The sequence below is a fragment of the Triticum aestivum genome, chromosome 4A (assembly GCF_018294505.1).
Source record: "Triticum aestivum cultivar Chinese Spring chromosome 4A, IWGSC CS RefSeq v2.1, whole genome shotgun sequence".
Taxonomy (NCBI): Eukaryota; Viridiplantae; Streptophyta; class Magnoliopsida; order Poales; family Poaceae; genus Triticum; species Triticum aestivum.
The window spans coordinates 173,405,438-173,477,526 of record NC_057803.1 but is presented as its reverse complement, the minus strand read 5'-3'; the positions used below and the strand labels follow the sequence as shown (position 1 = coordinate 173,477,526).

At 46.5% G+C, this 72,089-nt stretch overlaps 3 protein-coding genes across 3 annotated transcripts; 1 reads left to right on the top strand and 2 right to left on the bottom strand.

Annotated features, from left to right (window-relative positions):
- The first annotated feature begins 40,693 nt into the window (after nt 1-40,693).
- LOC123085747 (protein FAR1-RELATED SEQUENCE 5-like) lies at nt 40,694-44,632 on the top strand. Its single transcript, XM_044507443.1, has 5 exons — nt 40,694-41,233; nt 41,647-41,846; nt 41,929-41,994; nt 42,077-44,301; nt 44,390-44,632. Exons 2-5 carry the CDS (start codon nt 41,670-41,672, stop codon nt 44,400-44,402), a joined length of 2,481 nt encoding a protein of 826 aa, XP_044363378.1. The 5' UTR covers nt 40,694-41,233; nt 41,647-41,669; the 3' UTR covers nt 44,403-44,632.
- Nucleotides 44,633-45,945: 1,313 nt separating this feature from the next.
- Nucleotides 45,946-58,634, bottom strand: LOC123083770 (uncharacterized). Its single transcript, XM_044505703.1, has 11 exons — nt 58,358-58,634; nt 49,277-49,654; nt 48,553-49,196; nt 48,330-48,476; nt 48,022-48,246; nt 47,406-47,949; nt 47,116-47,321; nt 46,862-47,023; nt 46,660-46,791; nt 46,451-46,563; nt 45,946-46,380 (listed from the first exon to the last, which is right to left on the bottom strand). Exons 1-11 carry the CDS (start codon nt 58,632-58,634, stop codon nt 46,194-46,196), a joined length of 3,015 nt encoding a protein of 1,004 aa, XP_044361638.1. The 3' UTR covers nt 45,946-46,193.
- Nucleotides 58,635-59,710: 1,076 nt separating this feature from the next.
- On the bottom strand, nt 59,711-61,547 carry LOC123081910 (NAC domain-containing protein 92). Its single transcript, XM_044504417.1, has 3 exons — nt 61,213-61,547; nt 60,815-61,092; nt 59,711-60,707 (listed from the first exon to the last, which is right to left on the bottom strand). The coding sequence occupies exons 1-3, from the start codon at nt 61,418-61,420 to the stop codon at nt 60,165-60,167; spliced, it is 1,029 nt and encodes a 342-aa protein (XP_044360352.1). The 5' UTR covers nt 61,421-61,547; the 3' UTR covers nt 59,711-60,164.
- Between the last annotated feature and the right edge of the window lie 10,542 nt (nt 61,548-72,089).

Here is a 72,089-nt window from a genome sequence, read left to right as displayed (position 1 = left end):
CAGATACTGACTTCACCCCTTACGAGAGACATGTCGCCGAACCACTGGATTCATCTCCGACCACGGACTCCGAGCCGCTTGCATCCGTGCCCGTCGAATTCGACGGGGCGCCGATCATGGAGTTCACCTCCGCGGATATCTTTCAGCACTCGCCTTTCGGCGATGTGCTAAATTCATTAAGGTCTCTCTCCTTGTCAGGAGAACCTTGGCCGAGCTATGTCCGGCTAGAATGGGATGCGGACGACGAAGAAATTCGCTGCCCACCCACCACCCACTTAGTAGCCACTGTCGATGATTTAACCGACATGCTCGACTTCGACTCCGAAGACATCGACGGTATGGACGATGATGTAGGAGACGAACAGGAACCACCACCCATAGGGCGCTGGACCGCCACCTCATCATATGATGTATACATGGTGGATACCCCCAAAGAAGGCAATGGCGAAGAGACAGTGGAGGATGACCCCTCCAAGAAGCAACCAAAGCGCCGACGTCAGCGGCGCCGCTGTAAGTCCCGCCACAGCAAAAGTAGTGATACCGGCATAGGAGACAATAACACTCCGGATAGTGCCAAAGACAACCACAATCCTCTCCAGCATGATATAGAGCCGGAGGATGAACAAGCTAGCCCTCCAGAGCAGGCAGCGGATGAAGAACCAGAGGAGGACAATTACATGTCTCTCTCCGAAGACGAGGCAAGCCTCAGCGACGAAGAATTTATCGTGCCTGAGGATCCCGTCGAGCAGGAGCGCTTCAAGCGCCGGCTTATGGACACAACAAATAGCTTGAAGAAAAAGCAACAACAACTTCAAGCTGATCAAGACTTGCTAGCAGACAGTTGGACTGAAGTCCTTGCAGCCGAGGAATACAAACTCGAGCGCCCCTCCAAGAGTTACCCAAAACGCAGGTTGCTACCTCACCTCGAGGAGGAAGCATTGAAACCTCCATCACCAGTGTATGATGCGGTTGATCGGCCACTGCGTGGCCGAGCCAGAGAGGCGTTTCAGCCTGAAGTTCAGCCTGCACCCCGCCGCCACTCAATCAAAAATACCAAGGCCCGGGGCAACATGCGGGACCTGCGAGACGTATTGGACAGCAGGGCAAAACATGCAAGGTCAATATATGGGTCACGGGGGCGTGCGCCAACACGGGACGATGACCGCCGCGCCGGATACACTAGAGGTAAATCCAGCCGGGCCGAATTCAGCATACAAGACTCATACGAACTGCGTCGTGATATAGCCCGCACAGAGGCGCCGCACACCCCCTATGCTTCACTGATGAAGTTATGGATCACGAATTCCCGGAGGGTTTTTAACCCGTAAATATCGAATCATATGATGGTACAACAGATCCCGCTGTATGGATTGAGGATTTCCTCCTTCACATCCACACGGCTCGCGGTGATGATCTACATGCCATCAAGTACCTCCCACTAAAACTCAAAGGACCAGCTCGGCATTGGCTGAATAGCTTGCCAGCAGACTCCATCGACAGTTGGGAGGATTTGGAAGACGCATTCCTTGACAACTTCCAGGGCACTTATGTGCGACCACCGGAAGCTGATGACTTGATCCATATAACTCAGCAGCCAGGGGAATCGGCCAGACAATTCTGGACATGGTTCCTGACTAAGAAAAACCAAATTGTCGACTGTCCGGACGCAGAGGCCCTAGCAGCATTCAAGCACAACATCCGTGACGAGTGGCTTGCCCGCCACCTCGGCCAGGAGAAGCCAAAGTCTATGGCAGCCCTCACGACACTCATGACCCGCTTTTGCGTGGGCGAGGATAGCTGGCTGGCTCGCAGCAACAACACATCAAGGAATCCGGGCACTTCGGATACCAAAGATGCCAACGGCAGAACACGTCGTAACAGACCAAAGCGCCGCAATAACGGCGATAACACTGAGGATACGACAGTCAATGCCAGATTCAGAGGCTCTAGATCCGGTCAGCGGAAAAAGCCATTTAAAAGAAGTACTCCGGCTCCGTCCAGTTTGGATCGCATACTGGATCGCTCGTGTCAAATCCACGGCACTCCCGACAAGCCAGCCAATCACACCAACAGAGAATGCTGGGTGTTCAAGCAGGCCAACAAGTTAAATGCCAAAAACAAGGACAAGGGGCTGCATAATGATGATGATGAGGAGCCCCGGCCGCTGAACACGGGAGGACAAAAGGGGTTCCCCCCCACAAGTGAAGACGGTGAACATGATATACGCAACCCACATTCCCAAGAGGGAGCGGAAGCGTGCACTAAGGGACGTCTATGCGATGGAGCCCGTCGCCCCAAAGTTCAACCCATGGTCCGCTTGTCCGATCACCTTTGATTGCAGGGACCATCCCACTAGTATCCGTCATGGCGGATCCGCCGCACTGGTCCTAGACCCCATCATCAATGGATTTCACCTCACTCGAGTCCTTATGGACGGCGGCAACAGCCTGAACCTGCTCTATCAGGATACAGTGTGAAAAATGGGTATCGATCCCTCGAGGATCAAACCCACCAAAACCACCTTTAAGGGCGTCATCCCAGGTGTAGAGGCCCATTGCACGGGCTCAATCACACTGGAAGTGGTCTTTGAATCACCGGACAACTTCCGAAGCGAGGAGTTAATCTTCGATATCGTCCCATTTCGCAGTGGCTATCACGCACTGCTCGGGCGAACCGCATTTGCAAAATTCAATGCAGTACCGCATTACGCATACCTCAAGCTCAAGATGCCAGGACCTAGGGGGGTCATAACAGTGAACGGAAACACAGAATGCTCGCTCCTCACGGAGGAGCACACTGCGGCCCTCGCAGCAGAAGCACAAAGCAGCCTTTTAAGGCAAATCACTAATTCGGCGATACAGCCCCCGGGCACCTTCAAGCGAGTCTGGAGTAAACTGCAACAGGATCGCCTGGCACGTTCAGAGCTCGCCTAGCAATTCGGCCCCCGTCCCAGTCCCAGTCAAGCAACAAAATCCGTGCCGCACATACATAATTACGCACTGAAAATACCATGGACATAGGCAGGGGCACGATCAGGGCACGTCCCGCAATGCGGCTTAACCGCCCTAGGGGCTGTATACCTTTATCATTCTTTCTCTTTCAGGATCTAACTCTCTGGAAGCCCTGTCTGGCAGTACGATGGCCAGACACACTACAGGAAGGAAAAACCAAGGAGGCAAGAAGCTAAGATGTACACGGGAATCCTCAGGTGGTCTCTAATAATAATCATACACCCGCTTTCTACTATCTATACGCAGCTTGCCCTTGGATAGGCCATGTCAAATATTCCTACTGTTTGCTTATTGCACCACTTGTACCAATACGCTTCGATGTATTATTTAAATAACAATGCATAACATTAGTCTATTATTGCATTTATTCATCCGTTTTTATATATGTTCATTTACGACAATCTGTACCCGTACATTTGGGTATGGTCAGTACGCCAGGGGCTTTTGTTTACCCCACAATACGGCGCGAGAAGTCCGAACACTTTCGACAGTGCGGCACCCCAAACTTATAGCATTATATGCATCAGCTCCGAATCATGTCTTGGGTCAATAGTTGGGTTTGCCCGGCTCCCATGCTTTGGTACCTTACGTTCCGCTATATCGGCTAAGGTAGCACTGGGAGAACTACTACGATTGTGTCCCGGTTCTTCCGGACAAGCACCTCAGTAAAGAAAGCCGAAAACTAACTGTCATGATAAGGCGAGAGACTGGTCGCTGTTCGATAGGTCTCAAGTCCTTAAAGACTTTTTCCGCTTCGGGAGAGGAGTCGGCCTTGTCCGGCTTAGGCGTGTATAGCGCCCCAAATTCGGCCTTCCAAATACTAGGGGCTTCGCCAAAATTTAAAATTGTAGACTTCTATGGCTAAGTGAGAGTGATAAAGCCTTATAGTCCGATTGCCTGGTTCGTTGCGCTGAACACCTCCCTTGAAGGACCCAAAATTGGGGTAAAGAGTGCTCAGGTTTACCCCGAACACCCTAGTACTAGTTACATGGGGGCAGAAGCCAACGACTGGCCAACTCTCAGATTTTATAAACGGCCGCACAGAAGGTAATATTTTAAATTTAAAAAGCGTCGCATGGCGCAAATGAACTCGTTTCATATTACAGGATCACATGAGCATGTTCATTCAAAAATTACATCCCTGGTACATTCATCCGCCACAAGGCGGGAACCCTTCAGGACACTCCCATAATACATCTCGGGGCAGCGATGCTCCTTGCCCTCCGGCGGCTCCTCCTTCACCAGCTTCACGGCGTCCAGCTTCGCCTAGTGCACCTTCGCCCGGGCAAAAGCCCTGCGTGCACCCTCGATGCAGACGGACCGCTTTATGACTTCAAGCCGTGGGCATGCCTCCACAAGCCGCCTCACCAGACCGAAGTAGCTGCCGGACAGGGGCTCGCCAGGCCACATCCGGACTATAAGGCCCCTCATAGCCTATTCGGCCGCCTTGTGAAGCTTGGCTAATTGCTTCAGCTGGTCGCTCAAGGGCATTGGGTGTTCGGTCCCAGTATACTGAGACCAGAACAACTTTTTCGTCGAGCTCCCCTCCTGAGCTCGGTAAAACTCCGAGGCATCCAGTACACTGCGGGGAAGATCTGCGAATGCTCCTGGAGAGCTCCGAACTCGGGTAAGTAAAAGGAAAGTTTCCTCCACATGCTTGCTTTGCATAATGAATGCCTTACCTGCTGCTATCTTCTTCACCGCATCAATCTCCTGGAGGGCCTTGTGGGCTTCAGCCTTGGTGCTCCGGGCGCTTTCAAGCGCCTGCGCAAGCTCGGACTCTCGCGTCTTAGAGTCAAGCTCCAAGGACTCGTGTTTTTTGGCGAGAGCCTCGAGCTCTTGCTGCACCTCGCCCACTCAGGCTTCTTGCTTCTCCCTCTCAATGCGCTCCTTGGCCGCTTTGTCTTCGGCCTCAGACAGCGCCTTCTTCAGGGTCGCCACTTCGGTCGTGGCCCCTGGCAAATTCATGATGATCCTATTACTTTACACCCAAACTTTTTTATATATAGACAAGGTATTGCTTACCTTTGCTCTCCTCGAACTGCCTCTTGGTAAGGCCGAGCTCGTTCGCGGACCGCTCCAGGTCCCCCTTCAGTGCAGAGACCTCCGTAGTACGTGCGGCAGTGGCCAGCAGTGAAGCCTACACATACACATAGATATATTCTGATTAAACTCATGAGTCATCATTTGATCCTCTATTCGACCTTTCTACTCAAACATCGAACAGAGCATTGGGGGCTACTATCTATGTGGTAATATTTTCTTATATTTTGATTGCTTACCTCAAAGCCTGTTAGGAGGCTGGCGCAAGCTTCGGTCAGTCCATTTTTGGCGGACTGAACTTTCTCGATCACCGCACTCATGATAGTGCGGTGCTCTTCGTCGATGGAAGCGCCGCGAAGCGCTTCCAGCAAGTTGTCCGGTGCCTTTGGATGGACAGAGGACACCGGCACGGGCGGCTTGCCCCCTTAACGGGGGGTCGCTTGCCGGAGTCCGGAACCACCGAAGATTCCGATGCAGTGTTCGGCTGGGGGCCGAACCTGGAGCCCATGAGAGTCCTGCTCCCTTTACGCCCAGGGTCCGGAAGGTCGCCTCGAGGCGCCCCCAGGACTACCTCCCCTTGGCTCGGTGCCTTTTGAGACAACACCTTGGCGTTGTCCGTAGGGCGAGGGGTGGAGGCGGTCGGAAGAGAACCGATGTTCATATCCGACGAGTCCAATGAACTGCTCGACGAAGATACGTCGATATGAGCTCGGGACGGACTGCATAATCATGTTCGGCATGAGGAAAAGCAGTGCAATAAAACATACCATGAAATACTATGGTGTCCGGATACTTACAACTTCGCCAGGGGCTTGACCCTGGGTAGCCACTTATCGCCGATGTAGGTGGCCGTCGTGGAGCGGTCCGGAGGGAGGGTCATTCCCTTCTTGGACCCTTCGGCCTCCCCGGTGGGGTCGGCCTTCCTTTTCTTGTCTCCCGCAGCTGGGGGGGGGGGGAACTTTCCTCCTCCCCCTCCTCATTTTCATGGGAGGAGTGCGCATCGGAGTCATCGGACGATGAGTCCGATACAACCTTGCACCGGAGACCCTTTCGGGTCCCTGTGGCCTTCTTTGCCGGCACCTCGTAAGGTGCCGAAGCCAACATCTTCGTTAGGAGAGCATCTGTAGGATCTTCAGGCAGGGGGCTGGGCAATTGAGCTCCTCCACCGTCTTTATCTAGTCCTGTTAATGACATGGAAGCTTAGATCCCGCACATGATTCAACTGGGGCAAATAAATACCCTGTGAGATATCGAAACTTACCAGATTGGCATGGTGCTTTGCGCTGAGTCCGCGGTCCTCGGTGAGGGAAGGAGGTACCTCGGCGCCCTTGAACAGCACCCTGCAGACATCCTTGTGCGTTGTGTCATAGAGCCCTCGCAGCGTCTGGTGCTTGGCCGGGTCGAACTCCCACAAATTGAATGTCCGTCGTTGACACGGGAGAATCCGGCGGAAGAGCATGACCTGGACCATGTTGATGAGCTTGATTTTCTTGCTCATCATGTTCCTGATGCAGGTCTGGAGTCCGGTCAGCTCTACCGAAGAACCCCAGGACAGGCCCTTCTCTTTCCAGGAAGTGAGCCGCGTGGGGATTCTGGATCTAAATTTGGGGGCCACCGCCCAGTTGGTGCCGCGTGGCTCGGTGATGTAGAACCACCCCGAATGCCACCCCTTTATGGTATCCACATAGGAGCCTTCAAGCCAGGTGATGTTAGGCATCTTGCCCACCATGGAACCTCCGCACTCTGCTTGCTGGCCGACCACCACCTTCGGTTTGACATTGAAGGTCTTCAGCCACAGGCCGAAATGGGGCTTGATGCGGAGGAAGGCCTCGCACACGACGATAAACGCCGAGATGTTGAGTATGAAATTGGGGGCTAGATCATGAAAATCCAGCACATAGTAGACATGGGCCCGCGGAAAAACGGGTAGAGGGGAAATCCTGGTCCGCGGACGAAGTGGGTAAGAAAAACTACCCTCTCATGGGGTTCGGGCGTAGGGATGATCTGCCCTGCATCTGGCAGCCGGTGCGCAATATCCGCGGCCAGATATCCGGCTTCCCATAACTTTGTGATGTTCTCCTCCGTGACGAAGGAGACCATCCACTTGCCTCCTGCTCCGGACATGCTTGGAGTGGTTTGAGAAGAAAGACGCAAACTTGGGCGTTGGAGCTCGAGTGTGCGAGAGTGGGTAAGCAAGGAAGAAGAAGGCATGGGTGAAAAGAGTGAATCCTAATATCTTTATAAGGGCGGAAGAGGCGATGCGCCTCCCCACTTGCCTGGTAAAATCGCTTATTCCCCAAGCACTGTAATTGATGGCGCGGTTGGGTTACCCATGTCCGTATTGATGAGAATCCCGTAGTAAGGGGACACGATCTCTGCTTTGACAAGACGTGTCAAGAAAACTGTCTCGCGATATGTGCGGTGCTGGTTGAGAAAAACGGTTCGAATAATGACCGGGCCATGGCGTGATGTCGTGCTGTCAAAACGTGTCAGCAGATTAGATTTGTGGAAATATTATTCTCTCTATGTTGGTATGTGGAACTTGTTTTGCAGAGCCGGACAATATCCTTGTGTTCAAAATCTTCCATGGAGTATTCGGAGGAGGAACCCGCCTTGCAATGCCGAAGACAATACTGTGCGCCGGACTCATCGTCATTGAAGCCTGGTTCAGGGGCTACTGAGGGAGTCCTGGATTAGGGGGTCTCTGGACAGCCGGACTATATCCTTTGGTCGGACTGTTGGACTATGAAGATACAAGATTGAAGACTTCGTCCCGTGTCCGAATGGGACTCTCCTTGGCGTGGAAGGCAAGCTAGGCAATAGGGATATGTAGATCTCCTCCCTTGTAACCGACCCTGTGTAACCCTAGCCCCCTCTGGTGTCTATATAAACCGGAGGGTTTAGTCCGTAGGATAACATACAATCATACCATAGGCTAGCTTCTAGGGTTTAGCCTCTACGATCTCGTGGTAGATCAACTCTTGTAATACTCATATCATCAAGAACAATCAAGCAGGACGTAGGGTATTACCTCCATCAAGAGGGCCCGAACCTGGGTAAACTTCGTGTCCCCTGCCTCCTGTTACCATCCGCCTTAGACGCACAGTTCGGGAACCCCTACCCGAGATCCGCCGGTTTTGACACCGACACTCATCCTCATTGATAGGCATAGTATCAGATTCATCATCAGAAACGAACTCTTCCACTTCATGTAGTTCTCTCACCCTTAGACTTCTACGAGGCTCCATTGCACTATCATCTTCGGTTGCCCCCATCTCATCATCAATGTAAGCTTCTTCACATATCCAATCTTGGCCTGCGGAAGCATCTTGACCAAGGAGGACATCATAAGATGATGATTACTGCTTTCTCGTGTCTAGCATTCTTCCATTGAATTGAATATAAACTAGATCATCCCTACAACGCACATCTATTTTATTTATCCTCTTTGCATCTACCTACAAATTGCAAAGTGAAGCTTAGAGATTCACATCTTGTCAAAAACAAAGTAAGGATCGAGTTTGAGTTTTTGCAAGTTGAGAATTACTTATTCAAAAACGCTCCAATTTCTTTCACATCCTGATGAACATGTGGTCAAGTTGAGTATCCTCAAAGCCATGTGCATCAATGTAGGAGTTTGTAGTCCATAAGTTGCCCACCACTCCCCTACATTTATAGAAAATTGAAACTATAATGCACCAGTCCAAAACTTTCAGAAATGCAATATGGCAAAATTATCATTGAGAACAAGCTTATCGGCATTGTATTTTTGATTGGTAATGGATTTTGTGGCAGCCACCTTTCCAAACATGCCTTCCTTCTTCTTAAACTTGGGCAAGTCTGTATTAAGTGCTTTATTCTACTTGTCGTCATCATCATGATAAAATTGTTCAATAACTTCCATCAACCTGGACATGACTTCAACATCAGTAAAGATGCTTGTAGTAGCATAGCTATAATAAGGATTCAAGACATATGCTACCATGTGCAATGTGGTATTTAGCCTCCCATTCATCTTGCTCTCCATGGCTGTTGTGATCAACTTGTAATCCTTCTCTGAACTTTCAACCGCAAGCATTATTGCCTTCTTTGTTTCTATTATTTGTCCATACATAGAGGCCATGGACTGTCCATCAGTATCATCCAACCGAAGTAAGTTCACCAAAGGCTAGAAAACCTTGCATTCCAACATAAAACATAGGCAAGCACAACATTAGTATTTAACTATTGTGGCATCATGAAACAAGACAGAATTTGTAGTTCATCTACCCATAAATTGATGAAAAGAGAGACATTTTTCCAAAATGCCCAACTCATTATTGTGGCATGAGCCACCTTCCCTTTCTTTGTTCTTGTGTGCTTGCAATTTTCCCAAGTCTCACTACAACACATATCCGTTAGTTGCTTCCTCTTAGCAGCAAGACTTTGCAAGGTAAGAAATGCCGAAGCAAATCTAGTTACTCCCGGCCTAACAATGTCTCTTTTTTTTGTATGATGTCCCATCAATGCCAATGTCGTATGATGTGCATAAAGGAAACATGTCATCTCCTTGGTTTGGTTATTGCAAGAGCAAACTGCTTCAACTTTGCAATTGCTTCTACGACCAAGTTGATCGTGTGAGTTGCACATGAGGTCCAAAATATCTTGGGCCTTTTACTTTTCAACAGTGTCTTTGATCCCATGTTGTTTGATGCGTTATCGGTGACTATTTGCACCACATTATCAGCCCCTACAAAACATCATTGCAAAACACAATAATTAGCATACAACTATTGAACCACATGATGAAAACTTGAAAAACAATGAATGAGAGAAATTAAAAGGTTGAGATTAGTACCAATTTTCTCAATGCACTCATCCACATAATTGAAGATGTATAGACTTGTCTATGCATCTGCTGATGCCTCCTTTGATCCCAAAAAGACTGTCCCCAACTTGCAATGCACACACAAGTTCATGATGCTCCTCTTTTTCTTGTCTGTCCAAGCATCGGTCATGATAGAGCACCCGATATCCACCCTCTCAACTTCATGTGGCTTCAACAAACCCTTATTCCTTTCCACCTCTTGCAACAACATCTTCTCTCTAATCATATATTGTGAAGGTTGCTTCCAGTTAGGACCATAACGACCAAGAGCCTCACAAAACTGTTTGAACTCATCATCATTTATAGCATTAAAGGGTACATTCTTCTTGTACAACCATCTAGCCTGATATTGTCCTACTTGGTAGCTTCTCTCTTTATCGACACTATCATTAATATTCCGCTAAAATTTATCATGTTCAACGGGATTAAAGGGTCGATTGGAGCAATATATTGATCCATAGGCCACTTCTTCGGATCACCGTTGCCAACTTGATTGAGCTCTTGTTGATCATCTCATTGTCATTGGCCTCTATCATCACCAAAGCTCTTACTTCTTCTTGTTTTTGCTTTTCCCTCTTCCTCTTCTTTGGTGCCTCATGTGCAGCCCTACATCGAGCCTTTTGTTCTGGTGTGGCTTGCATACAACTTTTTATTGCCCCTTTGATACCAGCTATGTGTTGCTTCATCCTAGTCACCCCACCTGACATCTCCTTTCCACAAAGAATGCACTTGAATCTTTGCAGATCATCTGGATCAATCAGCACAACAAATTCCCAAGCCATGTCATCTGATTTTCTCTTAAGTTTGGAACTTGCAACCTCTGAAGTACCAGAATCAGGCATCTACAAAAATCACAAGGGCAATAGCATGTATTATAGTATTAGTATTAGACGTTTAGAAATTTAGACTACAAATTCAACCAATAGAAAGTGAATGTAGACAGTACAACCTAGAGTTCTAGACAATGGCAACAACATTTATTTTAGCAAATTATCAAAGAATTACAGCATGTATTACGGTATTAGATTTAAATCAAAGGGCAACAGCATGTATATCTTGTAGGATGTAGCATCTATTCATCTACAATCTAAATTAGCATTCACTCATCTACAAAACTAAAAAACAGTAAGAAGAAAAAATGCCCTGCTGGTTGAGAGGGAGTCTAGTCTTGCATTGCACTAGAAGTAGAAGTGGCGGCAGGGAGTGGTGGCGGGATGGCAGCAGGTCCAATCTCTAGCTTGCTTGCTGTCGGAGGAGGAAGTGGCGAGGATTGTGTGCTGCTACAGGAAGTGCTGGCGGTGGCGAGATGCTCTAGTCGTCGTCCGTCTGTAGGAAGTGGTGGCATCGATGTAGCGCTCCTGGAGGGACGGTGGTGCCGATCTCTGCCGCTGCTTGTGAGTTGAGGAAGGGGTCGCGGTGCTCTACTGCTGCTGGAGGACAGGCGGGAGTGGCGGCGGCTGCGAGATGCTCCGGCCGTCGGGCGTCTGGCGTCTTGCTCCTGGAGAAGCTCTCGTGGTGAATATGGAAAGATGGCAAAGGTGTAGGTAACTGGGTTGTTGAGGAAGAGGAGGAGAAGATCCATAGGATGGGCAGCTCCGGTGGTGCGAGCTCCGGCCGTCGGAGGCAAGCAGGGTGGCAGCGGCAGTGTGGATCAGAAATATGGAGGCGGTAGTGTGGATGGGGAACATTGCGGCAGCAGTGTGGACTGGTCAACTGGATCCCAAACCCTATCGAGCGGTAATATTTGGTGCTTTGTGGGGGAAGGGAGGCCCATTTTGAGGTTTCTGTACATGGGGGCCCATACCGATTAATCGGAATATTCATGACAAATCGGTTGTCAGGCCGATAAATCGGCCCAGAAGATTAATGCTGAAGATATGGCCTTATCTTAGCAGCTACACACCGAGTAGCGATTAATTGGTCGATAAATCGCTGAATCGGCCGATTTCTTGAATAGTAATCCAGATTGAGACTGAGAGTCATCTGGATCGATGCAAAAGCTTGCATCGACGTAACTCTTTACGATGAACTCTTTATCACCTCCATAACCGAGAAATATTTCCTTAATCTTCTAAGGATAATTTTGACCGTTGTCTAATGATCCACTCTTGGATCACTATTGTACCCCCTTGCCAAACTCATGGCAAGATACACAATATGTCTGGTACACATCATGGCATACTTTATAGAACCTATGGCTGAGGCATAGGGAATGACTTTCATTCTCTCTTTATCTTCTGTCGTGGTCGGGTTTGAGTCTTTACTCAACTTCACACCTTGTAACATAGGCAAGAATGCTTTCTTTGACTGGTCCATTTTGAACTTCTTCAAAACTTTATCAAGGTATGTGCTTTGTGAAAGTCCAATTAAGCGTCTTGATCTATCTCTATAGATCTTGATGCCCAATATATAAGCAGCTTCACCGAGGTCTTTCATTGAAAAACTCTTATTCAAGTATCCTTTTATGCTATCCAGAAATTCTATATCATTTCTAATCAACAATATGTCATCTACATATACTATTAGAAATGCTACAGAGCTCCCACTCACTTTCTTGTAAATACAGGCTCTCTGAAAGTCTGTATAAAACCATATGCTTTGATCACCTCATCAAAGCGTATATTCCAACTCCTAGATGTTTACACCAGTCCATAAATGGATCGCTGGAGCTTGCACACTTTGTTAGCACCTTTAGGATCGACAAAACCTTCTAGTTGCATCATATACAACTCTTCTTTAAGAAATCCATTAAGGAACGCAGTCTTGACGTCCATTTGCCAGATTTCATAATCATAGAATGTGGCAATTGCTAACATGATTCGGACAGACTTAAGCATCGCTACGGGTGAGAGGGTCTCATTGTAGTCAACTCCTTGAACTTGTCAAAAACCTTTTGCGACAAGTCGAGCTTTGTAGACAGTAACATTACCATCAGCGTGAGTCTTCTTCTTGAAAATCCATTTATTCTTTATGGCTTTCCGATCATCGGGCAAGTCAACCAAAGTCCATACTTTGTTCTCATACATGGATCATATCTCAGATTTCATGGCCTCAAGCCATTTATTGGAATATGGGCTCATCATCGCTTCTTCATAGTTTGTAGGTTCGTCATGGTCTAACAACATGACTTCTAGAACTGGATTACCATACCACTCTGGTGCGGAACGTGCTCTGGTTGACCTACGAGGTTTGGTAGTAACTTGATCTGAAGTTTCTTGATCATTATCATTAGCTTCTTCTCTAGTTGGTGTAGGCATCACGGGAAGGGTTTCCTGTGATGAGCTACTTTCCCATTCGAGAGAAGGTACAATTACCTCATCAAGTTCTACTTTTCTCCCACTCACTTCTTTTGAGAGAAACTCCTTCTCTAGAAAGGATCCATTCTTAGCAACAAATATGTTGCATTCGGATCTTGTGGAAGAAGGTGTACCCAACAGTTTCTTTTGGGTATCATATGAAGACACATTTCTTCGATTTGCGTTCGAGCTTATAAGCATCGCAACCCCAAACTTTAAGAAACGACAACTTAGTTTTCTTGCCAAACCACAGTTCATACGGTGTCGTCTCAACGGATTTAGACGGTGCCCTATTTAATGTGAATGCAGTTGTCTCTAATGCATAACCCCAAAATGATAGTGGTAAATCGATACAAGACATCATAGATCGCACCATATCTAATAAAGTACGGTTACGACGTTTAGACATATTATTACACAGTGGTGTTCCGGGTGGCATGAGTTATGAAACTATTCCACATTGTTTTAAACAAAGGCCAAACTCGTAACTCAAATATTCGCCTCTGCGATCAGATCGAGAAACTTTATTTTCTTATTACGATGATTCTCCACTTCATTATGAAATTCTCTAAACTTTTCAAACATTTCAGACTTGTGTTTCATCAAGTAGATATACCCATATCTACTCAAATCATCCGTGAAGGTCAGAAAATAATGATACCCATCGTGTGCTTCAACACTCATAGGACCGCATACATCGATATGTATTATATCCAATAAGTCATCAGCTCGCTCCATTGTTCTGGAGAACGGAGTTTTAGTCATCTTGCCCATGAGGCATGGTTCGCAAGTATCAAATGATTCATAATCAAGTGATTCCAAAAGCCCATATGCATGGAGTTTCTTCATGCGCTTTACACCAATATGACCTAAATGGCAGTGCCACAAATATGTTACACTATCATCATCAACTTTGCATCTTTTGGCATCAACATTATGAATATGTGTATCACTATGATCGAGATTCAATAAACCATTGACATTGGGTATATGACCATAGAAGGTTTTATTCATGTAAACATAACAACAATTATTCCCTAACTTAAATGAATATACGTATTGCAATAAACATGATCTAATCATATTCATGCTTAGCGCAAACACCAAATAACATTTATTTAGGTTCAATACTAATCACGAATGTAGAGTGAGTGTGCGATGTTGATCATATCAACCTTGGAATCAATTCCAACATTCATCGTCACCTCTCCCTTAACTAGTCTCTGTTTATTCTGCAACTCCTGTTTCGAGTTACTAATCTTAGCAACTGAACCGGTATCAAATACCCAGGGGTTACTACGAACACTAGTAAAGTGCACATCAATAACATGTATATCAAATATACTTTTGTTCACTTTGCCATCCTTCTTATCTGCCAAGTATTTGGGGTAGTTCCGGTTCTAGTGACCATTTCCTTTGCAGTTGAAGTACTCAGTTTCAGGCTTGGGTCTAGCTTTGGGCTTCTTCATGGGAGTGGCAACTTGCTTGCCATTCTTCTTAAAGTTCCCTTTTCTTTCCCTTTGCCCTTTTCTTGAAACTAGTGGTCTTTTTAACCATCAACACTTGATGTTCTTTCTTGATTTCTACGTTCGCCGATTTCAGCATCGCGAAGAGCTCGGAGATTATTTTCGTCATCCCTTGCATAATATAGTTCATCACGAAGTTCTAGTAGCTTGGTGATAGTTACTAGAGAACTCTGTCAATCACTATCTTATCTGGAAGATTAACTCCCACTTGATTCAAGCGATTGTAGTACCGAGACATTCTGAGTACATGCTCACTGGTGAGCTATTCTCCTCCATCTTGCAGGCAAAGTACTTGTTAGAGGTCTCATACCTCTCGACATGGGCATGAGTCTGAAATACCAATTTCAGCTCTTGGAACATCTCATATGCTCCATGGCGTTCGAAACTTTTTTGAAGTCCCAATTCTAAGCCGTAAAGCATGGCGCACTAAACTATCAAGTAGTGACCATACCGAGCTTGTCAAATATTCATAACGTCTGCATCAGCTCCTGCAACAGGTCTGTCACCTGGCAGTGCATCAAGGACATATTATTCTGTGTAGCAATGAGGATAATCCTCAGACCACGGACCCAGTCCACATCATTGCTACTATCATCTTTCAACTTAGTTTTCTGTAGGAACATATGAAAAAATAGGGGAGCTACAACGCGAGCTATTGATCTACACCATAGATATGCAAAAACTATCAGGACTAAGTTCATCATAAATTAAGTTTAATTAATCAAATTACTTAAGAACTACCACTTAGGTAGACATCCCTCAAGTCATCTAAATGATACGTGATCCAAATCAACTAAACCATGCCCGATCATCACGTGAGTGAAGGAAATATGCCCTAGAGGCAATAATAAAGTTATTATTTATTTCCTTATATCATGATAAATGTTTATTATTCATGCTAGAATTGTATTAACCGGAAACATGATACATGTGTGAATACATAGACAAACAGAGTGTCACTAGTATGCCTCTACTTGACTAGCTCGTTGATCAAAGATGGTTATGTTTCCTAGCCATAGACATGAGTTGTCATTTGATTAACGGGATCACATCATTAGGAGAATGATGTGATTGACTTGACCCATTTTGTTAGCTTAGCACTTGATCGTTTAGTATGTTGCTATTGCTTTCTTCATGACTTATACATGTTCCTATGACTATGAGATTATGCAACTCCCGTTTACCGGAGGAACACTTTGTGTGCTACCAAACGTCACAACGTAACTGGGTGATTATAAAGGTGCTCTACAGGTGTCTCCGAAGGTACTTGTTGAGTTGGCGTATTTCCAGATTAGGATTTGTCACTCTGATTGTCGGAGAGGTATCTCTGGGCCCACTCGGTAATGCACATCACTATAAGCCTTGCAAGCATTGTACTAATGAATTAGTTGCGGGATGATGTATTACAGAACGAGTAAAGAGACTTGCCGATAATGAGATTGAACTAGGTATTGAGATACCGACGATTGAATCTCGGGCAAGTAACATACCGATGACAAAGGGAACAACGTATGTTGTTATGCGGTTTGACCGATAAAGATCTTCTTAGAATATGTGGGAACCAATATGAGCATCCAGGTTCCACTATTGGTTATTGACCGGAGACGTGTCTCGGTCATGTCTACATAGTTCTCGAAGCCGTAGGGTCCGCACGCTTAAAGTTCGGTGATGATCGGTATTAGGAGTTTTTGTGTTTTGATGGACCGAAGGTAGTTCGGAGTCCCAGATATGATCACGGACATGACGAGGAGTCTCAAAATGGTCGAGACGTAAAGATCGATATATTGGACGACTATGTTCGGACAGCGAAAAGGTCCCAGAAGGTTTCAGACATATACTGGAGTACGGGGGGGTTACCGGAACCCCCTAGGGGGGGCTTAATGGGCCTACATGGGCCTTAGTGGAAATAGAGGGCAGCAAGGGGAGTGTGGGGTGCCCCCCCCCCAAGGCCCAAACCGAATTGGTTTAGGGCACGGGGGCCGGCCCCCTCTTTCCTTCTCCTCCTCTCCCTTTCCTTCCCCCTCTCCTACTCCTACTAGGAAAAGGAGGAATCCTACTCCTAGTGGGAGTAGGACTCCCCCTGTTGGAGCGCCTCTCCCTGGCAGGCCGCCTCCTCCCCTTGCTCCTTTATATACGGGGGCAGGGGGCACCCCATAGACACAACAATTGATCATTGATCTCTTAGCCGTGTGCGGTGCCCCCCTCCACCATAATCCACCTCGATCATATCGTAGCGGTGCTTAGGCGAAGCCCTGCGTCGGTAGCATCATCATCACCGTCACCACGCCGTCGTGCTGACGAAACTCTCATGTGAAGCTTTGCTGCATCGAAGCTCCCAGGACGTCATCGAGTTGAATGTGTGCAGCACTCGGAGGTGCCGTGTGTTCGGTACTTGGATCGGTGGGATCGTGAAGACGCACGACTACATCAACCGCGTTGTGCTAACACTTTCGCATTCGGTCTACGAGGGTACTGTTGGGTTTCGTAGTAATTTCAAAAATTTTCCTACGCGCACACAGGATCATGTGATGCATAGCAACGAGAGGAGAGTGTTGTCTACGTACCCAACGCAGACCGACTGCGGAAGCAATGACACGACGTAGAGGAAGTAGTCGTACGTCTTCACGATCCAACCGATCAAGCACCGAAACTACGGCACCTCCGAGTTCGAGCACACGTTCAGCTCGATGACGATCCCCGGACTCCGATCCAGCAAAGTGTCGGGGAAGAGTTTCATCAGCACGACGGCGTGGTGACGATCTTGATGAACTACAGCAGCAGGGCTTCGCCTAAACTCCGCTACAGTATTATCGAGGAATATGGTGGCAGGGGGCACCGCACACGGCTAAGGAATCGATCACGTGGATCAACTTGTGTCAACTTGTGTGTTTAGAGGTGCCCCTGCCTCCGTATATAAAGGAGGAGAGGAGGGGAGGCTGGCCGGCCAAAGAGGGAGGCGCAGGAGAGTCCTACTCCCTCTGGGAGTAGGATTCCTCCCCCCAATCCTAGTCCAACTAGGATTCCTCGGAGGGGAAGGGAGAGAGGGGGGCCGGCCACCTTCTCCTAGTCCTAATAGGACTAGGGGAGGGGAAAGAGGCGCAGCCACCTTGGGCTGCCCCTTTCTCCTTTCCACTAAGGCCCATGATGGCCCATATGGCTCCCGGGGGGTTCCGGTAACCTCCCGGTAACCCGGTAAAATCCCGATTTCACCCGGAACACTTCCGATGTCCAAACATAGGCTTCCAATATATCAATCTTTATGTCTCGACCATTTCGAGACTCCTCGTCATGTCCGTGATCACATCTGGGACTCCGAACAACCTTCGGTACATCAAAATGCATAAACTCATAATATAACTGTCATCGTAACCTTAAGCGTGCGGACCCTACGGGTTCGAGAACAATGTAGACATGACCGAGACATGTCTCTGGTCAATAACCAATAGCGGGACCTGGATGCCCATATTGGCTCCTACATATTCTACGAAGATCTTTATCGGTCAGACCGCATAACAACATACGTTGTTCCCTTTGTCATCGGTATGTTACTTGCCCGAGATTCGATCGTCGGTATCCAATACCTAGTTCAATCTCGTTAATGACAAGTCTCTTTACTCGTTCCGTAATACATCATCTCACAACTAACATATTAGTTGTAATGCTTGCAAGGCTTATGTGATGTGTATTACCGAGAGGGCCCAGAGATACCTCTCCGACAATCGGAGTGACAAATCCTAATCTCGAAATACGCCAACCCAACATCGACCATTGGAGACACCTGTAGTACTCCTTTATAATCACCCATTTACGTTGTGACGTTTGGTAGTACCCAAAGTGTTCCTCCGGTAAACGGGAGTTGCATAATCTCATAGTCGTAGGAACATGTATAAGTCATGAAGAAAGCAATAACAACATACTAAACGATCAGGTGCTAAGCTAATGGAATGGGTCATGTCAATCAGATCATTCTACTAATGATGTGACCTCGTTAATCAAATAACAACTCATTGTTCATGGTTAGGAAACATAACCATCTTTGATTAACGAGCTAGTCAAGTAGAGGCATACTAGTGACACTCTGTTTGTCTATGTATTCACACATGTATTATGTTTCCGGAAAATACAATTCTAGCATGAATAATAAACATTTATCATGATTATAAGGAAATAAATAATAACTTTATTATTGCCTCTAGGGCATATTTCCTTCAGTCTCCCACTTGCACTAGAGTCAATAATCTAGATTACACTGTAATGAATCTAACACCCATGGAGCTTTGGTGCTGATCATGTTTTGCTCGTGGAAGAGGCTTAGTCAACGGGTCTGCAATATTCAGATCCGTATGTATCTTGCAAATCTCTATGTCTCCCACCTGGACTAGATCCCGGATGGAGTTGAAGCGTCTCTTGATGTGTTTGGTCCTTTTGTGAAATCTGGATTCCTTTGCCAAGGCAATTGCACCAGTATTGTCACAAAAGATTTTCATTGGACCCGATGCACTAGGTATGACACCTAGATCGGATATGAACTCCTTCATCCAGACTCCTTCATTTGCTGCTTCCGAAGCAGCTATGTATTCCGCTTCACATGTAGATCCCGCTACGACGCTTTGTTTAGAACTGCACCAACTGACAGCTCCACCGTTTAATGTAAACACGTATCCGGTTTGCGATTTAGAATCGTCCGGATCAGTGTCAAAGCTTGCATCAACGTAACCTTTTACGATGAGCTCTTTGTCACTTCCATATACGAGAAACATATCCTTAGTCCTTTTCAGGTATTTCAGGATGTTCTTGACCGCTGTCCAGTGATCCATTCCTGGATTACTTTGGTACCTCCCTGCTAAACTTATAGCAAGGCACACATCAGGTCTGGTACACAGCATTGCATACATGATAGAGCCTATGGCTGATGCATAGGGAACATCTTTCATATTCTCTCTATCTTCTGCAGTGGTCGGGCATTGAGTCTTACTCAATTTCACACCTTGTAACACAGGCAAGAACCCTTTCTTTGCTTGATCCATTTTGAATTTCTTCAAAATTTTGTCAAGGTATGTGCTTTGTGAAAGTCCAATTAAGCGTCTTGATCTGTCTCTATAGATCTTAATGCCTAATATGTAAGCAGCTTCACCGAGGTCTTTCATTGAAAAACTTTTATTCAAGTATCCCTTTATGCTATCCAGAAATTCTATATCATTTCCAATCAGTAATATGTCATCCACATATAATATCAGAAATGCTACAGAGCTCCCACTCACTTTCTTGTAAATACAGGCTTCTCCAAAAGTCTGTATAAAACCAAATGCTTTGATCACACTATCAAAACGTTTATTCCAACTCCGAGAGGCTTGCACCAGTCCATAAATGGATCGCTGGAGCTTGCACACTTTGTTAGCTCCCTTTGGATCGACAAAACCTTCTGGTTGCATCATATACAACTCTTCTTCCAGGAATCCATTCAGGAATGCAGTTTTGACATCCATTTGCCAAATTTCATAATCATAAAATGCGGCAATTGCTAACATGATTCGGACGGACTTAAGCATCGCTACGGGTGAGAAGGTCTCATCGTAGTCAATTCCTTGAACTTGCCGAAAACCTTTTGCGACAAGTCGAGCTTTGTAGACAGTAACATTACCATCAGCGTCAGTCTTCTTCTTAAAGATCCATTTATTCTCAATCGCTTGCCGATCATCGGGCAAGTCAACCAAAGTCCATACTTTGTTCTCATACATGGATCCCATCTCAGATTTCATGGCTTCTAGCCACTTTGCGGAATCTGGGCTCACCATCGCTTCTTCATAGTTCGTAGGTTCATCATGATCTAGTAGCATGACCTCCAGAACAGGATTACCGTACCACTCTGGTGCGGATCTTACTCTGGTTGATCTACGAAGTTCAGTAGTATCTTGATCTGAAGTTTCATGATCATTATCATTGGCTTCCTCACTAACTGGTGTAGGTGTCACTGAAACAGTTTTCTGTGATGAACTACTTTCCAGTAAGGGAGCAGGTACAGTTACCTCGTCAAGTTCTACTTTCCTCCCACTCACTTCTTTCGAGAGAAACTCCTTCTCTAGAAATGATCCATTCTTAGCAACAAATGTTTTGCCTTCGGATCTGTGATAGAAGGTGTACCCAACAGTTTCCTTTGGGTATCCTATGAATACACATTTCTCCGATTTGGGTTCGAGCTTATCAGGTTGAAGCTTTTTCACATAAGCATCGCAGCCCCAAACTTTAAGAAACGACAACTTTGGTTTCTTGCCAAACCATAGTTCATAAGGCGTCGTCTCAACGGATTTTGATGGTGCCCTATTTAACGTGAATGCGGCCGTCTCTAAAGCATATCCCCAAAATGATAGCGGTAAATCTGTAAGAGACATCATAGATCGCACCATATCTAGTAAAGTACGATTACGACGTTCGGACACACCATTACGCTGTGGTGTTCCGGGGGGCGTGAGTTGCGAAACTATTCCACAGTTTTCAAATGTACACCAAACTCGTAACTCAAATATTCTCCTCCACGATCAGATCGTAGAAACTTTATTTTCTTGTTACGATGATTTTCAACTTCACTCTGAAATTCTTTGAACTTTTCAAATGTTTCAGACTTATGCTTCATTAAGTAGATATATCCATATCTGCTCAAATCATCTGTGAAGGTGAGAAAATAACGATATCCGCCACGAGCCTCAATATTCATCGGACCACATACATCGGTATGTATGATTTCCAACAAATCTGTTGCTCTCTCCATAGTACCGGAGAACGGTGTTTTAGTCATCTTGCCCATGAGGCACGGTTCGCAAGTACCAAGTGATTCATAATCAAGTGGTTCCAAAAGTCCATTAGTATGGAGTTTCTTCATGCGTTTTACACCGATATGACCTAAACGACAGTGCCACAAATAAGTTGCACTTTCATTATCAACTCTGTATCTTTTGGTTTCAACATTATGAATATGTGTATTACTACTATCGAGATTTAGTAAGAATAGACCACTCTTCAAGGGTGCATGACCATAAAAGATATTACTCATATAAATAGAACAACCATTATTCTCTGATTTAAATGAATAACCGTCTCGCATTAAACAAGATCCAGATATAATGTTCATGCTCAACGCTGGCACCAAATAACAATTATTTAGGTCTAATATTAATCCCGAAGGTAGATGTAGAGGTAGCGTGCCGACCGCGATCACATCGACTTTGGAACCGTTTCCCACGCGCATCGTCACCTCGTCCTTTGCCAGTGCCCGCTTATTCTGTAGTCCCTGTTTCGAGTTGCAAATATTAGCAACAGAACCAGTATCAAATACCCAGGTGCTACTGCGAGCATTGGTAAGGTACACATCAATAACATGTATATCACATATACCTTTGTTCACCTTGCCATCCTTCTTATCCGCCAAATACTTGGGGCAGTTCCGCTTCCAGTGACCAGTCTGCTTGCAGTAGAAGCACTCAGTTTCAGGCTTAGGTCTAGACTTGGGTTTCTTCTCTTGAGCAGCAACTTGCTTGCCGTTCTTTTTGAAGTTCCCCTTTTTCTTCCCTTTGCCCTTTTTCTTGAAACTAGTGGTCTTGTTAACCATCAACACTTGATGCTCCTTCTTGATTTCTACCTCCGCAGCTTTTAGCATTGCGAAGAGCTCGGGAATAGTCTTGTTCATCCCTTGCATATTATAGTTCATCACGAAGCTCTTGTAGCTTGGTGGCAGTGATTGGAGAATTCTGTCAATGACGCAATCATCTGGAAGATTAACTCCCAATTGAATCAAGTGATTATTATACCCAGACATTTTGAGTATATGCTCACTGACAGAACTGTTCTCTTCCATCTTGCAGCTATAGAACTTATTGGAGACTTCATATCTCTCAATCCGGGCATTTGCTTGAAATATTAACTTCAACTCCTGGAACATCTCATATGCTCCATGACGTTCAAAACGTCGTTGAAGTCCCGATTCTAAGCCGTAAAGCATGGCACACTGAACTATCGAGTAGTCATCAGCTTTGCTCTGCCAGACGTTCATAACATCTGGCGTTGCTCCAGCAGCAGGCCTGGCACCCAGCGGTGCTTCCAGGACGTAATTCTTCTGTGCAGCAATGAGGATAATCCTCAAGTTACGGACCCAGTCCGTGTAATTGCTACCATCATCTTTCAACTTTGCTTTCTCAAGGAACGCATTAAAATTTAACGGAACAACAGCACGAGCCATCTATCTACAATCAACATAAACAAGCAAGATACTATCAGGGACTAAGTTCATGATAAATTTTAAGTTCAATTAATCATATTATTAAAGAACTCCCACTTAGATAGACATCCCTCTAATCCTCTAAGTGATCACGTGATCCAAATCAACTAAACCATGTCCGATCATCACGTGAGATGGAGTAGTTTCATCGGTGAACATCATTATGTTGATCATATCTACTATATGATTCACGCTCGACCTTTCGGTCTCCGTGTTCCGAGGCCATATCTGCATATGCTAGGCTCGTCAAGTTTAACCTGAGTATTCTGCGTGCGCAACTGTTTTGCACCCGTTGTATTTGAACGTAGAGCCTATCACACCCGATCATCACGTGGTGTCTCAGCACGAAGAACTTTTGCAACGGTGCATACTCAGGGAGAACACTTCTTGATAATTTAGTGAGAGATCATCTTATAATGCTACCGTCAATCAAAGCAAGATAAGATGCATAAAAAGATAAACATCACATGCAATCAATATAAGTGATATGATATGGCCATCATTATCTTGTGCTTGTGATCTCCATCTCCGAAGCACCGTCATGATCACCATCGTCACCGGCGCGACACCTTGATCTCCATCGTAGCATCGTTGTCGTCTCGCCAATCTTATGCTTCCACGACTATCACTACCGTTTAGTAATAAAGTAAAGCATTACATCGCGATTGCATTGCATACAATAAAGCGACAACCATATGGCTCCTGCCAGTTGCCGATAACTTGGTTACAAAACATGATCATCTCATACAATAAAATTCAGCATCATGCCTTGACCATATCACATCACAACATGCCCTGCAAAAACAAGTTAGACGTCCTCTACTTTGTTGTTGCATGTTTTACGTGGCTGCTACGGGCTTAAGTAAGAACCAATCTCACCTACGCATCAAAACCACAACGATAGTTTGTCAAATAGACTCCGTTTTAACCTTCGCAAGGACCGGGCGTAGCCATACTTGGTTCAACTAAAGTTGGAGAGGCAGTCGCCCGCAAGCCATCTCTGTGCAAAGCACGTCGAGGGAACCGGTCTCGCGTAAGCGTACGCGTAAGGTTGGTCCGGGTCGTCTCGTCCAACAATACCGCTGAACCAAAATATGACATGCTGGTAGGCAGTATGACTTGTATCGTCCACAACTCACTTGTGTTCTACTCGTGCATATAACATCAACATCATTAACCTAGGCTCGGATGCCACTGTTGGGTTTCGTAGTAATTTCAAAAAATTTCCTACGCGCACACAGGATCATGTGATGCATAGCAACGAGAGGAGAGTGTTGTCTACGTACCCAACGCAGACCGACTGCGGAAGCAATGACACGACGTAGAGGAAGTAGTCGTACGTCTTCACGATCCAACCGATCAAGCACCGAAACTACGGCACCTCCGAGTTCGAGCACACGTTCAGCTCGATGACGATCCCCGGACTCCGATCCAGCAAAGTGTCGGGGAAGAGTTTCGTCAGCACGACGGCGTGGTGACGATCTTGATGAACTACAGCAGCAGGGCTTCGCCTAAACTCCGCTACAGTATTATCGAGGAATATGGTGGCAGGGGGCACCGCACACGGCTAAGGAATCGATCACGTGGATCAACTTGTGTCAACTTGTGTGTTTAGAGGTGCCCCTGCCTCCGTATATAAAGGAGGAGAGGAGGGGAGGCTGGCCGGCCAAAGAGGGAGGCGCAGGAGAGTCCTACTCCCTCTGGGAGTAGGATTCCTCCCCCCAATCCTAGTCCAACTAGGATTCCTCGGAGGGGAAGGGAGAGAGGGGGGCCGGCCACCTTCTCCTAGTCCTAATAGGACTAGGGGAGGGGAAAGAGGCGCAGCCACCTTGGGCTGCCCCTTTCTCCTTTCCACTAAGGCCCATGATGGCCCATATGGCTCCCGGGGGGTTCCGGTAACCTCCCGGTAACCCGGTAAAATCCCGATTTCACCCGGAACACTTCCGATGTCCAAACATAGGCTTCCAATATATCAATCTTTACGTCTCGACCATTTCGAGACTCCTCGTCATGTCCGTGATCACATCCGGGACTCCGAACAACCTTCGGTACATCAAAATGCATAAACTCATAATATAACTGTCATCGTAACCTTAAGCGTGCGGACCCTACGGGTTCGAGAACAATGTAGACATGACCGAGACATGTCTCTGGTCAATAACCAATAGCGGGACCTGGATGCCCATATTGGCTCCTACATATTCTACGAAGATCTTTATCGGTCAGACCGCATAACAACATACGTTGTTCCCTTTGTCATCGGTATGTTACTTGCCCGAGATTCGATCGTCGGTATCCAATACCTAGTTCAATCTCGTTAACGGCAAGTCTCTTTACTCGTTCCGTAATACATCATCTCACAACTAACATATTAGTTGTAATGCTTGCAAGGCTTATGTGATGTGTATTACCGAGAGGGCCCAGAGATACCTCTCCGACAATCGGAGTGACAAATCCTAATCTCGAAATACGCCAACCCAACATCGACCATTGGAGACACCTGTAGTACTCCTTTATAATCACCCATTTACGTTGTGACGTTTGGTAGTACCCAAAGTGTTCCTCCGGTAAACGGGAGTTGCATAATCTCATAGTCGTAGGAACATGTATAAGTCATGAAGAAAGCAATAGCAACATACTAAATGATCAGGTGCTAAGCTAATGGAATGGGTCATGTCAATCAGATCATTCTACTAATGATGTGACCTCGTTAATCAAATAACAACTCATTGTTCATGGTTAGGAAACATAACCATCTTTGATTAACGAGCTAGTCAAGTAGAGGCATACTAGTGACACTCTGTTTGTCTATGTATTCACACATGTATTATGTTTCCGGAAAATACAATTCTAGCATGAATAATAAACATTTATCATGATTATAAGGAAATAAATAATAACTTTATTATTGCCTCTAGGGCATATTTCCTTCAGGTACGTAGGCACACTCTCCCCTCTCATTGCTATGCATCACCATGATCCTGTGTGTGTGTAGGATTTTTTTTTTTGAAATTACTACGTTCCCCGACAGTGGCATCCGAGCCAGGTTATTGCGTAGATGTTATATGCACGAGTGGAACACAAGTGAGTTGTAGGTGATACAAGTCATACTGCTTACCAGCATGTCATACTTTGGTTCGCCGGTATTGTTGGATGAAGTGGCCCGGACCGACATTACTTACACGAGACTAGTTCTACTGATGTGCTTTGCACACAGGTGGCTGGCGGGTGTAAGTTTCTCCAACTTTAGTTGAACCAAGTGTGGCTACGCCCGGTCCTTGCGAAGGTTAAAACAGCACTAACTTGACGAACTATCATTGTGGTTTTGATGCGTAGGTAAGAACGGTTCTTGCTCAGCCCGTAGCAGCCACGTAAAACTTGCAACAACAAAGTAGAGGACGTCTAACTTGTTTTTGCAGGGCATGTTGTGCTGTGATATGGTCAAGACATGATGCTATATTTATTGTATGAGATGATCATGTTTTGTAACAGAGTTATCGGCAACTGGCAGGAGCCATATGGTTGTCGCTTTATTGTATGCAATGCAACCGCCCTGTAATTGCTTTACTTTATCACTAAGCGGTAGCGATAGTCGTAGAAGCAATAGTTGGCGAGACGACAACGATGCTACGATAGAGATCAAGGTGTCGCGCCGGTGACAATGGTGATCATGACAGTGCTTTGGAGAGGGAGATCAAAGGCACAAGATGATGATGGCCATATCATATCACTTATATTGATTGCATGTGATATTTATCCTTTATGCATCTTATTCTGCTTTGTTTGACGGTAGCATTATAAGATGATCTCTCACTAAATTTCAAGGTAAAAGTGTTCTCCCCGAGTATGCACCATTGCCAAAGTTCGTCGTGCCGAGACACCACGTGATGATCGGGTGTGATAAGCTCAACGTGCATCTACAATGGGTGTAAGACAGTTTTACACAAGCAGAATACTCGGGTTAAACTTGATGATCCTAGCATATGCAGATATGGCCTCGAAACACTGAGACCGAAAGGTCGAGCGTGAATCATATAGTAGATATGATCAACATAGTGATGTTCACCATTAAAAACTACTCCATTTCACGTGATGATCGGTTATGGTTTAGTTGATATGGATCACGTGATTACTTAGATGATTAGAGGGATGTCTATCTAAGTGGGAGTTCTTAAGTAATATGATTAATTGAACTTAAATTTATCATGAATTTAGTACCTGATAGTATTTTGCTTGTCTATGTTATTGTAGATAGATGGCCCGTGCAGTTGTTCCATTGAATTTAATGCGTTCCTTGAGAAAGCAAAGTTGAAAGATGATGGTAGCAATTACACGAACTGGGTCCATAACTTGAGGATTATCCTCATTGCTGCACAGAAGAATTACGTCCTGGAAGCACCGCTAGGTGCTAGCCCTCCTGCAGATGCTGCTGATGACGTTAAGAACGTCTGGCAGAGTAAAGCTGATGACTACTCGATAGTTTAGTGTGCCATGCTTTACGGCTTAGAACCGGGACTTCAACGACGTTTTGAACGTCATGGAGCATATGAGATGTTCCAGGAGTTGAAGTTAATATTTGAAGCAAATGCCCGGATTGAGAGATATGAAGTCTCCAATAAGTTCTAGAGCTGCAAGATGGAGGAGAATAGTTCTGTCAGTGAATATATACTCAAAATGTCTGGGCATCATAATCACTTGACTCAACTGGGAGTTAATCTTCCTGTTGATAGTGTCATTGACAGAGTTCTTCAATCACTGCCACCAAGCTACAAAAGCTTCGTGATGAACTATAATATGCAAGGGATGAATAAGACAATTCCCGAGCTCTTCGCAATGCTAAAGGCAGTGGAGGTAGAAATCAAGAAGGAGCATCAAGTGTTGATGGTCAACAAGACCACTAGTTTCAAGAAAAAGGGTAAAGGGAAGAAGAAAGGGGACTCCAAGAAGAACGGCAAACAAATTGCTGATCAAGAGAAGAAACCCAAGTCTGGACCTAAGCCTGAGAGTGAGTGCTTCTACTGCAAACAGACTGGTCACTGGAAGCGGAACTGCCCCAAGTATTTGGTGGATAAGAAGGATGGCAAGGTGAACAAAGGTATATGTGATATACATGTTATTGATGTGTACCTTACTAGAGATCGCAGTAGCACCTGGGTATTTGATACTGGTTCTGTTGCTAATATTTGCAACTCGAAACAGGGACTACGGATTAAGCGAAGACTGGCTAAGGATGAGGTGACGATGCGCGTAGGAAATGGTTCCAAAGTCGATGTGATCGCCGTCGGCACGCTACCTCTACATCTACCTTCGGGATTAATTTTAGACCTGAATAATTGTTATTTGGTGCTAGCGTTGAGCATGAACATTATATCTAGATCTTGTTTGATGCGAGACGGTTATTCATTTAAATCTGAGAATAATGGTTGTTCTATTTATATGAGTAATATCTTTTATGGTCAAGCACCCTTGAAGAGTGGTCTATTTGTGTTAAATCTCGATAGTAGTGACATACATATTCATAATGTTGAAGCCAAAAGATGCAGAGTTGATAATGATAGTGCAACTTATTTGTGGCACTGCTGTTTGGGTCATATTGCTGTAAAGCACATGAAGAAACTACATACTGATGGACTTTTGGAATCACTTGATTATGAATCACTTGGTACTTGCGAACCATGCCTCATGGGCAAGATGACTAAAACGCCGTTCTTCGAAACAATGGAGCGAGCAAAAGATTTGTTGGAAATCATACATACTGATGTATGTGGTCCAATGAATATTGAGGCTCACGGTAGGTATCGTTATTTTCTCACCTTCACAGATGATTTGAGCAGATATGGGTATATCTACTTAATGAAACATAAGTCTGAAACATTTGAAAAGTTCAAAGAATTTCAGAGTGAAGTGGAAAATCATCGTAACAAGAAAATAAAGTTTCTACAATCTGATCATGGAGGAGAATATTTGAGTTACGAGTTTGGTCTACATTTGAAACAATCCGGAATAGTTTCGCAACTCACGCCACCCGGAACACTACAGCGTAATGGTGTGTCCGAACGTCATAATCATACCTTACTAGATATGGTGCGATCCAAGATGTCTCTTACTGATTTACCGCTATCGTTTTGGGGTTATGTTTTAGAGACGGTTGCATTCATGTTAAATAGGGCACCATCTAAATCTGTTGAGACGACTCCTTATGAACTATGGTTTGGCAAGAAACCAAAGTTGTCGTTTCTTAAAGTTTGGGGTTGCGATGCTTATGTGAAAAAGCTTCAACCTGATAAGCTCGAACCCAAGTCGGAGAAATGTGTCTTCATAGGATACCCAAAAGAAACAGTTGGGTACACCTTCTATCACAGATCCGAAGGCAAGACTTTTGTTGCTAAGAATGGATCCTTTCTAGAGAAGGAGTTTCTCTCGAAATAAGTGAGTGGGAGGAAAGTAGAACTTGATGAGGTAACTGTACCTGCTCCCTTATTGGAAAGTAGTTCATCACAGAAACCGGTTCCTATGACACCTACACCAATTAGTGAGGAAGCTAATGTGTCTTCAGATCAAGTTACTACTGAACCTCGTAGGTCAACCAGATTAAGACCCGCACCAGAGTGGTACGGTAATCCTATTCTGGAGGTCATGTTGCTATACCATGACGAACCTATGAACTATGAGGAAGCGATGATGAGCCCAGATTCCGCAAAATGGCTTGAGGCCATGAAATCCGAGATGGGATCCATGTATGAGAACAAAGTGTGGACTTTTTTTGACTTTTCAGATGATCGGCAAGCCATCGAGAATAAATGGATCTTCAAGAAGAAGACAGACGATGATGGTAATGTTACTGTCTACAAAGCTTGACTTGTTGCGAAAGGTTTTCGACAAGTTCAAGGAGTTGACTAGATGAGACCTTCTCAGCCGTAGCGATGCTTAAGTCTGTCCGAATCATGTTAGCTATTGCCGCATTTTATGATTATGAAATTTGTCAAATGGATGTAAAAACTGCATTCCTGAATGGATTTCAGGAAGAAGAGTTGTATATGATGCAACCTGAAGGTTTTATCGATCCAAAAGGTACTAACAAAGTGTGCAAGCTCCAGCGATCCATTTATGGACTGGTGCAAGCTTCTCGGAGTTGGAATAAACGCTTTGATACTGTGATCAAAGCATATGGTTTTATACAGACTTTTGGAGAAGCATGTATTTACAAGAAAGTGAGTGGGAGCTCTATAGCATTTCTAATATTATATGTGGATGACACATTGTTGATTGGAAATGATATAGAATTTCTGGATAGCATAAAAGGATACTTGAATAAGAGTTTTTCAATGAAGGACCTCGGTGAAGCTGCTTACATATTGGGCATCAAGATCTATAGAGATAGATCAAGACGCTTAATTGGACTTTCACAAAGCACATACCTTGACAAAGTTTTGAAGAAGTTCAAAATGGACCAGGCAAAGAAAGGGTTCTTGCCTGTATTACAAGGTGTGAAGTTGAGTAAGACTCAATGCCCGACCACTGCAGAAGATAGAGAGAAAATGAAAGATGTTCCCTATGCTTCAGCCATAGGCTCTATCATGTATGCAATGTTGTGTACCAGACCTGATGTGTGCCTTGCTATTAGTTTAGTAGGGAGGTACCAAAGTAATCCAGGAGTGGATAACTGGACAGCGGTCAAGAACATCCTGAAGTACCTGAAAAGGACTAAGGATATGTTTCTCGTTTATGGAGGTGACAAAGAGCTCATCGTAAATGGTTACGTTGATGCAAGCTTTGACACTGATCCGGACGATTCTAAATCGCAAACCGGATACGTGTTTATATTGAACGGTGGAGCTGTCAGTTGGAGCAGTTCTAAACAAAGCGTCGTGGCGGGATCTACATGTGAAGCGGAGTACATTGCTGCTTCGGAAGTAGCAAATGAAGGAGTCTGGATGAAGGAGTTCATATCCGATCTAGGTGTCATACCTAGTGCATCAGGTCCAATGAAAATCTTTTGTGATAATACTGGTGAAATTGCCTTGGCAAAGGAATCCAGATTTCACAAGAGAACCAAGCACATCAAGAGACGCTTGAACTCCATCCGGGATCAAGTCCAGGTGGGAGACATAGAGATTTGCAAGATACATATGGATCTGAATGTTGCAGACCCGTTGACTAAGCCTCTTCCACGAGCAAAACATGATCAGCACCAAGGCTCCATGGGTGTTAGAATCATTACTGTGTAATCGAGATTACTGACTCTAGTGCAAGTGGGAGACTGAAGGAAATATGCCCTAGAGGCAATAATAAAGTTATTATTTATTTCCTTATATCATGATAAATGTTTATTATTCATGCTAGAATTGTATTAATCGGAAACATGATACATGTATGAATACATAGACAAACAGAGTGTCACTAGTATGCCTCTACTTGACTAGCTCGTTGATCAAAGATGGTTATGTTTCCTAGCCATAGACATGAGTTGTCATTTGATTAACGGGATCACATCATTAGGAGAATGATGTGATTGACTTGACCCATTCCGTTAGCTTAGCACTTGATCGTTTAGTATGTTGCTATTGCTTTCTTCATGACTTATACATGTTCCTATGACTATGAGATTATGCAACTCCCGTTTACCAGAGGAACACTTTGTGTGCTACCAAACATCACAACATAACTAAGTGATTATAAAGGTGCTCTACAGGTGTCTCCGAAGGTAATTGTTGAGTTGGTGTATTTCGAGATTAGGATTTGTCACTCTGATTCTCGAAGAGGTATCTCTGGGCCCACTCGGTAATGCACATCACTATAAGCCTTGCAAGCATTGTAACTAATGAGTTAGTTGCGGGATGATGTATTACGGAACGAGTAAAGAGACTTGCCGGTAACGAGATTGAACTAGGTATTGAGATACCGACGATCGAATCTCGGGAAAGTAACATACCGATGACAAAGGGAACAACGTATGTTGTTATGCAGTTTGACCGATAAAGATCTTCGTAGAATATGTGGGAGCCAATATGAGCATCCAGGTTCCACTATTGGTTATTGACCGGAGATGTGTCTCGGTCATGTCTACATAGTTCTCGAACCCGTAGGGTCCGCACGCTTAAAGTTCGGTGACGATTGGTATTATGAGTTTTTGTGTTTTGATGTACCGAAGGTAGTTCGGATCCTCGGATATGATCACGGACATGACGAGGAGTCTCGAAATGGTTGAGACATAAAGATCGATATATAGGACGACTGTGTTCAGACACCGGAAAGGTTCCGGAAGGTTTCAGACATATACTGGAGTACCGGGGGGTTACCGGAACCCCCCGGGGGCTTAATGGGCCTACATGGGCCTTAGTGGAAATAGAGGGCAGCAAGGGGAGTGTGGGGGCGCGCCCACAAGGCCCAAACCAAATTAGTTTAGGGCAAGGGGGTCGGCCCCCTCTTTCCTTCTCCTCCTCTCTATTTCCTCCCCCCTCTCCTACTCCTACTAGGAAAAGGAGGAATCCTACTCCTAGTGGGAGTAGGACTCCCCCTCTTGGCGCGCCTCTCCTTGGCCGGCCGCCTCCTCCCCTTGCTCCTTTATATACGGGGCAGGGGGCACCCCATAGACACAACAATTGATCATTGATCTCTTAGCCGTGTGCGGTGCCCCCCTCCATCATAATCCACCTCGATCATATCGTAGCGGTGCTTAGGCAAAGCCCTCCGTCGGTAGCATCATCATCACCGTCACCACGCCGTCGTGCTGACGAAACTCTCCTGTGAAGCTTTGCTGGATCGGAGCTCGCGGGACATCATCGAGTTGAACGTGTGCAGAACTCGGAGGTGCCATGCGTTCAGTACTTGGATCGGTCGGATCGTGAAGACATACGACTACATCAACCGCGTTGTGCTAATGCTTCCGCATTAGGTCTACGAGGGTACGTAGACACACTCTCCCCTCTCGTTGCTATGCATCACCATGATCCTGTGTGTGCGTAGGAATTATTTTTGAAATTACTATGTTCCCCAACAGTGAGATGGAGTAGTCATCAATGGTGAACATCTCTATGTTGATCATATCTACTATATGTTTCACGTTCGAGCTTTTGGTCTCCAGTGTTCTGAGGCCATGTCTGTACATGCCAGGCTCGTGAAGTTTAACCTGAGTATTCCGCATGTGCAAAACTGTCTTGCACCCGTTGTATGTGAACGTAAAGTCTATCACACCCGATCATCACATGGTGTCTCAACACGACGAACTGTCGCAACGGTGCATACTCAAGGAGAACACTTATACCTTGAAATTTTAGTGAAGGGATCATCTTATAATGTTATCGCCGTACTAAGCAAAATAAGATGCATAAAAGATAAACATCACATGCAATCAAAATATGTGACATGATATGACCATCATCATCTTGTGCTTTTGATCTCCATCTCCAAAGCATCGTCATGATCTCCATTGTCACCGGCTCAACACGTTGATCTTCATCATAGCGTCGTGGTCGTCTCGCCAACTATTGCTTCTACAACTATCGCTAACACATAGTGATAAAGTAAAGCAATTACATGGCGTTTGTATTTCATACAATAAAGAGACAACCATAAGGCTCATGTCGGTTGCCAATAGCTTTTGCAAAACATGATCATCTCATACAATAACGTATATCACATCATGTCTTGACCATATCACATCACATCATGCCCTACAAAAACAAGTTAGACATCCTCTACTTTGTTGTTGCAAGTTTTACGTGGCTGCTACGGGCTTCTAGTAAGAACCGTTCTTACCTACGCATCAAAACCACAACGGTGATTTATCAAGTTTGTTGTTTTAACCTTCAACAAGGACCTGCTGCAGTCAAATTCGATTCATCTAAAGTAGGAGAAACAGACACCCGCCAGCCACCTTTTATGCAAAACAAGTTGCATGTCTGTCAGTGGAACCAGTCTCATGAACGTGGTCATGTAATGTTGGTCCGGGCCACTTCATCCAACAATACCGCCGAATTAAAATAAGACATTGGTGGTAAGCATATGACGATCACCACCCACAACTCTTTGTGTTCTACTCGTGCACATCATCTACGCATAGACTTGGCTCGGATGCCACTCTTGGGAGACGTAGCATGCAATTTCAAAAGAAATTCCTACGCTCATGCAAGATCTATCTAGGAGATGCATAGCAACGAGAGGGGGAGAGTGTGTCTACGTACCCTCGTAGACCGAAAGCGAAAGCATTTGACAAAGCGGTTGATGTACTCGAACTTCTTCTAGCTCCGACCGATCAAGCACTGAACGTACGGCACCTCCGAGTTCTGCACACTTTCAGCGCGATGACGTCCCTTGCCTTCTTGATCCAGCATGGTGTCGAGGAAGTAGATGAGTTCCGTTAACACAATGACATGGTGATGGTGATGGCGAAGTGATCCGCGCAGGGCTTCGCCTAAGCACCGCGAGAATATGACCGGGGGTGTAAACTATGGAGGGGGGCGCCGCACACGGCTAACAGTTGATGTTCTGTGTTCTAGGCGCCCCCTCTCCACATATATATAGGTGGGAGGGGGAGGAGAGACCAAGGGGCGCCCCAAGTAGGAGGAATCCTACTTGGGGCAGTGTCCAATTCGCCCCCCCCTACCATATTCACCGGAGGGGGAAGGAAATAGGAGAATAGGAGGAGGAGGGAAGGAAAGGGGAGGTTGAATCCCTCCCCTTCCTTCTCTCTTCCCCCTTTTCCTTCCTCCTAACGTCGGCCCATATGGGGGGCGCGGCAGCCCCTGCTGGCTGTTGTGTTTCCCCTATTGGCCCATTAGGCCCATATCTTTGCCGGGGGTGCCTGGAACCCCTTCCGGTGACTCGATATGTACCTGGTACTCTCCAGAACACTTCTGGTGTCCGAATACTATCGTCCTATATATCAATCTTTGCCTCTCCACCATTTCGAGACTCCTCCTCATGTCCATGATCTCATCCGGGACTCCGAACAACATTCGGTCACCAAATCACATAATTCATATAATACAAAATCGTCATCAAACGTTAAGCGTGCGGACCCTACGAGTTCGAGAACTATGTAGACATGACCGAGACACCTCTTCGGTCAATAATCAATAGCAGAACCTGGATGCTCATATTGGCCCCTACATATTCTACGAAGATCTTTATTGGTCGAACCATTATGACAACAAACATTATTCCCTTTGTCCATCGGTATGTTACTTGCCTGAGATTCGATCATCGGTATCTACATACCTAGTTCAATCTCGTTACCGGCAAGCCTCTTTACTCGTTCCATAATACATCATCCTGCAACTAACTCATTAGTCACTTTGCTTGCAAGGCTTCTTATGATGTGTATTACCGAGAGGGCCCAGAGATACCTCTCCGATACTCGAAGTGACAAATCCTAATCTCGATCTATGCCAACCCAACAAATATCTTTGGAGATACCTGTAGAGCATGTTTATAATCACCCAGTTATGTTGTGACGTTTGATAGCACACAAGGTATTCCTCCGGTATCCAGGAGTTGCATAATCTCATAGTCGGAGGAATATGTATTTGACATGAAGAAACCAATAGCAATAAAACTGAACGATCAATATGCTAAGCTAACGGATGGCTCTTGTCCATCACATCATTCTCCTAATGATGTGATCTCGTTCATCAAATGACAACACATGTCTATGGTTAGGAAACTTAACCATCTTTGATTAACAAGTAAGTCTAGTAGAGGCTTACTAGGAACACGGTGTTTTGTCCATGTATCCACACATGTATCAAGTTTTCGGTTAATACAATTCTAGCATGAATAATAAACATTTATAATGATATAAGGAAATATAAAATAACAACTTTATTATTGCCTCTAGGTCATATTTCCTTCAGTCTCACACTTGCACTAGAGTCAATAATCTAGTTCACATCGCCATGTGATTTAACACCAATAGTTCACATCTTTATGTAATTAACACCCATAGTTCACATTGCCATGTGACCAACACCAAAAGGATTACTATACAATAATCTAGTTCACATCGCTATGTGATTAACACACAAAGAGTACTGAGGTGTGATCATGTTTTGCTTGTGAGAGAAGTTTAGTCAACGGGTCTGCCACATTCAGATCCGCATGTATTTTGCAAATTTCTATGTCTACAATGCTCTGCATGAAGCTACTCTAGCTAATTGCTCCCAATTTCAATACGTATCCAGATCAATGTTTGGGATATCGCTTATCGTTATCGTCTCGGTCGGCTGGAGATTAGTGATTAATCGAAGAATCGAATGATTAATCGATTTTATCAGTGGACTATTAATCGATCAGTTTTTTTATAAGTCATAGGTTTCAAGGACTAATAAAATAAAATTAGAAAAAATCTTCACTTAAACATTATGCCTTTAAATAGCACAATACTACAGAATACTACATCAATATGTAACAGTACACACATGCCCTTTTTTGCATGTTTCAAAACTCAAACAGTGCATATATAATATATATATTACATAAGAGATAAGAGATAACACTTAATAGTAGAAAGTAGTACAGTACAACAGTGCATATAATATATAGTAGTCTAGCTGCTTTGCAAGCAAATAAGGTGGTAACAAGGTCCAGGAATGTTCAAACAAGGTTAAACAAGGTCATAAGAAGGTCCAGAAAACACAAATAACATAGTTCTTGCTACTTTACTAGCACACAACCAAACACCAATCAACACATAGTCCTTTGCTCTCTGATTCTCTCACAAATCACAACCAAAAGTCCAAAATAAAGTTCTAGGCTGCTAGCAAACATCAGACATTGTCATTAGCATAGGATTCAAGGTTACATACGGTCTTCCTCACCACTGGCACCGGCCTCTTCTATCCCAACCACATCATCATTAGACTCGAACTCTATCTCATTGAGGGAGTCCTCGATTAGGGGGTCCCCGGACAGCCGGACTATATCCTTTGGCCGGACTGTTGGACTATGAAGATACAAGATTGAAGACTTCGTCCCGTGTCCGGATGGGACTCTCCTTGGCGTGGAAGGCAAGCTAGGCAATACGGATATGTAGATCTCCACCCTTGTAACCGACTCTATGTAACCCTAGCCCCTCCGATGTCTACATAAACCGGAGGGTTTAGTCCGTAGGATAACATACAATCATACCATAGGCTAGCTTCTAGGGTTTAGCCTCTACGATCTCGTGGTAGATCAACTCTTGTAATACTCATATCATCAAGAACAATCAAGCAGGACGTGGGGTATTACCTCCATCAAGAGGGCCCGAACCTGGGTAAACTTCGTGTCCCCTGCCTCCTGTTACCATCCGCCTTAGACGCACAGTTCGGGACCCCCTACCCGAGATCCGCCGGTTTTGACACCGACATTGGTTCTTTCATTGAGAGTTCTGCTGTGCCGTCACCGTAAGGATTGATGGCTCCTTCGATCATCGGTAACGATGCGGTCCAAGATGAGGTTTTCCTCCTCGGATAGACCTTCGTATTCGGCGGCTTCGCACTGCGGGCCAATTCGATTGGCCATCTGGAGCAGATCGAGAGCTACGCCCCTGGCCATCAGGTTATGTTCGGAAACTTAAACTACAATGCTGACATCCGCGGAGACTTGATCTTCGACGGATTTGAGCCTATGTCAGGTGCGCCGCACAATCGCGACGAGCATGACGTAACTCTGCCGTCAGACAATATTTGGGAGATCGCATTTGCAACTACTCTGGTTGTCAATCCGGAGCAAATCGCGCCATCCGAGAGCGGAGGGATAGACCCCGCCAGGGAGGCCGCACTCTTAGTGGCGATAGAGCCAGATACTGACTTCACCCCTTACGAGAGACAGGTCGCCGAACCACTGGATTCATCTTCGGCCACGGACTCCGAGCCGCTTGCATCCGTGCCCGTCGAATCCGACGGGGCGCCGATCATGGAGTTCACCTCCGCGGATATCTTTCAGCACTCCCTTTCGGCGATGTGCTAAATTCATTAAGGTCTCTCTCCTTGTCAGGAGAACCTTGGCCGAACTATGTCCGGCTAGAATGGGATGTGGACGACGAAGAAATTCGCTGCCCACCCACCACCCACTTAGTAGCCACTGTCGACGATTTAACCGACATGCTCGACTTCGACTCCGAAGACATCGACGGTATGGACGATGATGTAGGAGACGGTATGAAGATTTTTTATTTTCTTCATCGATTTTTTTCCAGCAAATTGTAATTCATAAAAAGTAGTACGAACATGAATATTTCCCTTATGAAGGAGATAACCCTGACTATGAATCTTCTATGTGATAAACATAGAATATTCATATTAACATGCTATCTTCTTTACAAAGGATCCAATGATGTGAGAAACATATCGCTTCTGCACGACCTGGCTATTTAAGTAGGCCGACTAGCTCATCACGCAGCGAGGTGTGACTAATACGGGTGTGAAAATATTAAGTATGAGCAATTTTCGATGTGTTTTGACAGCCCAGCTGACCCAAGACGGACGGGATGATCGTCATGCATGGCGCTGCATGTAATAGGTGTTGTGGAAATAGGGTATGTGATTGCAAATGATAAATTTTAAGGCCCGTCTGGTCACTGTCCGCGGACGCATTTATAGACGTTTGCGAGTCTAAATTTGCAATCTGCGGTTGTAGATGCTCTAACTTTTCATTCGCTTGTGTGTAAGGCGTTGGACATAGGTATAGAGCGTACTCCCTTCATCTGGAAATACTTGTCATCAAAATGGATAAAAAGGGATGTATCTAGAACTAAAATATGTCTAGATACATCTTCTTTTATTCATTTTGATGACAAGTATTTCCGGACGAAGGGAGTACCTAGCAACCACACCAAAACAGATGAGATCCAGAGAGAAAGTGTAGGTTCACGCATACACCAATAAGGCGGTGACTCGTCAAGGTCAGAAAGGCGTCCTGCTTAATTAGGCGAGGCAAATATGCCATGTGAAACATATCTCGTGCATGCTAGAAAAGAAGCGTGCCACGGCAGCGAAGCTAGCTGCGGAGGTATGGACTGTCTGGTCATTCAAAGTCAGCTCTAAGATTTGTACATCTCTTCTACTTCAATTAATACGGTATGGATCTTTTGCCCATCAAGGTTAGGCAAAGTTTGACAGATGTGCAGATCTTCGTGCGATGTCTCTTCTCGTTAAAATTAAGTCAATTAAAGCATTAATCATGATCCGCTCAATCACGGGGAGAGAAAGTAAGAAATGCTTTGAGTAGCAGAAACTGTGTGATTCCCTTTTTTAACTTGGAGACATTGGGTGATTTGTGGTCAAAAAAATTCTTTTTGAAGCTCAACAGGAGAGCGGTGCAGTTAATTTTTCTACATTATATGTATTTTGAAATAAACGCACGACAGCTGCGAATTTCGTTAAGAGGAACCGGCTGATACCCGAAACATTTCTACAGTATCAGCAAAGAAAACTTTCATCTAGAGTAGAAAACAAAAGGAGATAGATAGAGAGACAGAGAAAGATGAGTGAGAGTTTCTTGGATAGAAAGACTAAAAACGCGCGTGGGCGAGAGGGCGACGTGGATGAAACGAACCCGTCCTGACGTGGACGGATGCACCCTCCAGAAACCACCCAAAACCCAAAACCCAAAACGTCGTTTGACATCAAATATGAGTGTAGAGAAACTGTGCCTGAAAGTAACAATGTTTAGAGCATTTTTCTACAGAGAAGGATGCTATGAAAGCCTATCTAGAGCTAGAAATGCAAGCGACTCCTCTGCAAAACTGTTACCTCCCACTAGACATACATACTGGATGCTGTGCAGAATGTGTTTTCCAGCTATAAACTCGCATTATGTTCCCCACCAAGAAAAACTGCGCTGCATTATAGCGATTTCTTATGTCTAAAAGTAGAGTTTCTTTCTGGGGACAAAAGTAGCACAGCACATATCTATCTCTGATCTCTCACAGGCCAAACAAGTCAAGCGTAGAATTATAGAGACCGTGTGGGCAACACAACATTGCTGTCAAGGAGGATTGCAAACTTTATGAAAAAGGTACCTCATCTCAGTCGAAAAGTATGTGGGGAGTCCATATCAGCCATTACTCCCGGATCCCATTTTGCTATGCCAAATCTTTCTCTTGCCAAAAGCGCAAGCTGTAGATGTTAAGCTGTGGCCCTGTCCTGTAATCTAGAGGCAGATGCGATGTAGCGGTCTCAGATTAGTGTGTGTCCTGTCCACTTCTTGAAGTGCTGCTGTGTCGCGCGCGCCCTGGTTCTGGTTCACTCGACAGTGAAAAAAAGAGGAGAACCGGCCACCAGTTTCTACTCTATGATAGTGCCATCTGTGCAGCATATTATCTCACCGGCCGATACCGTCTGTGCCAGCGCTCTGCGGTTGCTGGATCACCAAATGAAGCTTTGGTCTGCCGGATGCAAGACCTTGGACCGGGGAATAGTGTTGGTGGCCTGTTTGTCTTGGTAGTTAGTGGTCACGTCCGGAACGATCTCTGATATCTAACCTGATGCAGAAACAAATGCTTATTATGGATGCTTCTGTGAAAAGAAAATGAGGAGTGCTTCGGTACACCCACCCCCCCCCCCCCCCCAACAAAACGTAGAAGGGCAGAAGGGTCATACGAAAGAAACGTATACCCACCTCGTACCGTAGACATACAATCCCGGTCATACGAATACACGTTAGTTTTTTTTTTTTGAGGTAAAACAATACACGTTAGTAAGAAGAAAGAGGAAATAAAACTTGGACGACCAGTCGATCGATCCAGCCTGCCGCCCGAGACCCGCTGATCGATCAGGCCTGGCGCACGGCGATCAGGCGGCGGCTGATCTGGATCGTCGCGGGTGGGCTGTGGAGGGGAAGACCGCCGTCGCCGGTGGCCGGCCCGGCGTTGGACGTCGCCGTTCTCCGCATCGACGCCGCCTGTAACCATCCCGATCTCCCACGCCGGCGGTTGCAACCCCGTCGTCTCCCACGTCTCGGTCGCCGGTTAAGGAAGTGGGCGGCCACGTCTTGGACGTCGCCATCTTCCGCAACGACACCGCGTCCGCCGCCTGTAACCGTCCGGGCGTCCCACGGCGTGTACAACACTCGTCCAATACGCCGATGTTGACCTAACTCGTCCGCCGCCGCGGATCCGTCAGGTACTCCCGTTTGTGGATTCGTCGTCTTTCACGTCACCGCCGTCTTGAATCACGCCGGAGGCCCGTGCCTGAAGGCCCCATCGGCGTTGACGGACGACATCGACAGCACCGCTGAAGGTTTGTGACCAGCACTGCATGTTTGGTACTTTGTTCTTCACCTGAAGTTTAGTGTTACAAATTTCCTCACTGTCCACTTTCGGTTCAGTCCCCACTATGAATTCTTGTGGTCTTCAACTGTGTTAAGATGTACACAACGGTGGTGCTGTACTTGCCATTCATGAGTAGATGGATGTTTGTGTTCAGTTACACTGCACGCTCGCCATTCAGGTGGTGGTTCTAGAGTGGTTTTAATTGTGTTTGGTACCAAGAAAACAAATAAATTCTAGTTCTACATAAATCCCAGTGCTCTCTCTGCTTCAGTTTTGTTTCTTGCACTGGCCAAAGATTGGATCTCTACTAAGCTTCCAGTTCTTGTTCTAGCCGTATGGTAGAATATAACGTGGGATAATGTGTTTTACAATTATGTGCAGTGTTGGTAGTAACGTGTGTTTAAATGGACGAAGAAACCTCATTTACGGCTGATGATAATGGTACAAATGATGTCGGTCGGACCGATAACGATCATAGTAATGAAGAAGATGACAGCAGCGATAACGATTCATGGTCATCATATGATATCTTACCTTCAGAGGATTTTTCAAATAATGAACATGGTGCAGACAGTGAAAACGTAAGTGAAGTTTATTTGATTCCAGTTTTCAATTGGCAGAGTACCATATGTGTAATAATTTGTCTGTGTTTTTAATTTACAGGAAGATGTGGACGTTGGGAATGAGCAAAATAATTTTGAAGAATCGTGGGCCGATAACTTGAGCCAGGTTTGTTCAAACATTTTGTACCGCGCGCGGTAGTTTGTAATAGATCATAAACACTGACATAGTTTCATATGTAATTTTGTAGGAGGGTTCAGATGGTCCCGATGGTGGTGACGACGAAGCAGAGATGGACATTGAGGAGGCTCAATACCAGCAGCGCGTGTTGGAGACACATTGGAAGGTCATGGCTATGACTTTTCGGTCACAAGGGGATGCATATATATTCTACAACAGGCACGCCAAAGAACATGGGTTCAGCATCAGGAGAGAGAAGGTGAAACGAGGGAAGGGTGCTTCAGGAATAATACGGTTCAGGCGGTTTGTCTGCTCTAGGGCAGGGAGAAGGCAGAGGAAATTCATAACCATGGAGGGTCGCACCCGCAGGCTTAGACCCGAGACTCGATGCGAGTGCGGTGCGCAGATGGTGGTGAAATTGGACAGGGCACGAGGAGTTTGGTTCGTCGCGTCATTCGTGGATGATCACAACCACGCGATGGCTCGACCCGACGAGGTTCCTTTTTTGTGGTCACACAGACGGATTGGAGATGGCACGAGGGCAGAGATACTGGCTATGCAAGGGGCTGGAATCAGGAAGCATATAATTGTGGACAACTTCATCAGTAGGTACGGTTCGTACGACAAATGCGGACTTATTAGGCGGGACGTGTACAATCTTTGCTGCAGAGAGAAGATGAAGCTCATAGCAAAGGGTGATGCTGAGACGGCAGTGGGCATTATGAGGAGCAGACAGGCGAAGGACCCAGACTTCTTCTTCGAGTACGAGCTAGATAAGGAAGGGCGGTTGAAGTGTATGTTCTGGTGCGATGCACAGTCGCGGAGGGACTATCAGGACTACGGAGATGTGGTCGTGTTTGACAGCACGTATAAGATGAACAGATATGGTATGCCGTTCGTCCCCTTCGTCGGTGTTAATAACCACCGTTGCACAACAGTTTTTGGGTGCGCCATTGTTTCCGACGAGACCGAAGCGACGTATGTGTGGCTGCTCCAGACTTTTATGAGGGCAAACTGTCAGCAGAAGCCAAAGTCAATTATCACAGACGGTGACGCTGCAATGCTCCGAGCGATTCGGAGTGTCCTTTCAGATGTGCTCCATCGTATTTGCTCGTGGCATATCGAGAAAAATATGCAGAGGCACCTACATTACAAGTCACTAGATGAGTTTAGATCGCTCCTGTACTATGCCACCTCTGAAGAGAACTTTGAGGAGAGATGGACCGCCTTTGTCAACAAATGGAAGACGGATAAAACTGAAGAGTGGCTGAGGAGGATGTATAGGAAGAGGAGACTGTGGGTAGCATCATATCTTTCGGATGGCTTTTTTCTTGGTATGCGTAGTAACCAGAGGAGCGAAAGCCTCAACTCCTCCCTTCACCTTCACCTCGACTATGGTATGACCATAGTTGATTTGGTAGTGCATTATGAGAACTGCATAGTTCGCCTCCGTGAGAACGAGGCGAATGATGACTGTGAGGCCAATCAGAAAGTACCACCGGCGGTTACTGAATATAAGGACATTGAGGAGCATGCAGCCAAAGTATTCACTCCTGCTAATTTCTACATTCTGCAAAATGATTTGAAGAAGATGGGAGAACTGGAGATATTTGAGACGCTGGTGGGAATTGAGCGCCAGACCTTCATCGTCACATGGCAGAATAACCACAAGTTCAGGTATAATGTTCTGTATGAACCAGGTAACTCAGAAGAAACCTTATCATGCACGTGTCGCAGGATGGTTCGGAAAGGGCTGCCTTGCAAACATATTCTCTTTGTTTTGCATCATCTTAAATTGTCTGAAATACCAAAGTGTTGTGTCCTCCATCGGTTGTCGAAAGATGCGAGAGATGGGTTGCCAGCGCAACGCAAGAGTGATCTTTTTGGTTGGGGCTGGTCTGGGCCTGAGGAGAGAGAACGGTACAGTCAAGTGAGCATAAAATCAGCAGAAGCTGCTCATGTTGCAGCAAATGATCCCTTCTTGTTTGATGAATTGATGAAGTGCCTAGACGGTATAATAGCAAGGAAGAAGATCCCGGAAGAGGAACTCATAGGACGCAGAAGGTGTGCTCTAATTGCAAAGCAGGCAATTCAAGCGGAAGAAGGTGCAACAGGTATACGTGATCCTGAGAAAGTTTCGACGAAGGGTGCACCTAAGAAAGGCCGGTCAAAGGGTGGCCCTGACGTTACGAAAAATGGTAGACCTAAAGATTTTAGAGAGAAGAAAAGTGGTCCGTTGTGCAGTCTTTGTCATTTTGCAGGTCATAACAAGGCGACATGTAGTCTAAACGAGAAGTAAGTTTTACATTTTTATTTCAGTTATGTTGTGTGTTCGGTTTTACCAACTATATTTTATCACAAGCGTTCTTTATATTTCTTTCAGGTACCGGGCGTAGAGAAGTGGCTTCGATCGTGGGAAGAAGAAAACTGGTTGCACGAGTCATGTTGGAAATTGTTATTTATTTATGTAAACATGTGTCCGGCGCCAGAAAACTTAATAAGTATTTTGTTTATGTTTCTCGAAATAATTATGTGAACATCTATTGTATGTACTGAATTATGATTGTCAACATATTTATGTGGACATCTATCCTATGTAGTGAATTAATTGCCATGATTACTGTAATGTTTCGTGTGAAGGAGTCCACAGTTTTAACATGCTGTATTCTCATTTTTTGTTTGTTCACTGTACTGTATATGTGCTGTTTAAATCATGTTGTATTCTCATATATTTTTTGTTCACTGTACTGTATATGTGTTGTTTAAAGGAAAAGTGTGAAAAAAAAGCCGACCAGCAAGCTGGACCCGCCAGTGTTACTTATGCCCTATTCTCTGAGGTGGCCTAGTCAATGGTAGATATTATGTATATTATCCCGTATATTATCCCCACTCATTCTTCCCTGCATTACTTTCTGCTCATTTGTTACTGTAGGCATATATTTTATTCTCTAAACCAACATGTTTCCCTCTTTCATCATCATTTTTGTAGCACATCCGCTCTTGGTTGAATAATCTGTCCATGTTTGTTCATTGTACTGTATATGTGTTGTTTGAAGGAAAAAAGTGAAAAAAAAATGCCCGACCAGCAAACTGGACTCGCCAGTAGGTATATCTTTTCACACAAATCAAGCACAACAATGCGACTCGGGCGGTGAAATCGACCACTACGGGCCCAGCGGCGAGGTCCAACGGGGCAGGATGGATATGTAATAGAGGAGTTCGACTCCTATGCCGTGTCGGGCTATATAAACAGGTCGAGGCGCCCCCCCCCGCTTTCGAGGTGGTACTAAACCAGTGACCAGGTGTGGCGCGCGCGCGGGGGGCAGGGGCGACCGCGCGGGTGGACTATGGGCCGCCCCAGTTGGCGGGGGAGAGGTCGCGCGCGGGGCGAGGGGGCCGGCCGCGGTGGGCTTCAAATTTGCGCCGGCCCACGAACAAGGCAGTGCATGCTGTGCACGCCGTGCCGCCCGCACTTGTTAGGTTTAGTTCCACCTCGAAAGCGGGGAGGCGCCTCGACCGGCTTAAATATGCGGTCGCGGCTTACACATCGAACTTCTGTGTTATTTATCCTTCCAGCCCCGTTGGAACCTGCTACTGGGCCCGTTGTGGGCCGATTTGATAGCGCGAGTCGATTTGTTTGAAATAATATACCTACTACGGGTCCAGCAGCTTGGGCATTTTTTCAGTACGTCATGACATTTTTTTTCCTTTAAACAAAAAACTGTAGGCATAAATTTCACAAAGGCATAAATATAAAATCAGTAGCGTCCTTTAAACAGAAAACTGTAGGCATACATTTCAGAAATGCATAATCACTTCAAATAGAAAATCAGTAGCGATGCATAATCGATTGTAACAGTACCAACAATTGTCTCAATCACCAAACAGGCATAATTACAATAATAAATTTGTCCCAATCACCAAATAGCCATAATAATCTATGTGCGAAAAAAAGATATTGTGGCATTATTACAATAATAAAACAGATGGTACGAACCACCAAATAGGCATAATCATGTACGTGGCTAAAACCAAAATTCTGCCATTATTACAATAATGAAATGGTATCAAATAGGCATAATCATGTACGTGGCTAAAACCAAAATTCTGCCATTATTACAATAATGAAATGGTACTAAATAGGCATAATCATGTGGTGGGCAAAAACCCTACACACTTGCTGGCACTTATTCCTTCTCCATAATTTTCAGAATCTTCTCCTTCACCTTAGTCAGTGTGTTGCTCTCTGAAAAAAGTATTTCCGCGAGAATGCGTCCCCTTGAAGAATTGATCTCGTCCTGGTCAAAGTCATGTCTGAAGGCATCCCCGTCCCAGAGTTCGATGCATTTCATCACGAAAAGTCCGCAAGACACTCTAAAAATAAAAATGCTAGTCAAGTCATGATGGAAAACACAATTACATATGCAATCGGCTAAGAGCTTACCCGTCACTTTGTCTCGGCATTTTGTACTCCTTTATTGGCCATTTAGACACATCTGGATGATGTGTACCTATAGCAGAGTTGACCTGATTTGTATCTACAGCAATTTCTGCCCTCTGAAAAAAAAATTGTCAAAAAATATTAAGCATGTACAAAGTGATCATCTTACGAACGTACAAATGTATTCATGCTATGCAAAGTTGTTAAGTTACCATCAAAGCAATCTTCGCATGAACTGCCTTGCTTATTTTACCAGTAGAATTTAGAACTTGAAACTCTTTCTTCTTCGTGTGCATGACAATGGTTATCCAATGATTCTTGTTCACATTCAGAGGGAAAAATGCCTACAAAACAGTAAGCTTATGTACAAAAAATTTGCGCCGGCCCGTCAATAGTTGTGTGAAATGCAAATACCTTATCTTTTGCGAAGTACTCGTCAATTACTCTTGACACAGTTTTTGATTCTTTCGTGAAAAATTCCATGTAGTTCATGTTCGAGTTTTTCAGCTTTCCTTTAGCGCGCTGTATGAGGCAGTATGACACCCATGATGTTAGAACATGCCGATCAGCCATGACCTATCAAAATTGAGAAGCCAAAAAATGACAGTTAGAAAATGTACTTAGTACAACATAAGTGTATAAGAACGTAAAATAATGCGCATACTTACAGCGCCATTCAACCAGTCGCCCGAAGTGATAGCTTGAAGCATTTCCGCCGTACACGTTTCCCCACCTATTCTCGTCATGTGGACCACAGTCTGCTTACAATGCTTCGGCGAGTCTGCTAGCGTGTCGATATAAATCCTCGCCCCCTCTATCTGATTCTCATCCATAAAGTCCGTACTAAGGAGAACATCACGCATACGAAACAGACCTACAGCAATGAGCGGACATGTAGTTAATTAACTACAAATGTTAGAACATAAAAAGCTTTACAAATGTTTTACAATTAACTTACTTTTTTTCACACGTTTGTGTGGACCGTCCTCAATAATAAAGGGGGACCGACAATACTTTGACTGTTGGCGTTTCCGCTTCCCATCATGCTCCTCAGTCCCATTATTAATCGCGTCCTTACAGATTGTTGCCGGACTAGGGTAAGTACCTTCCGCTGAATTTTCAGCACTAGACCCGACTGATACTGCATTTTCTTTCTGTGGGTTTCTAGTAAGAGAAGGAAAATCATTCGTGCCTAATGATGGTGATGCTTCCTTGGGTGAACCATTATCCTCAATAATAAAGGGGTCGTTTTCAACACCTTTACCAGGTGTACTGGGCATGCCTTCGTCATTGGGAAAGTTCGTACCATTTGGACCCGTGAAGGATGCATCCATCTCCTCCTCCTCGCGTTCTTCCAAAGGAGATGAAGTAACTTCCGTATGATACTTTGGCTTGTACTTTCTCACCAACTCATCACTTTCGTCCTCAAAAGCGCGGTCATCACGGAAGTCCCAACTTCGCTTCACCAGCAAACCCTTCTTACTTAGCTTGTTGAGCAATATCTGCAAGAACACATGGAAGACAATAAGTACATGTAGTTGCCCACGTAAAATAAAGTACACTTTAATAATTACCTCAGCACATTTCTCAGGAATTAGACGTATCTCTTTCTGCATATCTCTTATGCATTTCATGAAGTGTTCTTTCGTACCGCCTCTGCTCGATGAAGCTGTGGGCTTACAACCTTTTCTAGTTCTGCCTCCACCTTTAGGTGAAGGTGGCTCGGTATCTTCCTCTTCGATTATTGCTTCTTTTGCTATTCTGGCATGTCTATATTGTTCGCTTATTAAATCATCAATCTGTGAAATGTTCAACGAATTAAAAATAAGTGATCCGTTATGTACTAGAATTAATGCATGCACTACAAGATATAAATATTTACCGTGCCATGACCACGGTCGTTCTCGTTGTCATATATGTCACGCTTCTTAGCCTCCATTTCGGACCAATTTACCATCAATGGGTACTCCGACAACAAAGGATCGAATGTTTCTACTAAAGTTGGTTGCACCTTCTCCCAGTACATGTACTGCAAAAACATCAAAAGCATTATTGTTCCTGCAGTAGATAACAAGTAAGTAATTCACGATAAAATTACGGTATACCTGGATGAGCGCCAGATTTCCAACAGGCCACTTGAATTTTTTAACATCTTTAACAGTCTTTGTGATTCCTTCAATGCAGACGCGTAACGTGAACGCATTCCAGTTATATGATTTTATGGCTTCGACGTCCTCCACCAACTGGTAAAGAAAATGTGGAACATGTCTGGTGGAGTGCGGTGCTATTATTGTGCCAATGAGGACTAATACCGCTCGCCGCACAAAGTCGTCATCATACGTCCCACTCGAAACTATGTTGTTGATCAACTGATCGATCACTATTTCTCCACTTCGCGCGTCTACGAACTTAGAAGGAACCATTTCCTTCACGTACTCGTCCATTTTACCTAATGCCTTCATAACATCTTTGCCCTTATTCACAAGGCCAAAAATATGAAAGACATCATCCGTCCGCAAGGATATGCCACCTTTTGTCGGACGCAACACGAATCTTTTTTTAATCGGGTCATATTTTTGAATGATGTATTTAAGCAAACACTTTCGCATTTGCATGCTAGGTATCTGCAAAAAATTCTGCAAGCTGGTGCCACGTAGCCGCGTTCGTTGCCTGGCGTTTAACTGGCTGACCAGCGTGCACCACTTCTCCACGGAGCAATAAACTTCTCCGTATTCTTCCATACTAGATACTAGATGAAAAACAACATCAACTATTAGCTATTTGACACAGTGATTTCACATACGTCCACGGCAAGAAACTTCACTTTACCTTCGGGGCCGGGGTTGTTCGTGCGGGGGACGGATCGTGGACGTGACGGCGACCTGCGGATCGTCGACGTGGCGGGATCGGTCGTCGAGGCGGCGGCCGTTCGTGGACGCAGGTGCCCGTTCGTGTAGGCGGCGGGGCTGCTGGCGGCTGCCTGCTGGCGTCTTGCCGAGAGGGCCGGCTGGAGGCGGGCGGAGGGGCTGCTGGCGGTGGGAGGCGGGCGGCGGGCTGATGGCGGCGGGCGGCGGGCGACGGGGCTGGATGGCGACGGAAGGCGGGGCTGATGGCGGCTGGCGGCTGGAGTCGGGGCGTGGCGATCGTGGAGGAGGCGGGCGTGGAGATCGTGGAGTCGTATAAGGGTTTGACCCCCGATGGATTCTCCTGCATGTATCCAATGATTGATACGCCTGGCCCATTAAGTAATTCTGTTGGCTTTTTTTTTTGACAACTACGTTGATTTATCCAACTTTGTCTACTGGAGAGAGGGTTCCGAAGTACATTTTTTCCACACGCTAGCAACACCGTCGGCATCACGCATGCCAAGTTGCTAATTTTTCTGACTCCGCCAACCGGCCACAAACTTTTTTCACACGCTGGCATCACCGTCAGCATCACGCAAGCCAGGTTGCATATTTTTCCCACGCTCCATGCATTTTCTATGATTTTTCAGGTGAAAAGGCCCCGAAACAGTGGCCGGACGTGACGCAACGTTGGTTTGGTGTCCGATTTCATTCAAACCGTGCGTGGTGGCCTATGTTGGCCACGCCCACATGTGTGCACACTTTCATGCACTTGCATGCATGCGATCACGTACAGCATGTGATACCAGCACGGTTTTGGTCTACCGGAGGGGGTTTCGAAGTACTTTTTTTTTTCCGAGTCCGCCAACCGGCCCCAAACTTTTTCCACACGCTGGCATCATCATCGGCATCACGCACGCCAGTTTGCATATTTTTCCAACGCTCGATGCATTTTCTACGATTTTCCCGGTGAAAAAGCCCCGAAACAGTGGTCGGACGTGACGCAACATTGGTTTGGTGTCCGATTTCGTTCAAACCGTGCGTGGTGGCCTATGTTGGCCGCGCCCACATGTGTGCACACTTTCATGCACTTGCATGCATGCGATCACGTACACCATGTGATACCAGCACGGTTTCGGTCTACCGGAGGGGGTTCCGAAGTACTTTCTTTTTTCGAGTCCGCCAACTGGCCTCAAACTTTCTCCACACGCTGGCATCATCATCGGCATCACGCACGCCAGTTTGCATATTTTTCCAACGCTCGATGCCTTTTTATGATTTTCCCGGTGAAAAAGCCCCGAAACAGTGGTCGGACGTGACGCAACGTTGGTTTGGTGTCCGATTTCGTTCAAACCGTGCGTGGTGGCCTATGTTGGCTGCGCCCGCATGTGTGCACACTTTCATGCACTTGCATGCATGCGATCACGTACACCATGTGATACCAGCACAGTTTCGGTCTACCGGAGGGGGTTCCGAAGTACTTTTTTTTTCGAGTCCGCCAACCGGCCCCAAACTTCCTCCACACGCTGGCATCATCATCGGCATCACGCACGCCAGTTTGCATATTTTTCCAATGCTCGATGCCTTTTTTACGATTTTCCCGGTTAAAAAGCCCCGAAACAGTGGTCGGACGTGACGCAACGTTGGTTTGGTGTCCGATTTCGTTCAAACCGTGCGTGGTGGCCTATGTTGGCCGCGCCCACATGTGTGCACACTTTCATGCACTTGCATGCATGCGATCACGTACACCATGTGATACCAGCACGGTTTCGGTCTACCGGAGGGGGTTCCGAAGTACTTTTTTTTCCGAGTCCGCCAACCGGCCCCAAACTTTTTCCACACGCTGGCATCATCATCGGCATCACGCACGCCAGTTTGCATATTTTTCCAACGCTCGATGCATTTTCTACGATTTTCCCGGTGAAAAAGCCCCGAAACAGTGGCCGGACGTGACGCAACGTTGGTTTGGTGTCCGATTTCGTTCAAACAGTGCGTGGTGGCCTATGTTCGCCGCGCCCACATGTGTGCACACTTTCATGCACTTGCATGCATGCGATCACGTACACCATGTGATACCAGCACGGTTTCGGTCTACCGGAGGGGGTTCCGAAGTACTTTTTTTTTCCGAGTCCGCCAACCGGACCCAAACTTTCTCCACACGCTGGCATCATCATCGGCATCACGCACGCCAGTTTGCATATTTTTCCAACGCTCGATGCATTTTCTACGATTTTCTGGGTGAAAAAGCCCCGAAAAAGTGGCCGGACGTGACACGACGTTGGATTGGTGTCTGATTTCGTTCAATCCTTGCGTGGTGGCCTACGTTGGTCGTGCCCACATGTGTGCACACTTTCGTGCGCTTGCATGCATGCGATCACGTACACCATGTGATACCAGCACGGTTGCGGTCTACCGGAGGGGGTTCTGAAGTACTTTTTTTTTTAAGTTTGATGAACTTTTTTCAGAATCAATGAACTTTTTTCATATGTGATGAACTTTTTCTTGAATCCCATGAACTTCTTTCAAATCCGATGAATATCTTTTTCAAATTTGTGAATTTTTTTCAAATCCGATGAACTTTTTTTCAATCAAAAATGAAAAAAATTCATCCATTTGAAAAGAGTTCACGAGTTTGGAAAAATTCATCATGTAAGGAAGAAAAAAGAAAAAACAGAAAAGAAAAATGAAAAAACGAAAAAGGAAAGAAGAACCTAAAAAGGAAATTAAGTGATTAAGCCTACTGTATGTGCCGTTGTGGCCGAGTGGTTAGCGCGGTGTAACTTGGGACAGGAGGTCGGCGGATCGAGTGACGGCGCACGTGCCAATTTGATTTTAATTTTTCTGTTGGGAGCCCTCCTTTTTTTGGGCTGGCCCGCTTCCCGTCGCTTGCGAGCGCCGTGCCAATTTGATTTTAATTTTTCTGTTGGGCGCCCTCCTTTTTTTGGGCCGGCCCGCTTCCCGTCGCTTGCGAGCGCCAGAAGCGCCAACCGGCGCTTAATGCGCGCGCGGATTAGGAGCTCCCAGTTAGCGCGCGCTTTTTTCGTCGAATTAGAAAATAAACAAAAGGAAAGAAGAAAAGGGTTCAGAAAATGCACTTGGTCGCAGAATGGGGCATGGCGTGGTGGTTATGGCGTGGCACACTTGAACGCTAGTGCGCGGGCTCGAATCCTTGTCGTCGCATTTTATTTTTTGCATCAGTTTAGAAAAAAAAAGGGTACGTGGGCTGCGGGTCGTCCAGGGTGCGCGTGGTCCAGCGGAGAAAAAAACAAGACGTACGCGTATACGGGGAGGCGGGGAAGACTTTTCTAAATATGTATCGAAAAGGTATCGTGCGATCTCGGCCGTCCTTGTATTGGGGGTGTACCTAAGCAAAAGTGAAAGAAAATATGAAACGAAGAGGCCCCACGTCAACCGCCACTGGCTGTGTCTTGTCAAATCACCGGATAAAATGGGTGCAAAATCCGCGCCCTAATCAACAGACTGAAAGCAACCTGCATCTGGACATCCACATCGGATTAATTAACCAAATCCTTGGGGAAATAAATAAACAAATTGAGGATCCTTAGGGGCAACATGGGTGATGCACCCTCCTACCCTTCCTGACCATCTTTGTTTGTTTAGACCACCCTCTTCCTCCCTGCGATGCGATCATTGACGAGGAGTTAAACTATAGCTAGGGGAGGGGAGGGACCTCGAAGGAGAAAAGGTACCGCTGCTGGTGGAGCCTAAAGTTGTGACGTCACTGCGGCTGTGCGACTTGGACAGCTAATGATCCAATCCGAGTTCCGGGAGCCCAGGGACCCACCCACGATATTAGTTTTCATGAGTCTAGCTTAGCCTTTCCTTGTTTTTTAAGGGGCAGCCCAGAATATTCGCCAAGCGGACGTCCGTAATAAACTACTACTACTACTCTAAATTTGAATAAATATTTCCATGTGTCGCAGCAGGACTACTCTGAATGAATGAATAGATGGATGAATGATTGTTTCACAAAAAAGAGAAAAGGAATGGTTGGAAGATTCCTGCTGATCCTCGCATCCTTTTCCTTGCTGCACCGCCTTGGTCTTGGCCGGGTTTTGATGCACCAAGGAAGCGAGCGCGTGCCAACAGCGAACAGATCGCCGCGAAACTCGCCACGGCTTGCGTCCAGCGGAAAGCAAGCGATTCCCGTCCTGGCGCGCCTCACCTCTGTATGTGTCTGTCTGTGTGCTGTGCTGTGCGCGCACGCAAAATCGAGGGCGAGAGAGCGGCTGGCCCGTCCCGCTCGTCGCCGTCGGCCGCCGTGTGTGTGAGCGACAAGTTTTCACCCCCCAAACCCCGCGTCGAGCTGGGGTTGGTTGTTTGGTTGGTTAGGATCAACGGATGTGCTCGTTTCCTTCCTCTCTTCCGTTGCTGGATCGCTTGGAGACACGAGAGAGAGAGGCGGGGCGGGCCGAGGGTTTTCCGAAACGGGATAAGGCTGCAGCTCGTACGTAGCCTACTCACCTCGGCGCCTAGTAGGAGGAGTTCGCCAACTTTTTTTTTTGAGTCTAAACACACTTTATTGATCAAATAAGTTCATAGGGATACAATGAATGTCTGGAGGGTTTATTAGCCACAGATGGCGCCCTAGATCCAGACCGAAAGCATGTTTAGCGAGACTGTGTGCCTCGATATTGGTTGTTCGACCTTCGAAGATAAAGGTACATTGATGAAAATCTCTTGATGTGTCAACAATCTTCTTGACCGTGCTTGCATAAGACCCTCCCGTGCCATGCTTGATATCATTTACCACACCTTGGCAGTCAGAAGCAACTATGAAATCGGTCAAAGCCAAGTCTGAGGCTAGCGCAAGCGCCTCCCGGCAAGCTAGCGCTTCGAGGGTTGCAGGCTCAGTGATGCCATGTATTTTGATTGCTGAAGCTCCCAGGAACTGACCCGAAGAATCTCTGCAGACTGCGCTGAAGGAGCCATACAGATTATCTCTAGAGACCGCACCGTCTACCCTGATCTTGGAGAGACCCGACGGTGGTGGAATCCATGTTTGTCTTAATTGTTCGGAGCTTCTAGCAGTAATCGATCCAATCTTCTTGGGTTTACAGTCTTCCAACTCTCTGATATATCTCATGATAAAGTTGGTGCGTGGATAGTGGACTTTGGAAGATATTTTCATGGAGAGCCTGCCGACGTGCATACCATAGAGCCCATAGGGTAACTGCAACCTGGATGAATTCCGCAGAAGAAAGTGTATCCAACAGGGAGAATAGCCATCGACGTGCGTCAGGCTCACGGGTGCTATTTAAGGTCTCCACCAGATCATGATCTTGTAGCGCCCAAACACACCGAGCTACCGTGCAATGAAGTAATGAGTGTTGCCATGAATCTTCAGATCCACACAGACCACATCTCGTCGAGGTTGACATGTCCCGATGATGTAAAACATCAGCTGTGGGGACAGACTGTTGAGCTAGCCGCCACAGAAAATTTTTGACTTTTGATGGAATATCAACTTTCCATAGTCTATCCCAAGATTTAGCGTCTCTGGAGGTATCTGACGAATGTCCTCTCCCCTCGAGCCAGGCTTCTCTTCGCATCTTAGTTTCAACCAGCATTCGGTAAGCCGAGCGAACCGTCAAAACACCGTTCTTCTCATGTACCCAAGCCCAGAAATCCTCGATTTGTCTCGTACACAGGGGTATAGATATGATCGCTTGTGCATCTGTGGGTAAGAAGATCTGAGAAACTGCCGCTCGGTCCCATTCAGCGCCTGGCAAAATAAGGTCACTGACCCATTGTGGCGGGTTAGCGAGGAGGCTAGTTATAGGTCTCATATTTGCTGGTCTCGGAAGCCAATTATGATCCCATATATGTGTCGTGAGTCCATCTCCAATACGTTTTATGATGCCCTGTTTGAGAACATCGCGACCCTCGATTATAGCCCGCCAGATTTGTGAGGGAGCCGATCCAAGCTCAGCATTCAAAATATCAGCCCCTGGATGGTATTTGGCCCTCAGTACACGTGCACTAAGTGAGTCTGGATCCATTAATAATCTCCATGCTTGCCTTGCAAGGAGAGCTAAGTTAAAAAGCTCGATATCCTTGAATCCAAGACCTCCACAATACTTTGGCTTGGTCATCGTGCTCCACGAGACCCAACTTGGCTTCCTTTTTTCCTCTTTACTCCCCCACCAAAATTTCCGGATCAGTGAGTTGATATGTTCAGACAGTCCGCGCGGCAGTTTGAAGCATGACATGGAATAAACCGGGACGGACTGCGCCACTGATTTTATCAACACCTCTTTGCCACCTGCTGGCAAAAGTTTTTCCATCCACCCCTTAACTTTATTCCAGACTCTATCTTTCAGGAATTTGAAGGCTCCATTCTTACAAGTACCCACATCCGTTGGCATCCCAAGGTATCTATCTGATAGTGACTCCTTTGAAATATTTAGAGCACTCTAAACTTCGGCCTTAAGAGCGGAGGGGCAGCCTTTACTAAAGAACACCGAGGACTTTGCTAAATTGATCCTTTGGCCCGAGGCATTGCAATAACTTTCCATCAAGGAAGACAACTGATTTGCTCCATAAGAACTGGCTTTGACAAACAGCAGGCTATCATCTGCAAAAAGCAAGTGGCTCACCGGCGGTGCCGACGGAGCAACTCGAATTCCACTGAGGCTCGATGATTCATCTTGGGTTTTTAAGAGGCACGAAAGGCCCTCCGCTGCCAGCAAAAATAGGTATGGAGAAATAGGATCTCCGTGACGGATTCCCCTAGATGGGAGAAACTCCTCAAGCTTAGTACCATTGAAAAGAACTGAAAACTTTACTGATGATACCATGCGCATGATTGTAGCCACCCAAGAAGGGGCAAAACCCATCTTGGTCATTATTGCTTCAAGGTAAGTCCACTCGACTTGGTCGTATACTTTCATCATGTCCAACTTGACTGCACAATATCTGTTCTTTTGGGCTTTGTTTCGCTTCATAAAATGTAAGCACTCATAGGCTGTTATAATGTTATCTGTGATAAGCCGTCCCGGAACGAAGGCAGACTGCTCCTCTGAGATAATGTCAGGTAAGATCTGTTTCAGTCTGTTAGATAAAACTTTGGAAGCAATCTTGTATAAGACGTTGCACAAGCTAATTGGCCTGAACTGGGATAAGTTAGTTGGATCTTTCACCTTTGGAATTAAAACAAGGATTGTTTCATTAATTACCTCCGGGCTTTCTTCCCCTCGCAGAATGCGCAAAACCACATTAGTTACCTCGGCACCGCATAATTCCCAGTGCCTCTGAAAAAAATGTGTCGGGTATCCATCCGGCCCTGGTGCCTTGGTAGGATACATCTGAAAAAGAGCTTTTTTCACCTCTTCGCCGGTGTAGGGAGCGGTCAAGAGCGTGTTCATCGCATGAGTAACCTTAACCGGGACAGTATTAAGTACTGCATCCGTCCCTGATGTACCTTCCGAAGTGAACAGGGTTTTATAAAAATCGTTTGTGATCGAGGCCATCTCTGCAGGATCATTTGTAGTCGTTCCGTCCGCTCTTTCTAGGCTTTTTATAGTGTTCTTCCGTCGACGGAGGCTAGCTCGCCGTTGGAAAAACTTGGTGTTTTTATCACCTTCCGTAAGCCGGTCAACTCGCGATCTCTGCCTCTGCTTGATCTCCTCCATGTGGTAGAGGTCAACTAGCTTGTCGCAATTTTCGTCTCTGCATGCGAGGGTGAGATCCACTGAGGGTCATTTTGCAAAGTGGCCAACTCTCTTTTCAGCTTTTTTATCTCCTTCCCCACGTGTCCAATCGTCTCCGAGCTCCATTGCCTCAACGTAGCCGACAGGTCTCCCAGTTTTTTGCTCATCTGGGTAACCGTATGTCCATCAGGTGACTCATTCCACATAGCCTCGAGAGACGAGCCAAAGTCCTCGTTTCTGTCCCAGTACACCTCATATCTGAATAATTTGCTTTGAAGCTGGGCAGGGTTTGCCGGTTCCAGTTGAACTCTAATCGGACAATGATCCGAAGAGGCTGCTATTTCATGTGTAAGTTGAGCGTGAGGGAACCTAGCAGTCCAATCCATGTTTGACAAGGCTTGGTCTAGACGCACCCTGCAATACCCACCTCCTGCAGTTTTCTTCTCGAAGGTCCATGGCTTGCCTTGATAACCCATGTCAGATAGAGCACACACATCCATGGCTTCCCTGAAAGCTTGGATTTGTGCGTGTCTTCGCTGACCCGTTCCAACATGCTCGTGGAGGTGTAGGACCTCATTGAAATCGCCGAGGCATAGCCATGGTAAATCATTTACGGACACGAGCGACTTGAGTAAGTCCCACGTTCTGTATCTCTCCCCAACTTGTGCTTCACCATACACACACGTAAGCCTCCATGTGCCCTGGTCAGAGCTTGAAACTGTTGCATCAACATGGTACTCCGAGTAACCAAAAACATCAAGCTTTATTCCATCGTTCCAAAACAATCCGATTCCGCCGCTACGGCCTGAACTACCCACAGCATAAGAATTATTAAAACCTAAAGTACCAGCAAGATTTTCGACACGTGCCTTTGAAATTTGTGTTTCTACAATACACAGCACTGTCGGGGCAAATTGCTTCGCTAAGTCGCGAAGCTCTCGAATTGTCGCAGCTTTGCCTGCACCGCCACAATTCCAACATATGATATTCATTGTGCCCGGTGATCCTCCACGCGGGAGGTCGCTGATCTTGCATCTTGTGATTTTTCTTGAACAGGTATTTTCTTCAGGCCAGACTTGTCGGAGTTAACTCGAGATCTCTTCTGATCCTGCTTCGAGGATGGACTAACAGGCACTTCAGGAGGAGGTAAAGCTAAAACACTTGATGATGTGGGGGGGGGGGGACGGGGGGCGCCGGCTTGGGTCCTCCATTCAACTCCGCCGAACGCTTCCTGTTATCTTCAACCTCCACCATCTTCACGTTGCCATCTGGCTCCTTCATCACCGCATCCACCTCACCTGTTTCTTGCTCTGAGTATTGCTGTCCCGAGTTCATCGGTTCCATATTGCGTCCTCCTCGGCCACCGCGGCGACCTCCTCGTCGCCCCTTACCACGGCCAGCTCCAGGGCCAGCACCGACTCGCATATTCCATGTGGCCCTCAGGTCCTTGAAGTATAGGGCTGATGGAGGATGAATACCATCTCCATGCTCCTTGAAGACATGCCCTAAGTGGCCACAAACAACACACCAGTCTGGGAGGCGCTCATACTTCACACGATAGATCTGTCGCTTGCCGTTGCGGATCATGGAAACCGCATTCTTGAGAGGCTTGTGAACATTGATCTTAACCCAGACGCGGTAGAAGTTTCCCGCAAAGTCCTGGGTCATTGTTTCAGTAAACAAAACCTCTCCCACCTTGGCAGCAAGAGGCCCAACTAGATGAGCATACAAATCTGGGACATCGTGAATCTGAATCCATATATTGAGATGATCTAGATTCACCTCTGTTGGCGTAGTAATTCCATCATAAGGCTCTATGACCACAGCGTTTCCTCTGAAATTTCACGGCCCCTCCTGCATGACACCTTCCCAATCTCCCAAGCAGAAAAATTGCATCGTGTAGAGATTATCTTCGAGGGGGCGGAACTTAACATCATGCGCAAGGTCCCAGGCTGACCTCATGTTCTTGAAGAACCAGTATTGACTGTATGGTTTATCTATATGAACCCTAGCAACAGCCCTCCACCTGGTAGACTCTGGCGGCGCCGCTTTATCATCAAAAACAACATCGTCGAGATCCTCCTCTCTGAGACCCAACTCAGCCATCATCCTGTCTATCTCTGTCGCGGATCCTGAGCCCGACGCCTCATGGGCATTCGCTCCCATCGCCGCAGACGAAACCTTGAACCCTAGCCCGAACGGAATAGATCGGGCGGTGAAGCGAACCCTAGCTCTCTTCTCGAATCCAAGTCGACGATCAAGGCCGGGAAGTGATGCAAGGATCACCCCTTAGTCAGCCCGAATCATCAGACGAGGGTAGATCGGAGGAGGGAAGATAATATCTCAACGGCGGCGACAGAGCACCTCCGGGAGGAGCAAAACCCTAACAGGAGGGAAAAAACTAGAGGAGTTCGCCAACTGGACGCCATGCCCACGACGTGCTCCGGGAATAATTGGGCGATCCAAACAAGCCCGCGGAGGCCCCATCCGTCGGCCCAAAACCATGATCCATCCATCCATCCATGTCATATCTCCCCTTGCTAGATTTCGGAAGGTTGTCTCAAAAAAAAAAAGATTTCGGAAGGTCCCCATGAGCAGCACCACAACTGGTACCAGTGCCTCTCGTCTCGTCGAGTCTCGTCTTGATTGATTACCAAGTGTAAAGCGGCACAGAGAGAACACAAGCATCGATTCACATAGTGACATGTCAAACTCAAGCAATTAATGATCAATGGTGGTACATGTACATACAAAGCGGATTCCATACAAAGCTAGTAGTAGCGCTAGCTGCCTGGCTCATCAACAGCGCCCAAATTAATCGATTCACAAATGGATCTCAAGTCGTCCCCCCTAATCTACACACATTAATTGTATGACCATCATGCTGCTACTGCTAATCACAATCAGAATAGCTGTTGTGGTAGTGGTATGTACACACAGATCAAGATATGAACCGAGGACTAATTTAATTAATTAACATAAGGAGGCCTAGCTAATCCCTGGAGGTCTGTCTGGATGGATGGATAGTAACCTGATCCGATCCGACCCGAGAATCCTCCGGAAAGAAGATGATGCTGCATCAGCAAACCACTAACACCAGCATCACATACCAAGTTAAGTAATCCAATTCAGTAATTAATCAACGAGCCAGAACCAATCGACGAGCGAATCATGCGGTAGGTGCAGCTCCGGCTGGCTTCAGTACTTCCAAATGTCGGCGAGGTTCAGGGCGGGGTACTCGTCGAATTCGTCAAGGAACTCTTGATTCTGAGACGACGGTGTCGCCGCCGACGAGATCTCCGCGCAACCGGCGGCGTTGGGGTCGGTGCTCAGCCCGGTCTCGCGGGACGGGCTGAGCGCAGACGTCTGCCCCGAGACCTGCTCTGCCTTGCAGTACCTCCGGATCGCCGGCGACATGTCGCCGGAGTTAGCGGCCGGCAGGGAGAAGTAGGGGCTCGAGTACATCATGTGCGGCGGCTGCTGCGGCATGTGCTGTTCCATCTTAACCTGGTGTCCGGAATGGGCACCGGTGGCGTAGGCAGAGGTGGACTTGAAATCGGTGACTTGGTCGACGTCGCCGCCCAAGGGAGGGTCCATGAGGGGCGGCAGCTCCCCAGAGTCAAGGAAGTCAGTGATGAAGCCGAAGGAGCTGACCCGCTCGATCCCGGCGTCCGCCGCTGCCATTGCCCCGTTGGTGGCCGTGAGCTCTTTGTTGAACACCTTGGACACGGCCCACTCGTCCTGCACGCGAATCATATATCATATTTAGCAGCAAATCATGAATGAAGCCAGAAAGAAATTAAGGAGAAAAATACTTGATAATGAATCAGGAAGGAGCGAAAGCAAACCTTGGCGGAGCGCGGGAGCGGGTGGGGGAGCTTGCCCTCGAGGCGGAACTCGTGCATGACCCAGCCGGTCTTCTCGCCGCGGGGGGCGCGGCCTAGGTAGAAGACGAGCGTCTTCTTCATTCCGACGAGGAGGCCCCTCCCGCGGAAGATCTCCTTGTCCTTGCCGGTGGCCTTCCAGTAGCCGCTCTCGGTGGCGCGGTTCGTCCTCGTCCCCGTCGGGTACTTGCGGTCCTTGTGGCAAAAGAAGTACCACTCCTTCTCGCCCATCTTGGCCTTGCCTGTCCGGTAGAAACACGGGAGTAAGTAAGGCAAGATTCCCGCGGCCGGTCGGGCTCGGATCAAGCAAGATGAGAGAAAGTGCGCGCAAAGGAGCAGCTTAATTTGGGTGTGTTGTGTACCTGGGAGATGCCATGGCTCGCACTTGTTGAGGTCGACCTCGCCGATGACGCCGGAGCAGAAGCGGTGGTCGAGCGCCTTGGGGGTGAGGTAGTGCGAGATGATCTCCTCGTCCGTGGGGTGAAACCGGAAGCCCGGCGGCAGGTCCAGACCGGCCGCCGCCGCCGCGTCCTCCACCTCCGCCTGGTTTATCACCGACGCCTCAGACATCTCCGCAAGCCGGGCACCGAAGCAAGCTAGCTAGAAGAAGAGGAAATGGACGCCGAGAGAGAGGAGAGAGAGGCGTGTGTGAAAGAGGGAGAGAGAGGCGGGTTTAGGAACAAGGGAAGGGGGAGAGACTGGGCCGGGGGGAGGAACCGAGGGCCGGCTTATATAAGGCTCCACGCGGTCACTCGCGCAGAGAGAGAGAGAGAGAGAGAGAGGCGTGCCGCGTGCGGAGGCGGCTTGCGGGCCAAGACCCCTCCCATCTTTCACTTCTTACCGCGCGCAGTTGTGGCCCGTAAGCAACTCTAATTACTTGTCCTAATCTTAATGGCTCCTCATTCATCCTCTTAGGCCCCAACTCTCTCACATTCAGAAAAAAAAAACGCTCTCACATTCAGAGTATCTTCTCCTCCACCACCGGCCGGTGTCCTGTCCTCTGGAATGAATATTCACGTCCGATCACGGCTAACGCGGCAATCATGCGTTGGACAGAACCTGACTTCTTATTATTTATAACAAAAAAAATCTCCCTTAAATAAACCCACACCAGTACTGGTAGTTCATACATATACACATTTGTTTTAATGTTGGTTTGATTACTCTGACTTTGTTCATACTCCGGCAGCCACATGCAGCCAGAAGAATTCAACCCATCCGCGCTGGGCCACAACGCAAGAACCATAGAGTAGTAACACTAACCACATCCAGTTTTTTTTTAATCAAATCAAGGGATGATTAGAGGTTGATATGGCAGCTATATTTGTAACTCTCGCGGAATCCACACATCCAGTTCACGTCAGATATTGATCCGTGGTTGTCCCGTTCCCTTCTGCTTTCTCCTCCGCATCTTTTTAGTTCGAGACTTTCTTGGGTCGTTTGTTTACAGGAGCGACGTGCCATCGAGAGAGCCCGCGACCACGACAATTTTCTGCAAAGATACGCGCGCGCTTTGCCTCGCGGCCGAACCAAAAGCGATGAGCATCCGACTCGCCGAGCAGGGGTTTCCCTTTCCCAAGTGGACAGGACACGCGCGGTGCCATCATCGGGGAGCGCTCCCAAAGTTTTCAACCTTTCACTCATTAAGCGGTATACATCTCCCGCTTTAAAAGGAAGGCGAAATGGTGACGCGCTCCTGTTGTGGCCTTGTTTCTTCCACATCGTGATAGAGACATGGCTGATTTTTATTTCCCTGCACAGCAATGATGCCCCTTGAAGCCCCGGGGTTCGAAGTTGTGGCCAAGTTTTTGCTTAATTTCCCATTGTCTTTTGCACATTTAGTATTGGGTATATCAACGGAGCTATGTTTGTGTTTCAGGTGAGGTTTTTTTTCCAGAAATGGAGGAGGACCCCCGGTCTCTGTATCTGGATGATGCATGCAGCCACTTTATTAATTAATCATATAAGACCTTACAAAGTCGTACAACAGTAAGACTAAAGCTACCATCTAGGCAACATCTGTCGCTACTTCTATTCAGTTGATGTAGGGATGCTGATAGTCTGGGCCTAATACCAAACAGACCTCGCAGCGAAACCTAACATCTAAGACCTAAGGTCCCAACCAGGACGCCTGCCAGGTATGGGGCACCCACTAGTCCGGCACACTTCTCAACCAGGACGTTTGCCGGGTATGAGGCCACCGCAGCCACCTGCCATCAATCCATCTTCAGTGATGTACTGCTGCATCTACCTTGCTCGGTCTAGCTGTCGTCGACGCCACCACGACGCCAGACAACGTCATCATCCTGCGCTCGTCCATCATCACACGCCTACCGGCGAGACCCCGCTGCTCCATGCCGCCGAGACCCGCCGTCGTGACGCAAGAGAAGGCACGTCACACCACCTCACGCCTCTTCCATCCGGCGCCGCTCCACAAACGATGCCCCCAATAGGGAACACGACACCGCAACGCCGCCATCATACGATCCGGAGATCTAAGGATTTCTCCCCGAGCGGCACGAGCAGGTTGATGATAGTTGCTTGATGATGCCTTCATCACGGTAACGATGTAGACGCCGCCATCGCCCGCCATGACCGGAGTCGGCTCGGTTTTCACCGGCGACTATGTCTCCCCAACTTGCCGCCAGTGCTAATAGTGGGGTCCAAGATCCGTCACTACCAGCCTGGCCAACCGCCTTCGGTGGAGAAGGCAGCCACCACCACCATGCCCGGGCCAAGAGACCCGGACGTCCTCGTGCCACGAAGATTACCCAGGGGGATCTTCTCTTGACGTTGTCGAGACAAGGCGCAGCCACAGTGGATCTCGATCTAAACCCCTCGAGCTCAGATCAGATCTCATCGCAATCCGTCAAACGATCGCAGGAGATCTCCAGGCCACCGCCAACCCATTGCGCACTGCCGTTGGAGGAGGAGGGAGATGGACGCCGCTACCCCGACGCGTTACCATCGGCCGAGGACTGCGCCGCCGTCGCCTCACCACAGGGCTTCGCCCCATGGCGTCATCAGAGACATCGGCGGTAGAGGGAGGCTATGGAGGGGGAGGGCCGAGGGCGGTGTGGACGGGGACTCTCTGGGGGCGGCGCGGCGCCGCCGCCTCAGGGGAGAGATGTCGGGGCGGCTCTAAGGTTTTTTTTCTTTTAACACATAACAATGAAAAATTGCGATGATTCTTAAAGGACCTCAACAGCCAGCGAACCTTCGCCGGGGTATGGCATTTGCAAACAATTTCGGTGACAGTTTCACTTGTCGAAGGGTGGCAACTTTAGTTATAGGGGTTGTTAGGTTTCCCTTTTGAAGACATTTTCTTGCAAAAAATTTGCCATCGTTCGATCACGATCAAGCGGCTATATAGGCGTTCGTTATCTCCTCCTTTAGAGTGAACGTTCGTCAGTTATCATTACCGTTATAAAATACTAATATGTACTTCTTGTGGGCCACTACATGGAAAAGAAAATCGGTGCTTAAAGAAAGGATATGCTTAATGTATAGATGTTGCATCATTAAACATCACCCAGTCCATGTGTAGATAATCATCTGGGTATACCGACAAGCTCTTTCATTGATAATTTGTCTTATTTAGTAATCTAAATGGATGTGAGAGAACCAGAGAGGAGAGAGTTGGCGTAACGTTTGCACCACGCGGTCTAGACCTGTTTTGACATTCAACGCGGTCATGTATCGATCCGCTTGGTGGCTCGGACGTGTTTTTACCCCAAACCCGAGACAAAGTAGGTGGGGGCGGCTTACGGGCGTTCGGACAGCTGTGTGCTACCTCTTGAGCATGCGTTGGTTTTCCCTTGAAGAGGAAAGGGTGATGCAGCAAAGTAGCGTAAGTATTTTCCTCAGTTTTTGAGAACCAAGGTATCAATCCAGTAAGAGACAACACATAAGTCATCTAGTACCTGCACAAACAATCAAGAAAACCTTGCAACCAACGCGATAAAGGGGTTGTCAATCCCTTCACGGTCACTCGCAAAAGTGAGATCAAATAAAGATAGTAAAGTAAATATTTTTGGTATTTTTGTTGTATAGATTGGAAAGTAAAGATTGCAAAATAGTAAACGAGATGCGATGTAAATAAAAGAGATGCAATATAATAAGAAAGAGACCCGAGGGCCATAGGTTTCACTAGTGGCTTCTCTCAAGATAGCATGTATTACGGTGGGTGAACAAATTACTGCCGAGCAATTGATAGAAAAGCGCATAGTTATGAAGATATCTAAGGCAATGATCATGAATATATGCATCACGTCCGTGTCAAGTAGACCGAAACGATTCTGCATCTATTACTATTACTCCACACATCGACCGCTATCCAGCATGCATCTAGAGTATTAAGTTCATAAGAACAGAGTAACGCTTTAAGCAAGATGGCATGATGTAGAGGGATAAACTCAAGCAATATGATATAAACCCCATCTTTTTACCCTTGATGGCAACAATACAATACGTGCCTTGCTGCACCTACTATCACTTGGAAAGGACACTGCAAGATTGAACCCAAAGCTAAGCACTTCTCCCAATACAATACGTGTCTTCATAGGATACCCAAAAGAAACTGTTGGGTACACCTTCTATCACAGATCCGAGGGCAAGATCTTTGTTGCTAAGAGTGGATCCTTTCTAGAGAAGGAGTTTCCCTCGAAAGAAGTGAGTGGGAGGAAAGTAGAACTTGACGAGGTAATTGTACCTTCTCCCAAATTGGAAAGTAGCTCATCACAGAAATCAGTTCCAGTGATGACTACACCAATTAGTGAGGAAGTTAATGATGATGATCATGAAACTTCAAATCAAGTTACTACCGAACCTCGTAGGTCAACCAGAGTACGTTCCGCACCAGAGTGGTACGGTAATCCTATTCTGGAAGTCATGTTATTAGACCATGACGAACCTATGAACTATGAGGAAGCGATGATGAGCCCAGATTCCGCAAAATGGCTTAAGACCATGAAATCTGAGGTGAGATCTATGTATAAGAACAAAGTATGGACTTTGATTGACTTACCCGATGATCGGTGAGCCATTCAGAGTAAATGGATCTTCAAGAGGAAGACAGACGCTGATAGTAGTGTTACTATCTACAAAGCTCGAATTGTCGCAAAAAGGTTTTCGACAAGTTCAAGGTGTTGACTACGATGAGATTTTCTCACTCGTATCAATGCTTAAAAGTCTGTCCAAATCATGTTAGCAGTTGCCGCATTTTATGAAATCTGGCAAATGGATATCAAAACTACATTCTTTAATGGATTTATTAAAGAAGAGTTGTATATGATGCAACCAGAAGGATTTGCCAATCCTAAAGGTGCTAACAAAGTGTGCAAGCTCCAGCGATCCATCTATGGATTGGTGCAAGCATCTCGAAGTTAGAATATACGCTTTGATGAGTTGATCAAAGCATATATTTTATACAGAATTTTGGAGAAGCCGGTATTTACAAGAAAGTGAGTGGGAGCTCTGAAGCATTTCTGATATTATATGTGGATGACATATTGTTGATCAGAAATGATACTGAATTTTTGGATAGCATAAAAGGATACTTGAATAAGAATTTTTCAATGAAAGACCTCGGCGAAGCTGCTTACATATTGGGCATCAAGATCTATAGAGATAGATCATGGCGCTTGATAAATTTTTCAATATGTACATACCTTGACAAGTTTTTGAAGTAGTTCAAAATGGAACACTCAAAGGAGTTCTTGCCTGTGTTGCAACGTGTGAAGTTGAGTAAAGACTCAAAACCCGACCACGGCAGAAAATAGAAAGAGAATGAAAAGTCATTCCCTATGCATCAGTCATAGGTTCTATAAAGTATGATATGATGTGTACCAGACCTATTGTATAAGTTAGCATGATTTTGGCAAGGGAGTACAATAATGATCTAGCAGTAGATCACTTGACGACGGTCAAAATTATCCTTATAGGACTTAGCAAATATTTCTCGGTTATGGAGGTGATAAAAGAGTTCATCGTAAAGAGTTACGTCGATGCAAGCTTTTGACACCGATCTAGATGACTCTAAGTCTCGATCTAGATACATATTGAAAGTGGGAACAATTAGCTAGAGTAGTGATATGTCTCCAATGTATCTATAATTTTTTATTGTTCCATGCTATTATATTATCTGTTTTGGATGTTAATGGGCTTTATTTTACACTTTTATATTATTTTTGGGACTAACCTATTAACCCAACGCCCAGTGCAAATTGTTGTTTTTTTGCCTATTTCAGTGTTTCGTAGAAAAGGAATATCAAACGCAGTCCAAACAGAACGAAACCTTCGGGAGCGTGAGTTTTGGAATAAATGTGATCCAGAGGACTTGGAGCGGACGTCAAGCAACCAACAAGGTGGCCACGAGGCAGGGGGCGTGCCTACCCCACTGGGCGCGCCCTCCCCCTCGTGGGCCCCTCGTGGCTCAACCGACCTACTTCTTCCTCCTATTATTATAATCTCTATCAGATCTCACTCTCGTAAGTCTCCGTGAAGGGCTTGACAACCCCTTTATCGCGTTGGTTGCAAGGTTCTTATTTGTTTGTGTAGGTACGAGGGACTTGCGTGTGGCCTCCTACTGGAACGATACCTTGGTTCTCAAAAACTGAGGGAAATACTTACGCTACTTTGCTGCGTCACCCTTTCCTCTTTAAGGGAAAACCAACGCAGTGCTCATGAGGTAGCAAGAAGGATTTTTGGCGCCGTTGTCGGGGAGATCTACGCACAAGTCAAGACATACCAAGTACCTATCACAAACTCTTATCCCTCGCATTACATTATTTGCCATTTTCCTCTCGTTTTCCTCTCCCCCACTTCACCCTTTCCGTTTTATTCGCCCTCTTTTCCGTTTGCTTTCTTTCCGTATGTATCTTTGTTTTTGTTTCCATGTGCCTTCTATTTGCTTGCATCTTTGCTTGCTAAAAATCTATTGATATGGATCCACTTAAAGTGTTCTATTTGGATCATCTTCGGTCCTTATGCGCTCGTGCTGAAACCCCAACTAGCCTGGTTAATGGAAAATCTTTAGATGAGCATGCTCGTTTTGTGCGTCACCATTTGTCTGGAAAAGGGAAACTCTATGGGATCAAATAAACAGATTGCTGTGTTATGCTTGGAATCTTTGTGAAATTTGTGATTTTACTTGTTGCTCTAAGAACCTTGAGGGAGTCCTGGATTAGGGGGTCTCCGGACAGCCGGACTATATCCTTTGGCCGAACTGTTGGACTATGAAGATACGAGATTGAAGACTTCGTCCCGTGTCCGGATGGGACTCTACTTGGCGTGGAAGGCAAGCTAGGCAATACGGATATGTATATCTCCTCCTTTGTAACTGACCTGGTGTAACCCTAGCCCCCTCTGGTGTCTATATAAACTGGAGGGTTTAGTCCATAGGACAACATACAATCATACCATAGGCTAGCTTCTAGGGTTTAGCCTTTCTAATCTCGTGGTAGATCTACTCTTGTAATACTCATATCATCAAGAACAATCAAGCAGGACGTAGGGTTTTACCTCTATCAAGAGGGCCTGAACCTGGGTAAAACATCATGTCCCCTACCTCCTGTTACCATTCGCCTTAGACACACAGTTCAGGACCCCCTACCCGAGATCCGCCGGTTTTGACATCGACATTGGTGCTTTCATTGAGAGTTCCTCTGTGTCGTCATCATATGGCTTGATGGCTCCTTCGATCATCGCTAGCGATGCGGTCCAGGGTGAGGCTTTCCTCCCCGGACAGATCTTCATATTCAGCGGCTTTGCACTGCGGGCCAATTCGCTTGGCCATCTGGAGCAGATTGAGAGCTACGCCCCTGGCCATCAGGTCAGATTTGGAAACTTGAACTACATAGCCGATATCCGTGGAGACTTGATCTTCGACGGATTCATGCCCATGCTGGACGCGCCATGCAGTCGCAACGAGCATGGCGTAACTCTGCCGCCAGACAGTGTTCGGGAGATCGCATCCGCAGCTACTCCGGCCTTTAATCTGGAGCAAGTCGCGCCATCCGAGAGCGGAGGGATGGACCCCGCTATGGAGGCCGCACTCGCAGTGGCGATAGAGCCGGATACTGACTTCACCCCTTATGAGAGCCGTGTCGCCGAACCACTGGATTCGTCTCCGACCATGGACTCCGAGCCGCTCACATCCTTGCCCGTCGAATCCGACTGGGCGCCGATCATGGAGTTCACCTCCGTGGATATCTTCCAGCACTCACCCTTCGGAGATGTGCTAAACTCATTAAGGTCTCTCTCCCTGTCAGGAGAACCTTGGCCGAACCATGTACGACTAGAATGGGATGCGGACGGTGAAGAAATTCGCTGCCCACCCACCACCCACTTAGTAGCCACTGTCGACGACTTAACCGGCATGCTCGACTTAGGCTCTGAAGACTTCAACGGTATGGACGACGAAGCCGAAGACGAACAGGATCCACCACCCTGTGAACGCGATAGAGCGGCTAATAAAGTCACGCATAAGTCAACACACAATCTATGTGAGGACTTGCGTCAAAAATTCGACGCGAACAGATCTATCTATGGATCTAGGAAGCGCGCTACGGTACACAACCAACACCGAATACTACAACCGTCCAAACACCACGGCGCATCCCAATACAGGGGTGCCGCATACCCCTTATGTTTCACTGATGAGGTGCTGGATCATGAATTCCCAGAGGGATTCAAACCGGTGAACATAGAGGCGTACGATGAAACCACAGACCCTGGGGCCTGGATAGAGGACTTCATCCTCCACATTCATATGGCTCGTGGAGACGATCTCCATGCCATTAAATACTTGCCCCTCAAGCTTAAAGGGCCAGCTAGGCACTGGCTGAAAAGCCTCCCAAAAACTCATTTTTAAGTTGGGAGGAGCTCGAGGACGCTTTCCGGGCCAATTTTCAAGGGACATATGTCCGACCTCCGGATGCAGACGATTTAAGTCATATAATCCAACAGTCCGGAGAGTTCGCCCGAAAGCTTTGGAACATGTTCCTCACTATGAAGAACCAAATTGTCAACTGTCCGGACGCCGAAGCCTTAGCAGCTTTCAAACCCAGCGTCCAAGACGAATGGCTCGCCAGACACCTCGGTCAAGAAAAACCAAGAACAATGGCAGCCCTAACAAGCCTCATGACCCGCTTTTGTGCGGGTGAGGACAGCTGGTTGGCCTGTAGCAGCACCAGCGACCCAAGCACATCTGAAGTCAGGGATGGCAATGGTGAACCACGATGCAACAAAAACAAGCGTCGAAATAAAGAAGGTAGCCCAGATAATACGGCGGCAAATGCCGGATTTAGGGGCTCTCGACCAGGTTAGCGGAAAAAGCCCTTCAAGGGCAGCAGAGAAGGACAATCTGGCCTAAACAAAATTCTTGACAAACTTTGTCAGATTCACGGCACCCTAGACAAACCTACAAATCATACCCACAGAGAATGTTAGGTCTTCAAGAAGGCCGGTAAGCTAAACGCCGAACACAAAGGGGATGAAACACCAAGCGAAGACGAGGATGAACCTCGCCAACAAAGCACCGGAGGACAGAAAAAGTTCCCACCAGAGGTTAAAACAGTAAACATGATCCAGGTGACAAAGGGGAGAAACAATCACGCACCCCGACGCACGTGCGTCATAAAGCCCGTCACCCCTAGGCTCAACCCCTGGTTGTCCTGACCGATCACTTTTGATCGTAGGGATCACAGTACAAATATCTGGCGCGAAGGACTGACGGCTTTGGTGTTAGACCCAATAATAAACGGGTACCATTTCACAAGGGTCCTAATGGACGGTGGCAGTGATCTAAATCTGATATATCAGGATACAGTCCGCAAAATGGGGATAGACCCGACACAAATAAGCCGCAGTAATACTACCTTCAAGGGAGTAATACCAGGCCAAGAGGCCCACTGCACGGGCTCTCTACTACTAGAGGTGGTATTCGGTTCTCCCGATAACTTCCAAAGTGAAACGGTAACTTTTCACATCGCTCCATTCCGAAGTGATTTTCAAGCACTACTCGGAAGGGCGGCTTTCGCTCGTTTTAACGCAATACCGCATTATGCTTTTCTCAAGCTCAAGATGCCCAGTCCACGAGGCGTCATTACAGTCAGCGGAAATACCAACCGTTCTTCACGTATGAAAGAGGATGCGGCGGCTTTAACAGCCGCACACTAGACACCCTCACCAACCAGAAAAAATGGCAGGTCGTCAAGACCACGGACACGGTTAGACGAGTCCGGCGTTCCATCATACATGCATGAGATTGGTTTTCGAACCCCCATAACACGATACCAGGGGCTTCCCACGTGCAATCAAGGCCAACCCAGCTCAACTAGGCTTCTCTGGAATTCTGATAACTCATTCTTCTTTTTGGCACAGCAACTTTCAGCGAAGTTCTTTCCTTTTGCAGGTTACAATCATGCTACACCCACCATGACACGGCACAACAGAGACACAAGCGCAGACGTGCAGTAGGGACCCGCCCAAAGGTTTCTTCTTAGATTAAGGCCCTGCGTAAACCTTTTTTATTGTCTCTTGTTGCTTACATCCTCCGGATACTTCACACAACTGAGAAGGATGCCGGCATTATTGGCATGTGGCCACGCCAGGATTTTGCACGTACCCGGACACATGGGGTTTCTTATAAAGGGCATTGTTTAGCCTGGCATATGTTATAAAGACCAAACACCTTAGGGAGTGTTCGGCGTCGCGAGTTTGGCCCTATATGCATCAGCTCCGAATCATGTCTTTGGTCAAATGTTGGGTTTGCCCTGCTCTCACGTTTTGGTACCTTACGTTCCGTTATATCGGCTAAGATAGCACTGGGAGAACTTCTGCGATTGTGCCCTGGTTCATCCAGATGAGCACCTCAATAGAGAAAGCCGAAAACTGACTTTCATGATATAGCGAGAGACTGGTCAACCACTCAATGACTAATTGGAATCTTCGGGATTCCTCCGCATTAACGAAGGGCCGTTTCCCGGTCATGTACGTACGCGCCCCATATTCGGACGAGCGCAGAAGTACCAGGGGCTATATAGTAGCCCCACTGTCAAACTCTTATGGCTAAGTGAAAGTGTTAAAGCAATATAGTCCGATTGCCTCGTTCGCTACGCTATCACCTCCTTAACGGACCAAGACGTTGGATCAAGTGTGGATACACATCTTTTGCGAACACCCCCGCATTATATGCGTGGGTGTGGAAGTCGACGATTGCAAACTTTCAGGTCATATA

Bases quoted from the DNA above. Each gene is read 5' to 3' on its own strand.
- LOC123085747 (XM_044507443.1), top strand. From the start codon at position 41,670: ATGGACGAAGAAACCTCATTTACGGCTGATGATAATGGTACAAATGAT. The intron at 41,847-41,928 runs GTAAGTGAAGTT...TTTAATTTACAG, and splicing joins ATGGTGCAGACAGTGAAAAC to GAAGATGTGGACGTTGGGAA. The intron at 41,995-42,076 runs GTTTGTTCAAAC...GTAATTTTGTAG, and splicing joins GGGCCGATAACTTGAGCCAG to GAGGGTTCAGATGGTCCCGA.
- LOC123083770 (XM_044505703.1), bottom strand. From the start codon at position 58,634: ATGACCCAGGACTTTGCGGGAAACTTCTACCGCGTCTGGGTTAAGATC. The intron at 47,024-47,115 runs GTAAGTATGCGC...CAATTTTGATAG, and splicing joins GCGACTGGTTGAATGGCGCT to GTCATGGCTGATCGGCATGT. The intron at 46,381-46,450 runs GTAAGCTCTTAG...TTTTATTTTTAG, and splicing joins ATGCCGAGACAAAGTGACGG to AGTGTCTTGCGGACTTTTCG.
- LOC123081910 (XM_044504417.1), bottom strand. From the start codon at position 61,420: ATGTCTGAGGCGTCGGTGATAAACCAGGCGGAGGTGGAGGACGCGGCG. The intron at 61,093-61,212 runs GTACACAACACA...TCTACCGGACAG, and splicing joins CGAGCCATGGCATCTCCCAG to GCAAGGCCAAGATGGGCGAG. The intron at 60,708-60,814 runs GTTTGCTTTCGC...ATTCGCGTGCAG, and splicing joins CGCTCCCGCGCTCCGCCAAG to GACGAGTGGGCCGTGTCCAA.